A 72089-nucleotide genomic window follows, 5' to 3' on the forward strand; every position below is an offset into this window, starting at 1 on the left:
TAACAGGAGAAAATCAAAGTTTAATAACATGTATACATAGGAGAGACCTAAAAAACTGAGTAACTCCCCAAAATGGCCAAAGCCTTCACCTTAAATACCATCCTCAACTAAAGGTAAAAAAGGAAGTTGAGGGTAGGGAGAGTCAGCTATGGGAGGTTACCAGGAAAAGCACAGTAAACAGGGTAAGGCTTTTTTGCAGATTTAAGTCATTGCCTTCTCCTGGGACAAGAGTTTCTAGAAGTTTGGTGATCTTATTCTTCCAGGCACAGAGACGGAGACACCCTTACAAATGGAGATTTCCCTTACAAATGTAAACAAATGTTTCTTTAAAAAGGGCAATTCCTACTTGGTTTTCAGAGCCCCTCCCATGTCTGCTGGTTCTCAGAAAATGACCAGCTTGAAACAATTAATATGCCAAAGAGACATTTTAGGGTGGTAAAATTCTGCTCCCCTACAGGATCTAGAGCAGGCCTTCACCGCGTTAAGGGATGGCAGGATTCTACACTTCTAAGAGACTGCTTGCAACAGAACAACCAACTGCTTAGGACCTGAACATAAAGTGAGAAGTAAACTTTCATTGTGAAAAACTACTGATCTACTGGGATTATTTGATATAGCAGTTAGCCTACTATAACTAATTTGGCTATACCCAAAAGCCATAAACATAATCTATTTTTTCTACCCCCTAAAAACTGCTTTATGGTGATTCTTTAACGTCTAAATCAGGGGTCAACAAGTTTTTCTTAAAAGGCCAAATAGTAGGGCTTCCCTGGTGGCGCAGTGGTTGAGTCCGCCTGCCGATGCAGGGGACGCAGGTTCGTGCGCCGGTCCGGGAGGATCCCACATGCTGCTGGGCCCGTGAGCCATGGCCACTGAGCCTGCGCGGCTGGAGCCTGTGCTCCGCAACGGGAGGGGCCACAACAATGAGAGGCCCGCGTACCGCGGGGTGGGGGTGGGGTGCAAAGAGTAAATATTTTAGGATTTGTAGTCCAAATGGTCCTTGTTGCATCACAACTCAACTCTGCTGTTGTGTGAAAGACAATTCATAAAGAAATGGGCAAGGCTGTGTTCTTATAAAGCTTTATTTACAAAAACAGGCTGCCAGGCCATGGATCAGAGTTTTCTGACCCCTGGTCTAGATCATTCATCTCTCTCACATTGTTTATTTTAGTGAACAATGTGAGGCACAAATTTATCCTTTTTCCCCAAATGAATAATAAATCACTGACACCATTTATTAAATAGTATGTCTTTACCTACCAGTTTTAAAGGTAAAGGACTTTGAGGTAAAGGACTTTTATGAATCTGTATTCAGTTCCTAAAACCTATTTTTCTACTTCTGGGTCAGTAATAGGCTGTTTTGATTTCTATAGTTTTAAAGTGTGATCTAATATATGGTCTAATAGCTTGTATGGCAAACACACTTTTTGCTTATTTTTCAAAATTTTCTTGTCTAGTCTTGCCCATTTATTATTCCGTCTGAGTTTTAGAGTTAGCTTGTCAAGTTCCATGAAAATTTTTGTCAGGATTTTGATTAGGATAACACAGATAAATATGTATGCTATTTGTCCTAGTTAGAGTTCCAGTTAATTCTGGATACAGCCAACTGGCCTGGCCAAACATCTGCAGCTCAACTGGAATCCTATGAGAGTGAACTGTCCAAAAACTTAAATAGGTAGTATGTAAATCAAGTCAAAGTGGCACCCTGCTGTTGGGATTTGGTCTACAGTTCTAGATAAACTAAATAAAAATGCTTACCACTCAGAGCAAGTGTCCGTGAATACTGTATTTCTACATCTGGAAAGTGAAAAGAGGATTTGAACAAAGCTACTAGCGTTTAAAGTCATGTTGTTTCAAAAAGAATGTTTTAAGTGACTCATTCTATATATTCATTTTGAACTCCTTGTAAATCAGTATGTGTCTACACCCAGAATTGATATATAAGATGGTGGTCCTCAGAAATCATTTTTACCTTCACATTACTTAGAACTAAGATTATATATGTATTATTTATATAATAGCTATATATCTGCCTTTAATAAATCATAAAATGATAAAAGCAGACCTAAGTTGAAACCCAGAGTTGACTTAAGGGAAAATATTAATAATATTATAGTCTATTCTAATGAAAGTTTGGGAAATATGCCACATGCTTCCTGTCAGAGCTAACAGGATTAACAAAAAAAATTATTTTGTTCATCATTTCCTTCAACTACAGGGCTTCCCAACATTTTCCCTCCATAGCATTCATAGAAAATCTTTGTTCAGTCCATTAGGACAAACTAACAAGAATGCTCACAGCTTGAGAGGGCAAGCAGCCCCAGGTCACCTGCTGCCAGAAGGCTGGCACACCTGTAACCAATCTGCAGTACACTAATTGGAAAGCTATGCTTAGACTCCCATGGTCTTCCTTAGGTATCCCATTCTCCCAGTCCCCCAAAATGCTATAGTTGTACTCCAACTCTATTCTCCACCACAGTACTGAATTGAACACTGAAGAACAGAGGAGGATGAAGTGTCCAAGAGATAAAGGTGGGAACCACTTTATTCATAGCCACTAAACTGTCTGTTTCTGAAGTTGGAACTGTATTACTTTCATCTTTTTTATCCCCTTTAGTACCAAATGCAGTGCCTTATACATAGTTGTTGCTCAAAGTTTACTGGATTGAAACTTTCAGTACCCACCACTGTATCATATTAAGTTTTGCAATTCTAAGTATCATACTTATGTCTTTAGATATACTTTTAAATATATGATAAAAATATTTTCCATAAAAAGGAGATTGTCATACTGTTAACACAATACATGTGCCTTTGATAAATCTTAAAATGATAAAAGCAGACCTATGTTAAAATCCAGAGTAACAGGCATCAAAAGCAATGCACTGCTTTCCTGACGTTAATAAGTTATTTTTTGGTTGAAACTTCAAGTCAATATTAAAACACCAGTTGATCTAAGCTTCAGTTTTCTTAATTGTAAAATGAAAAATAGCAATAATAGTATGACATCATAAGGCTGTAAAGATTTCATAAAATAATGCATAAAGAATGCTCATTAAGTGCTTGAAAGAAATAGCTCTTAACATTTTAGCTATTATTTTGATGATTGACTTTACTCCATTAAACACGTTGGCTCCTGAGATAACTTTTCGGTCTGTTATAATAATAATAATAATATAATAATATTTCTTAATATTCAATAAATACAAACATTATAGAGTACCACTAATTAAAAAGTCTGTAAATGCATGGCTTTGTGTGTGAGCTGCACAATTTTCCCCTAATCTAAATAAATAGCACAATATACTTTTTCCATTATTTTTCCTTCCATAAGAACCATAAGCTTTCTGTTTAAAATTCAAACAGTATCAAAATACAGACTATTTAAATGAATCACTGTGGTCTTCCATACAATCTTTTTCATACATTAAGATGTCAGTTTGACATACAGTAGAAGAATGCATAGAGAATGAGCTGACTTTTTAATACAACAGCAATGTTTTGGCCTCCTCTCTTTGAATCAAGTCACAGATGCCACTCTTGAAATTACTAATGGTATAGCAATGATGAAACACACACTATATATCTAAACAACGTTTTCATACTGACTATTACAAATGAAAGACCCTGGAAATATTAAAACTTTTTTTAGATTCTATAAAAATCTATGTTATTTCAAGATTTTCTTTCATTGGCAAATATTTGAGTTCTAAGTAATTTGAATGGTAGGTGAATGAGTGCTGCAGCAGTTAATAGACAAGAATCCCTGTTCTCATTATAGGGATACAGACAATAAACAAATAAATCAGTAAATATGTATAGTATTTCACATAGTGACAGGTGCTATGGGAAAAATCAAAGGCATGGAAAAAAGAACAGGAATTCCATGGTTCAGGGGTGTTGAAAGCACTCTTATCTTTTTTAAACCAGGCAAAGGCTTATAAAATAGTCAGCTAGTATTTTAGGAAGGAAAAGATATTGAAGAAGGTAACGCTTTTAAGTTATGTGTGATAAACAACATGAATATTCAAAACGTAATTTTAGGAAATTCCGTATTGCTTAACTCAAAAAGCACAAAATTTATCCATAAGGACAAAATTAAAATTAATATATAAACAAGTAGGGTGTAACTTAAAAAATTACAATTTATATGCAAACAAATAACTTCTGGGATAAAAGACTTTATCCCAAATATTATATGAAAGTTTACATTTGAGTAAATACTCCCTATAAAAAAAATCTGACTTTAACCTCATTCTTAACTTTACATAGGTTTTTACAGATACCATTTGTTTTTATTCTAAACAGTAGAAATAGTTATTTACAAAATATCAATAAGACAAAAACAGTCAGTTTTATTTGGAAAGTGTACCCTTTAAACTTTAAGAACTAAATATCTGGGGCTCCCCTGATGGCGCAGTGGTTACGAGTCTGCCTGCCAATGTAGGGGACACGGGTTCGAGCCCTCGTAGGGGAGGATCCCACATGCCACAGAACAACTAAGCCCATGTGCCACAACTACTGAGCCTGCGCTCTGGAGCCTGCGAGCCACAATTACTGAGCCCGTGTGCCACAACTACTGAAGCCTGCATGCCTAGAGCCCATGCTATGCAACAAGAGAAGCCACCGCAATAAGAAGCCCACACACCGCAACAAAGAGTAGGCCCCCGCTCGCCGCAACTAGAGAAAGCTTGTGTGCAGCAATGAACACCCAATGCAGCCAAAAATAAATTAAAAAAACAATAAAGTATAGAATCTAAAAAAAAAAGAACTAAATATCTGAAGCAGATTTGGGATTAGAATTCTTCATAGTTCTAGTCTCCTTGAGGGCATTTTTTTCAAAAATGTTATTATCAATATATTCTATTAGAATCTGGAATTCATGAAATGAAAATGTTCATTACAAAATCACTTTAAGATGATACACATTGCCCAAAGTCTTAAACTACTTTAAAAGTTCCCTTTGAAGACTAACAATATGAAATAAATGTAAGAATGGAAAATAACTAATTAGAAAATAGGAATTAATTTGTTTTTCCCTTTATGGTCATTTTCAAAGCTATTTATAAAATATAGACATAAAATATAAATTTAAGCTTATATTTGCCCAGTTATGAAATATGTTTCAGTCATAAACCAAAGCAGTTTTGTTAAACTGCGCTAAGTTATCATTAAAGAAGTGACTACATCACACTCTAGACCAACGGCTTCAGGGGCTATTGGGGAAGATGAGTAGTGAAGGACTGCCGAGTCTTCTCCCAATGAAATCTAAGTGGCTACATTTTGTCACATATTGGGGTTCTATGTAAGACATTGTATAAAAATTAGGTTTTACAACTTAAAAAGAAATTCTGAAAGCCACTGATCAAAGGAACAGAAATCTATCAGGAAAAAACCCTCATGAATTTGCTAATGATTCTTCTTTCTTTCTTGAGAAACTGGCAAGGTAAAGCACATGCATATAATAAATCTTTTTTTCACCCCTATCATTCTACCAAGATATTTTTTATCACATTTCATCTAACTTCAGATCATTCTACTTGATAAAAGGTTTTTAAAACCTTAATGAAAATACTAACTCTAAGCGAGCAAAACGTATTTGAATAACTGATGATTAAAACAAAAGTTTAAAACAAGTTTTAAGTTCAGTTCAAAACAAAAAGCTGAAGTTCAAAAACAAAATCAAAAATCTTCTTTGTGATTAGGCAATTCTTTTCAAAGTACACATGTGGAAATGTCACCAAATGTTTCAGTAAGTTTGGAGGAAGAGGAGAGCAGGGAAGGACACTTCAGCTGGGTGTTGGAAAATAAGTAAGACTGGGAGACTAAAGAAATGGTTACATAATTTTCTAGGAAAAAAGGAACAGAATGAGCAAAGTGTGGATAAAAGAAAGAACTATTTCCAAGGAATGGCAAACATCTCAATTTGCCTGGGACATAAATGAGGGGCAAAGATAGGAAATAAGATTGTGAATTTAGGTTGTGGCCAGATAACAAAAGATTCCTAATACCACAGTAAGGACTTGGGCTTTTTTCAATAAAAAATTAGGGAGTAGTAGCAACAGACATTTCAACTATGAGACAGATTCCAGAGATACTAGAGAGGTAGAATAGATAGAATTAGGCAACAAATTGGAAGCTAAGTAGATGAAAGAAAAAGAAATCAAATATGATGTTAAAGTGCAGTTTGGCTAACAACTGTAAGAACTTAAAAGCTTTAAGCTGAAGAACTTTTAATATTTACACTGATTTGTTTATGTCAAGAGAATTTCAAAAGCATAACCAAGACACTTGACTGATACAAATTTTATTTTTCATGCTAAAATTTTTACAAATTTGATTCTGTCATACACAATTATAAGAGGAACAGTTAAAAGTGAATTAAAAAAATAGTATTTGGGGGCGCTTCTATTCATTTTACTATCATAAGCATGTTTTGTTACAGGTACAGCAACAATAGTTACAATTACAGAACTGCTTAACTTGGAAATTTAGTAAGTATGTTATGATGGAGGGTAATACCTAATATAAATAAAGAGTAAGTGCCCAAACATAGTCTCATGCTCTACATTATTCTTTATTCCACAATTAGAATCATGGGTTAGAGTCTACTCAGCAATGCCATCATTCAAATATCTGACCAAGCAGGTCAACTCGGAAAGCATTTAAAATCATTTCCCAAAATCTTATTTAATTTAGTTCTATGAGGAAATATAAGACAAAACACACAAGACAAGGCTTGCTGATATTTTATGCCTAAAACAAACCATTATACAATGAAATTATGCATCTTTTGCAATCTGGCATTTTTTCCCATCTCACACAATAACAAAAGATGAACAGTACTTATAGCATTTATAATCACCAGAGTACAGCTGATACAGCATCTCCCAGACTTCTAGTTTCTAAAATTCTGGGGGAAGTGGGACAATTGGAACTGTAACAGTCTACAAGGTAGTAACGTTACCTCTTGGCCATTGGCCCAATACTAACCCTATTTTTTTTTTCAGTATACAAAATATGCTGAAAACATTTCTCTTAAACACATTTCAATTAATGTAATTAAACAGAAGGCAATAACTTCCTTCTAGAAGAATTAGCTATAGCTATGAAAAACTTGCCATATATTTGTTAAATTAATTTATGGAATACTTTTTGGGTCAATACAGACCATAGTGTATTTTTTAATTTAAAGCCTCTACTAAACATGAGTAAAAAGAACTAAAAATATAATCACATTGGTAGTTTTTAAAAAAATGAAAATTACCATTTTTATCCCTGTAGTATATAAATATATCACTTGCTTTTATCCAAATTAAAGGTAAATTAAAAAAAAATCCACTGTGAAATTTACATTCTAAGCACAAAAATAAACAAATATTAGTTCTAATCAGGAATTTCAGCTGACAAGTGAACATTTTTACTTTGAAATATGTAGATCTGGGATACAGAAGTGAATGTTTTGATTGAACACATTGCAAATATATCTTATTTTCATGTAAAAATACATTTTTAAAAGAAATAATGTTTCACAGTCTTTTTATCCCACCCTCTCAAACATTTTTTCCTTAAAATAGCTTAACATCTCATTTAAAATCTGATATTACAAAAAAGAGAGAGAAATAAAATTGATTCTTCTTAGATGTATTTGAGCCAAGTAGTTACTGTTTCCAGATGTTATGAGCTAAAAATCATGACATTCTGGTGAGTAACCTTTGGCTTACAACCTAATAACTTGAAATTCAATTCATACTGCTTATCAAGGAAGCCTGATATATATTTGTAAATTTAAATTTTTATATCTTTTATAAAGAAAAAAATCCATCTAACAGATAAGTATTAATAGCTAAAAAAATGATAAACATTTTTATATTAAAGATCTACAAAATAATAAAGCATCTTAATAGTATTCTTGAAAATACTATCAAAAACCTCAGTCTTCTATATTAAGTGCACTATCCAATACATTTTTATGACTAAAACATTTTCAAAGGCTAGAAAGAAAATATGCTTATTGTAAGAACAATGATGCTTGAGTCAAACAGACCTGTTTTGAATCTCTAATCTGCCACTTTCCAACTTATACATACTTCTTAACTTCTCTAAAACTCAATTTCCTCAGAGATAAAATGGGGGGGCAATAACAGTAACTACCTTAAAGAACTCTTCTGAGGGATAATAAGACAATGCACATGAAAGGTTAGTACAGTACAGTATGTGACATAGTAAGTAACCAATAAATATTAGCAATACTGAGCAGTGACTTTGGGGTCAAGTACCTAACCGTTCTCTTAAATAAGATATAGTCATTATACAAAGAATTGTTTATTTGAAAACTTTTAAAAAACAAAATGGCATGAGAGAAAGTTGGGGACATGTCCTCCAATTAAATATCTAGAATTATTGCAATAATGATAAGGCTAAGAACCACAAATGATTCATTAGGCTGACATGTGAAGTCTCGTAAGTTACTTTTATCGTGTTTTGGCAGTCACTTCCTATCTATTTGAACACCACGCTGTGTTATTCCCAAACTACAATTCAGAAGATCTGAAGTGAATTTTCTTGTCATGAATTCTTAGAGAAAATAATTACCTCATTGGCTTAAAGAAACAAAAAAAGCATGGAAAAAATGAACACAAAATCACAGCCATTTACATGTTATGTAATACAGTAAAGATGGTTATTTAGAAATTTCAAGCAGTTTATCTGATATCTCTCATTTTCAAACTGTTACTGTTTCAAATCTCAATCCACTAATCTCTATTATTTATAATTAGTCTACTCTGAAACATATTTATTATCTTTACTGGAATGATCACAGAATACTAAATTTTAACAGAAAATTAATCTACAGATCATGCTCCAAAATATTTTACATTTCCCATTTAAAACATTTAAGGTACCAGTTTCAAGATACCCAAAATCTTAGTCCATCAGTATCATTCTGATTGTCACCATTACCTACATGAACGTTTTCTCTAATTTTTATTTATACTAACCTGAGTCAACAGGGCTTTCCAATGGGTATTTTAAATGACAGAGCACAGATATGGGTGACAGGAAAACTAGGTCTGGCCTCAATTAAACTATTTACTAAATATGAGATCTTCAGCAAGTCCCTCAACTTCTCCATGCCTCTTTTTCCTTTTCTAAAAGAGGAGGATCCTACTACCCTCCTTTTCTGACTCACAGGACGATGGCAAATGATATGAGAAAAACATATGAAAGAATTCTGAAAAGCGCACAGTGCTATATAAACGTAATATGAAAACATGTAGGCTAGTTATGTATTAGATTTGGTTAGAATGACCAGTCTATTTAAGGTGCAATTTATGAGAAATTTATTCTTGGAATTATCAGAAAAAAAAATTGTAGTATCTTTACCACATCTTCTGAATAAGGTCTGAGAGCCATTTTAAAAAAAATCCTATTACCATATAAGAAACTGCATTGGACAATGACCTAAGAAAAGTTAAAGACTCATCCATCCTTTCCAGATTTTTTTTTTTAATGGCTATAAGTCTGCTTCACCTTAATGTGCTTTTGTAGTTTTATTAATTTACAGCCTGCTTTGCCCTAGGGTTCTTCTGGCAGTTACTTAACCCTCTTTGAAAGTAGTCACAGGTGATCTTTATTTTTCTACTACTTTTTTTTAAAACTTATTTTAAATTCCAGTTTTTTTCTCACTTGAACTCCACAGAAAGTAGGTGTAATAAAGAGTTTTTAATTTAAAGAATAAAAAAATTCAAAACTAAGTCAGTAAAAGCAAATGTTCTCTCACTTTTCTGACTCTTCAGCAGATACTCTGCATGCACTCTAAAAGGCTATTAAAGCTACACATCAACAGAAAAGTCCATTTAATTTACACTATATAGTTTTCCAAGGTTAAAAGATACAAAGCAGGAAAATAAATCAGGATTGATTTTTGAAGGAGGCATATCTGAAGAATGAGTTTGAAGAAATGGAACATAAGGGCAGGTGAGAACAAAACATGATAAAAAATTATTTTAACATTGTTTGCTTTTTACACGGTCACTGAAATACTGTTATCTCTAAGTCATTAGCTAAATGAGAAACTAGATAGGTTACTGGTCAGGTGTGTAGAAACAGAGCTGGAAGCCTTAATATAGGTGATTGTTGAAGATACAGGAGTAGAAATTTTGAGGCAGAAGAGGGTCTGGATACTACTCATTAAAAGATATCAAAAGATAGGAGAATGAGAAAAAATGAAATGAGAATGATATGAAAAATACAAATAGAACACACATTAGAAAAGTTCAATTTCAAAGAGAAGGGGAGTAGTCAAAAAACAGCAGAAAAAATATTAAAGATTGGGTCGGACTACAAAATCCATAATAAGTTTAAAGGGGTGATTTTTAGTTTAATAGTAAGGATGGATGAGTTAGCGATGGATTAAGGGAAGACTAAGTAGTTAAAAAAAAAGAAGTTAGTGCATTTCACCCATTTTAATGTTCACTGAAGAAAACTTAGAGAAAGTAACATGAAAGTAAGGGGAAACCTGAGTAGGTTTAAAGGCAGAAAGGAGGGCTTCATTAGCTCTAACTAATTAAATAAAGCTCATGTTCTATAGCTGAGAGAGTCAGACTTATAAATAAGAATGTTTCAGACCCATGTTAGGCACTTTGGGAGTAGGGAGAGGGGTAACCTGATCTCTGTCACTAGGGAACATAGGAAACTACTCTCAAGCCACTTACTGTTTTTGGTATCAGTCAGCCCCTATGCTCAGTGGTAGGTATTTAAAAGGTACTCAGAACGTGGTAAGCAAAAAGGCAAAAAGCCCAAATGCAAAATGGTATTAAAAATATAAAATAGCAAAATGAATAAGTCAATAATTTACACTTGAAAACAATTTTAAATAAAATCCAAACCAAAAGTAGAAACCTTTAAAAATGTAACCTGCTAGGGGCATGATATCCATGATGTGCAAAGTAATTAAATTTTTGAAAGCATAATATAGGTTTTATTTTGCTATAGCCACCGTAATTTAATAACAGGATTTCTTGGATAATTTTACCAAAGAAATAACTTCCTCCTCTAAAACATTCATAAAATTGATCATTTGGGTACCTAACAGTTGTGAAAAGTAAGTGTATTCATAATTCTTTAGTATGAAAAGCAACATTAAAAAAAGTGGAGCATCAAAATATTTTATTTCAAATCTATGTTATGCCTGATCTAATATGTAATTGGAAACATACATTCTAGAGGTTTCTGAATATCATTTTCCTTTTTTTTACAAATTTTTATGAGCAACTTAATATATTTTAAATCTGTACCACTTTATTTGACATTAAAGCTACATAAAAGCCATGCAGAATTTATTTACAATACTGTACATTAAATGATTATGTTTCAAGATTACATAAAAATTTCACACAACTATAACTAACATGGAAAGATGTGAAACACATTATTTAGGGGTTTTAAAAAATTTTAGGTACAGAATTTTGCAAAGATTATTTTGGTTTATTAAGTGTTATGCAAGCAATAGCTTGAAGTAAGATTGACAAAAACATGCAAGTGAGTAGGATTTCAACATGAAAAAATAAAAACATTTAGCTAAAAGCTAAAATAGCACATAACTGAAATACTACCAAGTAGCAATGGGAATTTATAAAACAGGACAAAAAAGGTTACTCTTTAAATGTCTTCATGAATAGGCCCACAGTAATTTTCTATAAAAACATTCAGAAATAAAGTTTCTCAAATTATGTTCATCACATAATTATATTCATCAGAAATCATCAATTATGTTTTCAGTAGTGATTAGAGCTATGAATTTTAAATAATTATTTATCCTGTAGGAGAAGTCTTAGTTTTCCCCTTTGGGGACCAGGAGCAAAGAAAACCAATCAGTAAATTTAGATTCAAGTAAAAGATCCTGGTACAAATATCATGAACACAGAGTGGAGAGTTGTAATAACCTACAAGTCCACATACTCTTAGCCGTACTTTTAAAACAGAAGTATAAACTTTAGGTTGTTCAATTTAAGATCTCCTATCAGGAAGTAAGTACCTCATCCTTCAGAGTTTGGAAAATGTCAATAGGTATTTCCTCTCCAGGTGCATCTTTCAGTTTTCACTGTTGTGGCTGAAGTACATTTAGATATTCAGACTGCCCCAACTGATAAGTTGTGTTCCTTCCACAATCAACGTACTGGTACCTCTCCTGGGATATCTGTTCTGAGTGTCCAAAGTAAGTTGTTGTTACAGTAACTCTAAAAATAAAATAAATGGGGAGAAACACTGAATAGTTATATATAAAAAAGCTTTCTAAAGTGAGAACACTTTATATATCAAAATTCTCTCCAGGGAGAGATTATTTGATTAATGATAACTTAATATTATGGACATGGGCCTCTTAGGGAATATTTCCCCAACAGACAACAGGAATGCTGGCTGAGAAAGCCCTACCCAAAAATAATTATATACAAAAATGTATTTTTTCAAAACACCTATCTTTAATTAAAATAGATATTTAGTTCACTGCACTCTTAAAAATAATCACACAGTTCTCTCATCAGAGGAAAAGGTTAATCAAATGTTAGCTAATGGTCCAAATACCCAACCTATAACCTACAGTGTTCTCATGGCTTAGGATAACACCCAATTTGCAAACCAATAACTTTCCTGGTCTTCACTACTGTTACTGCCTTTACCACAGGCAGCAAGGAATTGGGTGTTGAGCTCATCCTTCTCTCTATCCCAATTTCTACCATTTTCCCAAGTTCTTGCAAGGTCCAGATTCACTATTTAGCAGCTGTGTGATCCTTCACTACTCCTCTGAACTCCTATTTCCTCATGTGTAAAGTAGGATACTATTTACTTCACCTCATTGCAATCCTGTAAGGCTTAAAACCCAAATGAGACAGCATTTATAAAGATGTGTATACTCTAAGCCAATGTTATACATCTAAAGTTTTTAAACAAAGAATCTTTCAAAAAAAAATTCGTACTTACTGCATCATGAGTACTATGTTATGCACTTTGATGGATATCAGTGTACAGAAATCACTGTTAAAGAAAAAACAATGTGAATAAATACAAACTGACATTGTAAATTTAAAATAGTTTAATTACAGTTCCTCTTCCTGTGTTAAAGCTAACAGAAATACTATTAAGAAGATATAATAAATAAGCATTTAATGGTTGAGCATTTTCTGTATCTCAAATGATGATTAATATTTTCATGGCTTCTTATTCTATGCCTTCATACTACAACAATTGTAGAGTTGTCTACTTATTATTTCTACTTTTTGTTTACCTTTTGAAATTTTAGTAACCAGTTTATTAGTTACTCAGAAATTCTATATCAGGCTGACACCAAAAGGTGATAAAAATTATCACTATTTTTTACTTAACAAGAGCTAATAATCATCTAGACCTAATTTAAAAGCTTTACAACTTCAAACCAGCAATAGAGTTCTAAACATCATTAGCATTTTTAGTCCTCCTATACTAAATCAGAAACAAATACTAGAATATGTGAGATTATGATTCTCATAACATAGTAAATAAAAAGTGCCATGGTGTATATGATCCTAATTCTGAAAAAAAAATTATGTGTATACGTATATATACATTAACGTTATACATGTTGAAAGGGGAGAAGAGAAGGACAGAGATGATCAGAGGCCAGAAGGAATATTCCAAAATGTGGTCTTGTCACTTCTAAGATGATGGGAAATTAAACATATATATATATATATATATTCACACCTACACACACTTACTCTTTATAATTTAATGAGAGAAAATAATTAAAAATCAGAACTTACAACATATAACTCATTTCCTCTGCTATGATAGTAGGTATTGTATAATCAATCTGAAAGGCAAAAAATAAATCAATAGAGAACACGATCAAAACATCAAGTATTTCAGATACATTTTATAACTTCAAAGAGTTTGGAAATTTCTCCCTTTATGGGTTTGATTCTAGGACTTTTTCTTACACATGTATGGGATACAATTCAAAGTCTAGTTCTTTAGGAAATCCCCCATCTCCCTCAAGTTAATATGACACACAAAGTTGAGACTCATTTAGCTTCTCCAAAGTATTTCATGAATGAAGCTTACCTGTTTCATATCCAGTGGACCAATATTGGTAATGTTGTTTAAGCGTGCCTTTCCAATAACTGTTTTTGAAAATTGAACTTGTGCAGTGATGTTTTCAACTTCAACAGAATAATAGTTATTGTTCGTTATATTTAGTGTGTTCTGAAAAAGAAAGGAGGCACAAAATGTACAAGTTATCTTAGAATAAGCATAATATGAATCAAAATTAATACAGAAGATGACTCTCCAGCTGTGGCTATGCTTAATTTATTAGGAGGAAGGAAAGTATCACCAAAAATGTCAAAGAACATTCAATGAACCAATTATTTGGTTTTATGCATGAGTACTATGTATATAAAATGCCTACAATGAACACATACTTTTAAAAAGTAGGCACAGAAAATGTATAGTACAAGAATACGGAAAAATGAATGTTAGAAAATGTATTTGCGGCCTTAGCAAAAATTCAATAAAAAACATTCTAAAATTTCATCAAAATTTTTCTAAATGTTAACACATACATCTTCGCAGACTAAGCTACTTCTGATTCGATTAAATACAAAGACAACCTTTTAAAATGTTAAACACAACTTTAAATAAACTTTCTATTTTAAAAAAATTGGTACTTTAACTTCATGAGTAGAGATTTCTAGCAGGTCACTTTTGAGAAGAAACGGGATAGATTCAAAACTGGCTGGAAAGAAATGCAGTTGTATCATTTTTATACTTAACAGCTGGGGCCAACTTTTGCAATTCTAACTTAAAACAATTGTTTCAAATTACTTTAGAAAATAGTCAACGAAATAAAAAAGAAAAATGTTAAATCAAGAAATAAAAGATAGGGCTTCCCTGGTGGCACAGTGGTTAACAATCCACCTGCCAAGGCAGAGGACACGGGTTCAATCCCTGGCCCAGGAAGATCCCAAATGCCACGGAGCAACTAAGCCCGTGCGCCACAACTACTGAGCCTGCGCTCTAAAACCCGCAGGCCACAACTACTGAAGCCTGAGTGCCGAGTCCGTGCTCCGCAAAAAGAGAAGCCAACACAATGCGAAGCCCATACACCGCAACGAAGAGTAGCCCCTGCTCGCCACAACTAGAGAAAGCCCGTGCACAGCAATGAGGACCCAACACAGGCGAAAAAAAAAAGAAAAAAAAAACCCCACAAATAAATTTATAAAAAAATTTTTTTTCTGAATTAAAAAAAAAATTTTCAATCAGGTTGATTGAATCCATGGATACACAACTGGAGGATATGGAGGGCAGACTACATGTTAATAGTCAGGCCTGGAAAGAAGTAAAGATAAACATTATGGTATTTTTCAAATGTCTTTTAATGATAATTAAACATTTTCATAAGTAGAAAGACAATAAATATTACTAAAAAAGAGTAGTAGTAGTAATATATACTAATTTTAAGAAACAAAAGTAATACTAATTACATTTTTGAAAACACTGATAGAAAACGTACAGAAATCTCACTTTTTTTTAACATCTTTATTAGAGTATAATTGCTTTACAATGGTGTGTTAGTTTCTGCTTTATAACAAAGTGAATCAGTTATACATATACATATGTTCCCATATCTCTTCCCTCTTGCGTCTCCCTCCCTTCCACCCTCCCTATCCCACCCCTCTAGGCAGTCACAAAGCACCGAGCTGATCTCCCTGTGCTATGTGGCTGCTTCCCACTAGCTATCTATTTTACGTTTGGTAGTGTATATATGTCCATGCCACTCTCTCACTTTGTCCCAGCTTACCCTTCCCCCTCCCCGTGTCCTCAAGTCCATTCCCTAGTAGGTCTGCGTCTTTATTCACGTCCTGCCCCTAGGTTCTTCATGACCATTTAAAAAAAATTTTAGATTCCATATATATGTGTTAGCATACGGTATTTTTCTCTTTCTGACTTACTTCACTCTGTATGACAGACTCTAGGTCCATCCACCTCACTACAAATAACTCAATTTCGCTTCTTTTTATGGCTAAGTAATATTCCATTGTATATATGTGCCACATCTTCTTTATCCATTCATCCGATGAAGGACATTTAGGTTGCTTCCATCAACTGGCTATTGTAAACAGAGCTGCAATAAACATTTTGGTACATGACTGTTTTTGAATTATGGTTTTCTCAGGATATATGCCTAGTAGTGGGATTGCTGGGTCATATGGTAGTTCTATTTGTAGTTTTTTAAGGAACCTCCATACTGGATGTACCAATTCACATTCCCACCAGCAGTGCAAGAGTGTTCCCTTTTCTCTATACCCTCTCCAGCATTTATTGTTTCTAGATTTTTTGATGATGGCCATTGTGACTGGTGTGAGATAATATCTGATTGTAGTTTTGATTTGCATTTCTCTAATGATTAAAGATGTTGAGCATTCTTTTTTTTTATTATTAGTTTCTGCTTTATAACAAAGTGAATCAGTCATACATATACATCTGTTCCCACATCCCTTCCCTCATGCATCTCCCTCCCTCCCACCCTCCCCATCCCACCCCTCCAGGCGGTCACAAAGCACCGAGCTGATCTCCCTGTGCTCTGCAGCTGCTTCCCACTATCTACCTACCTTACGTTTGGTAGTGTATATATGTCCATACCTCTCTTTCGCTTTGTCACAGCTTACCCTTCCCCCTCCCCATATCCTCAAGTCCATTCTCAAGTAGGTCTGTGTCTTTATTCCCGTTTTACCCCTAGGTTCTTCATGACATTTTTTTTTTAATTCCATATATATGTGTTAGCATACGATATTTGTCTTTCTCTTTCTGACTTACTTCACTTTGTATGACAGACTCTAGGTCTATCCACCTCATTACAAATAGCTCAGTTTCTTTTTAAGGCTGAGTAATATTCCATTTTATATATGTGCCACATCTTCTTTATCCATTCATCCGATGATGGACACTTAGGTTGTTTCCAGCTCCGGGCTATTGTGAATAGAGCTGCAATGAACATTTTGGTACATGTCTCTTTTGGAATTATGGTTTTCTCAGGGTATATGCCTAGTAGTGGGATTGCTGGGTCATATGGTAGTTCTATTTTTAGTTTTTTAAGGAACCTCCATACTGTTCTCCATAGTGGCTGTACCAATTCACATTCCCACCAGCAGTGCAAGAGTGTTCCCTTTTTTCCAAACCCTCTCCAGCATTTATTGTTTCTAGATTTCTTGATGATGGCCATTCTGACTGGTGTGAGATGATATCTCATTGTAGTTTTGATTTGCATTTCTCTGATGATTAATGATGTTGAGCATTCTTTCATGTGTTTGTTGGCAGTCTGTATATCTTCTGTGGAGAAATGCCTATTTAAGTCTTCTGCCCATTTTTGGATTGGGTTGTTTGTTTTTTTGCTATTGAGCTGCATGAGATGTTTATACATTTTGGAGATTAATCCTTTGTCAGTTGCTTCATTTGCAAATATTTTCTCCCATTCTGAGGGTTGTCTTTTGGTCTTCTTTATGGTTTCCTTTGCTGTGCAAAAGCTTTGAAGTTTCATTAGGTCCCATTTGTTTATCTTTGTCTTTATTTCCATCTCTCTAGGAGGTGGGTCCAAAAGGATCTTGCTGTGATTTATGTCATAGAGTGTTCTGCCTATGTTTTCCTCTAAGAGTTTGATAGTTTCTGGCCTTACATTTAGGTCTTTAATCAATTTTGAGCTTATTTTTGTGTATGGTGTTAGGGAATGATCTAATCTCAAACTTTTACATGTCCCTGTCCAGTTTTCCCAGCACCACTTATTGAAGAGACTGTCCTTTCTCCACTGTACATTCCTGCCTTCTTTATCAAAGATAAGTTGGCCATATGTGCGTGGGTTTATCTCTGGGCTTTCTATCCTGATCCATTGATCTATCTTTCTGTTTTTATGCCAGTACCACACTGTCTTAATTACTGTAGCTTTGCAGTATAGTCTGAAGTCAGGGAGCCTGATTCCTCCAGCTCCATTTTTCGTTCTCAAGATTGCTTTGGCTATTCGGGGTCTTTTGTTTTTCCAAACAAATTTTGAAATTTTTTGTTCTAGTTCTGTGAAAAATGCCAGTGGTAGTGTGATAGGGATTGCATTGAATCTGTAGATTGCTTTGGGTAGTAGAGTCATTTTCACAATGTTGATTCTTCCAATCCAGGAGCATGGTATATCTCTCCATCTATTTGTATCCTTTAATTTCTTTCATCAGTGTCTTATAATTTTCTGCAAACAGGTCTTTTGTCTCCTTAGGTAGGTTTATTCCTAGATATTTTATTCTTTTTGTTGCAATGGTAAATGGGAGTGTTTTCCTGATTTCATTTTCAGATTTTTCATCATTAGTGTATAGGAATGCCAGAGATTTCTGTACATTAATTTTGTATCCTGCTACTTTACCAAATTCATTGATTAGCTCTAGTAGTTTTTCGGTAGCATCTTTAGGATTCTCTATGTATAGTATCATGTCATCTGCAAACAGTGACAGCTTTACTTCTTCTTTTCCAATTTGGATTCCTTTTATTTCCTTTTCTTCTCTGATTGCTGTGGCTAAGACTTCCAAAACTATGTTGAATAAGAGTGGTGAGAGTGGGCAGCCTTGTCTTGTTCCTGATCTTAGTGGAAATGGTTTCAGCTTTTCACCATTGAGGACAATGTTGGCTGTGGGTTTGTCATATATGGCCTTTATTATGTTGAGGAAAGTTCCCTCTATGCCTACTTTCTGCAGGGTTTTTATCATAAATGGGTGTTGAATTTTGTCAAAAGCTTTCTCTGCATCTATTGAGATGATCATTATGGTTTTTCTCCTTCAATTTGTTAATATGGTGTATCATGCTGACTGATTTGCGAGTATTAAAGAATCCTTGCATTCCTGGGATAAACCCCACTTGATCATGGTGTATGATCCTTTTAATGTGCTGTTGGATTCTGTTTGCTAGTATTTTGTTGAGGATTTTTGCATCTATGTTCATCAGTGATATTGGCCTGTAGTTTTCTTTCTTTGTGACATTTTTGCCTAGTTTTGGGATCAGGGTGATGGTGGCCTCTTAGAATGAGTTTGGGAGTGTTCCTCCCTCTGCTATATTTTGGAGGAGTTTGAGAAGGATACTTGTTAGCTCTCCTCAAAATGTTTGACAGAACTCGCCTGTGAAGCCATCTGGTCCTGGTCTTTTGTTTGTGGGAAGATTTTTAGTCACAGTTTCAATTTCACTGCTTGTGATTGGTCTGTTCATATTTTCTATTTCTTCCTGATTCAGTCTTGGCAGGTTGTGCATTTCTAAGAATTTGTCCATTTCTTCCAGGTTGTCCATTTTATTGTCAAAGAGTTGCTTGTAGTAATGTCTCATGATCTTTTGTATTTCTGCAGTGTCAGTTGTTACTTCTTTTTCATTTCTGTTGATTTGAGTCTTCTCCCTTTTTTTCTTGATGAGTCTGGCTAATGGTTTATCACTTTTGTTTATCTTCTCAAAGAACCAGCTTTTAGTTTTATTGATCTTTGCTAATGTTTCCTTCATATCTTTTTCATTTATTTCTGATCTTTATGATTTCTTTCCTTCTGCTAAATTTGGGGTCTTCTTGTTCTTCTTTCTCTAATTGCTTTAGGTGCAAGGTTAGGTTGTTTATTCGAGATGTTTCCTGTTTCTTAAGGTAGGATTGTAGTGCTATAAAATTCCCTCTTAGAACTGCTTTTGCTGCATCCCATAGGTTTTGAGTCGTCGTGTCTCCATTGTCATTTGTTTCTAGGTATTTTTTGATTTCCTCTTTTATTTCTTCAGTGATCACTTCTATTGTTTAGCCTCCATGTGTTTTTTTTTTTTTTTTTACAGATCTTTCCCTGTAATTGATATCTAGTCTCATAGCGTTGTGGTCGGAAAAGATACTTGATACCATTTCAATTTGCTTAAATTTACCAAGGCTTGATTTGTGACCCAAGATATGATCTATCCTGGAGAGTGTTCCATGAGCACTTGAGAAAAATGTGTATTCTGTTGTTTTTGGATGGAATGTCCTATAAATATCAATTATGTCCATCTTGTTTAATGTTTCATTTAAAGCTTCTGTTTCCTTATTTATTTTCATTCTGGATGATCTGTCCATTGGTGAAAGTGGGGTGTTAAAGTCCCCTACTATGAATGTGTTACTGTCGATTTCCCCTTTTATGGCTGTTAGTACTTGCCTTATTGAGGTGCTATGTTGGGTGCATAAATATTTACAATTGTTATATCTTCTTCTTGGATCGATCCCGTGATTATTATGTAGTGTCCTTCTTTGTCTCTTCTAATAGTCTTTATTTTAAAGCCTATTTTGTCTGATATGAGATTTGCTACTCCAGCTTTCTTTTGGTTTTCATTTGCATGGAATATCTTTTTCCATTCCCTCACTTTCAGTCTGTATGTATCCCTAGGTCTGAAGTAGGACTCTTGTAGACAGCGTATATACAGGTCTTGTTTTTGTATCCATTCAGCCAGTCTATGTGTTTTGGTTGGAGCATTTAATCCATTACATTTAAGGTAATTATCACTATGTATGTTCGTATTACAATTTTCTTAATTTTCTTTTAAGAGGATAAAATACAATAAAGTTAGATAAACAAAGTTATTAAAATAAAAAATAATTATTAAGAAATTTGTTTTTAATTAAAAAAAAAATGACAGACAGAACCCTAGGACAAATGGTTAAAGGAAAGCTATACGGACAAAATCTCACACAGAAGCATACACATACACACTCACAAAAAGAGGAAAAGGGGAAAAAATAATATATCTTGCTCTCAAAGTCCACTTCCTCTATTTGGGATGATTCATTGTCTATTCAGGTATTCCAGAGACGCAGGGTATATCACGTTGATTGTGGAGTTTTAATCCACTGCTTCTGAGGCTGCTGGGAGAAATTTCCATTTCTCTTCTTTGTTTGCACGGCTCCTGGGGTTCAGCTTTGGATTTGGCCCCTCCTCTGCATGTAGGTCACCTGAGGGCGTCTGTTCTTCGCTCAGACAGGATGGGGTTAAAGGAGCCGCTGATTCGGGGGCTCTGGCTCACACAGGCCTGGGGGAGGGGGAGGGAGCGGTATGGATGCGGGGCGAGCCTGCAGCGGCAGAGGCCAGCATGACGTTGCACCAGCCTGAGGTGCGCCGTACGTTCTTCCGGGGAAGTTGTCCCTGGATCACTGTTCCCTGGCAGTGGCGGGCTGCACAGGCTCCTGGGAGGGGAGGTGTGGAGAGTGACCTGTGCTCACACACAGGCTTCTTGGTGGCGGCAGCAGCAGCCTTAGCGTCTCATGCCCATCTCTGGGTTCCGCACTGATAGCCGCAGGTCACGCCCATCTCTGGAGCTCCTTTAAGCAGCGCTCTTAATCCCCTCTCCTCGCGCACCAGGAAACAAAGAGGGAAGAAAAAGTCTCTTGCCTCTTCGGCAGCTCCAGCCTTTTTGCCCGGACTCCCTCCCGGCTAGCCGTGGTGCACTATCCCCTTCAGGCTGTGTTCACGCAGCCAACCCCTGTCTTCTCCCTGGAATCCGACCTCCAAAGGCCGAGCCTCAGCTCCCAGCCCCTGCCCACCCCGGCGGGTGAGCAGACAAGCCTCTCGGACTGGTGAGTGCCAGTTGGCAGCGATCCTCTGTGAGGGAATCTCTCCACTTTGCCCTCTGCACCCCTGTTGGTGTGCTCTCCTCCGCGGCTCCGAAGCTTCCCCCCTCCGCCACCCGCAGTCTCCGCCCACGAAGGGGCTTCCTAGTGTGTGGAAACCTTTCCTCCTTCACAGCTCCCTCCCACTGGTGCAGGTCCCATCCCTATTCTTTTGTCTCTGTTTATTCTTTTTTCTTTTGCCCTACCCAGGTACGTGGGGAGTTTCTTGCCTTTTGGGAGGTCTGAGGTCTTCTGCTAGCGTTCAGTGGGTGTTCCGTAGGAGTTGTTCCACGTGTAGATGTATTTCTGATGTATCTGTGGGGAGGAAGGTGATCTCCGCTTTTTACTCTTCCGCCATCTTCCCCCCGTGAGAAATCTCAGCTTTTTATCTCACTGTCACTCAGTTAAACCTAATGTTTATCTATATAATAAACCTATTTCTTATTTAATGTTCACACTTTCTCAATTTAGTGAAGGACTAGTACCCCTAAATGTGGGAATTCCTGAAGAATTATTTAAAATAAAGTAAGATATTTACATTTAAATATACTTTCTGGTATCTAAAAGGGACCAGCACATGGATTTTATTATTTTTCATTATAAATTTACAGTTACCTGATACTAAAACAGACTCTGGAGGTTGGCCAAAAATATCTAGCCATTGTTTTAAACCCCACACAAAAAGGGAAAATTTGTTCCTTTTTCCAAATGGCTGTTACAGTGGAAAAATACCCAACAATTCCCCAATGATAGGAAATGATTTACAATTAGTACTGTGTTATGTTTTATGCATATAGTTTTCCCTGTATATAGTTTATTTTTTTGGCCACGCAGTGCAGCTTGTGGGATCTTCTTTTTTAAAATATTTATTTATTTAGGCTGTGCCAGGTCTTCGTTGTGGCACGTGGGATCTTTAGTTGCGGCATGCAGGCTTCTTAGTGGCAGCACGTGGACTTCTTAGCTGTGGCAAGCATGCGGGATCTAGTTCCCTGACCAGGGATCAAACCTGGGCCCCTTCTGCATTAGGAGTGCAGAGTCTTACCCACTGGACCACCAGGGAAGTCCCAACTTGTGGGATCTTAGTTCCCCGATCAGGGATGGAACCTGGGCCCTCAGTAGTGAAAGTGCAGAGTCCTAACCACTGGAGTGCCAGGGAATTCCCAGGGTTTTTAAAATTTTTCTGTTTTTTTTTTAAAGGTTGACAACGTTTGACAGTACGCCATGAGGATAAATGAATTCATGGGAGTTCTTTTTTTCCTATAATTAAGTAGTAATTCCACTTTAACACACATTCCCTTTCACTTCCTGTCCCTCTAAATCCCCCTCCTCCCAACCAGCACCACAGGCATCTCTACCTCAACCTCAAGCATACCAACCACCTCTTTGAGGAAAACCAACTGAAGTCCAATATCTCTCTTCCAAACAAATCACTGCCACACAGATGTACCTTAAAGCCTGAAGCAATATATATATTCCTTTTTAATAATACGGTGGTTTGCAAACCATGCTTCTTTCAAATAAATGTTAACATGTAAAACAGGTACAAGGCCTTCTCTGAGGTGTTTGTTTGTTTGCTTGTTTGTTTTCAAGTGTGGGAAGGTTGTAGAGTCCTAAAAACCACTGTCCTGAGAAACACAGATTTTCACACATACTAATTTGCAAGAGAAATCAGTCACTTGTTCTCTACCTTTTAAAACAAAGGAATGGTCTGTTAAAGATGACAAAAATTGTGTTTCACAAAACACAAGGAAATGAAAATGTTACATGTATAACATGTATTTAACTATGTTAACGTCTGGCTAGAAGCTATTCAGAGTCAAATGTTGAAAAGTAAATAGATTGTAATTACTTTTTTCCCAGTAATTAATTGTTTTATTTTACCCTCCCAAAGGCATCTTCAAATGCTAAATGATTCTGAATACACAGAATTTGCCAATTTGCCATTTTCAGCAGAATCAGAAATGACAGAAAAGGTCAATATAGCAGACACTCAGAAAGAAAACTGAGTAAGTGTTACCTTTAACATTCTCTCAATAAGGACAAAGGTGCTGCTTAACATGACAACAGAATGAAGTCAAATATTTTTAATATAAATATGTACTTACCGTGATATTTAAATATATTGTACGCTTTGGAACATCATAACTGACGTATGCCGATTTTACACCAATGTATTTCACGTCGATAGAGCGAGGGAAAAGGAAAAACACAGCCAGTCCAGAAAGAAGCAGACAGACAAACACAGAAGCCATCACATACAGTTTTCTGAAAAGGAAAATGGAATATTTAAATATACATGCATCAAAAATTACATAATGAAACATTTAGAGAAGACATTTTCATTTTGAATTTTTCCCCTTTTATACTAGCAGGAAAAGATGTATGATTTTTACCAACTTTTTACATTATAAAAGTATTGAACAGGGTTAGTTTTGAATCTATTAAGTGTTGAAATGGTCTCCTTAAAAGACATATTTTCCTTTTTGGAGACTAGGATTCAGGCTTATTATAGATAGAACATTTACTGTGGTGATTCCCAAACCAGGCTGCTCATTAGAATCAAGCTGGGGAGCTTTATAAAACTATAGATTTCAAGACTCCCTGATGAATTCACTGAAGCAGAATTTTCACATATGAGTTTTGGCATTATATGATTCCCTAAAGTGACTGCTCATCAGAACCACCTATGAAGCCCTTAAAAATGTAATGACATAACAATATGCCTCATCAGTCTCACTAAGACAGTCCGTTTTGAGTCTCCTCATCCGAAAGTATTTATGTACTCCTTTTTACTTATTTTTTAAATACATTTATTTATTTATTTATTTTTGGCTGCATTGAGTCTTCATTGCTGCGCATGGGCTTTCTCTAGCGGCAGCGAGCGGGGGCTACTCTTCTTTGTGGTACACGGGCTCCTCATTGCAGTGGCTTCTCTTGTTGCGGAGCACAGGCTTTAGGTGCATGGGCTTCAGTAGGTGCAGCATGTGGGCTCAGTAGTTGTGGCTCATGGGCTCTAGAGCGCAGGCTCAGTAGTTGTGGCACACAGGCTTAGTTGCTCCACAGCATGTGGGATCTTCCCGGACCAGGGCTTGAACCCGTGTGTCCTGCATTGGCAGGAAGATTCTTAACCACTGTGCCACCAGGCAAGTCCCTGTACTCCTTTTTAAAAATATTGTTTACATTAATCATGTCTGCTTTGAAGATGCTGTTAAACTGTTTCTTTAAAATCAAGAAAGGGGATATTATTATGCAGAGATAAAACAAAGAAAAAATAAAACTCACATGACTTTGCTATTCATCTACCTCCCAGATGGAAGTGTTTCTCTTCCATCTCTCACTCTTTATTTCCATAGATGAAAACTGCCTCTTATCTTTAAGTTTACCAACAAAACTAGAGTTTCAAGACACTGCAGTCGGCCCTCCAGTATTTGTGGGTTTCTAATCCCTGAATTCAACCAACCATGGATCAAAATTTCCCTCTATGGTTGGTTGAATCCACAGATTTGAAATCTCAGATGTGGAGGGTCGACTGTACTATGCCATTTTATATGAGGGACTTGAGCATCAGCAGATTTTGGTATCTGTGAGGGCTCCTGGAAGCAATCTCCCCATGGACACTCAGGGACGAAAGAATTTCCCTGGTTTCTCCAATAAACAGCACTCTGTCAAAGCCCATAGCACCCTTCTTTTGGTTTCTTTTTCTGTCTTGCATGTCACTTAGTTTATCTTTTCCTTATATTCTAGCCATCCAAAAAATTCTTGTTTTATCCTTTCCTCCATCCTCTCTTCCCTAAAGAGAGATCTGTACCTAAATGCCCTGATGGATCTCATCTTATCCCTCACAACAGTTATTTCAAGTACCTCTTGCAGATGTTTTATAAATGTTTCTGAGTATTTTAACTTGCCCAAGTTAAGAAAAGAGAGCAAAATCGTTTATCAAAAAACAAAATAGGGCTTCCCTGGTGGCGCAGTTGTTGAGAGTCCGCCTGCCGATGCAGGGGACACGGGTTCGTGCCCCGGTCCGGGAAGATCCCACATGCCGCGGAGCGGTTGGGCCCGTGAGCCGTGGCTGCTGAGCCTGCACGTCCGGAGCCTGTGCTCCGCAACGGGAGAGGCCACAACAATGAGAAGCCCGCGTACCACACACACAAAAAATAAAAAATATAAAACAAACAAAAATTCACTAAATCACTACTACTTGACCTATACTGCTGTCTGGAGCAAACAGAGAAATTCCCACTCACTCATTCTGGACTTCCAACCTGAGTAGGGTGGTGATCACTACTGGATTACCTAATAGGTAGTTTAAAAACACACTTATAGTACCCACTATACACCAAAACACCTTAAAAAGGTATAAAAAGAGCTTAAAAATCATGATAAAAATGTGAACTTTGTTGGATTTTTTTACACTTTAGTGTTTTTATTTCTCATGTGCAGGTGAGCCCACCACACTCTGGTACCTAGGGCCAGCTCTAGGTGTGAATATATGAATCAGTATTCTAAATTACTTTGTGCCCAAAGCTTACAGCCATAACAAATATTACTCAACCTGGTGGGACAATAAAATAACATTCCCCTTAGTATTTCATACCAAATTGAAAAATTGGCTAGTTCACTGATGAAGTACATAGATCTCCATTACAAAACTCATCAGTAATAATTTTTCTTATGGCTCTAGGGACAGTAACAGAGTCCTGCAAAGTATACAGTACTGATGAAGTTATGAAGGTTGTGCAGTTTATTTGGACTCAAGTTACAATTCTGTATCTGCCATTTCATATTTGCAGCATTTTAGGTAATTTACTCTTTTTTTTTTTTTTTTTTTTTTTTTTTTTTTAGTTTATCTATTTTATTTTTTTTATTTTTTTTTATAACAAATTTAATCAGTTATACATATACATATGTTTCCATAACCCCTCCCTTTTGCGTCTCCCTCCCACCCTCCCTATCCCACCCCTCCAGGCGGTCACAAAGTACCGAGCTGACCTCCTTGTGCTATGCGGCTGCTTCCCACTAGCTATCTACCTCACGTTTGGTAGTGTATATATGTCCATGCCGCTCTTTCACTTTGTCACAGCTTACGCTTCCCCCTCCCCATATCCTCAAGTCCATTCTCTAGTAGGTCTGTGTCTTTATTCCTGTCTTACCCCTATGTTCTTCATGACATTTTTTTTTCTTAAATTCCATATATATGTGTTAGCATACAGTATTTGTCTTTCTCTTTCTGACTTACTTCACTCTGTATGACAGACTCTAGGTCTATCCACCTCATTACAAATAGCTCAATTTCATTTCTTTTTATGGCTGAGTAATATTCCATTGTATATATGTGCCACATCTTCTTTATCCATTCATCCGATGATGGACACTTAGGTTGTTTCCATCTCCGGGCTATTGTAAATAGGGCTGCTATGAACATTTTGGTACATGTCTCTTTTTGAATTATGGTTTTCTCAGGGTATATGCCCAGTAGTGGGATTGCTGGGTCATATGGTAGTTCTATTTGTAGTTTTTTAAGGAACCTCCATACCGTTCTCCATAGCGGCTGTACCAATTCACATTCCCACCAGCAGTGCAAGAGTGTTCCCTTTTTTCCACACCCTCTCCAGCATTTATTGTTTCTAGATTTTTTGATGATGGCCATTCTGACTGGTGTGAGGTGATATCTCATTGTAGTTTTGATTTGCATTTCTCTAATGAGTAAAGATGTTGAGCATCCTTTCATGTGTTTGTTGGCAGTCTGTATATCTTCTGTGGAGAAATGTCTATTTAGGTCTTCTGCCCATTTTTGGATTGGGTTGTTTGTTTTTTTGTTATTGAGCTGCATGAGCTGCTTATAAATTTTGGAGATTAATCCTTTGTCAGTTGCTTCATTGGCAAATATTTTCTCCCATTCTGAGGGTTGTCTTTTGGTCTTGTTTATGGTTTCCTTTGCTGTGCAAAAGCTTTTAAGTTTCATTAGGTCCCATGTGTTTATTTTTGTCGTTATTTCCATTTCTCTAGGAGGTGGGTCAAAAAGGATCTTGCTGTGATTTATGTCATAGAGTGTTCTGCCTATGTTTTCCTCTAAGAGTTTGATAGTTTCTGGCCTTACATTTAGGTCTTTAATCCATTTTGAGCTTATTTTTGTGTATGGTGTTAGGGAGTGATCTAATCTCATACTTTTACATGTCCCTATTTGGACTCAAGTTACAATTCTGTATCTGCCATTTCATATTTGCAGCATTTTAGGTAATTTACTCTTTTCCTCCATTTTAAAACCTGTAGGTTTGTTTCGAAGATTAAATCACATACCTAAAGTATGGAGACAAAAGCAATTAATAATTTCTTGACTACCTCATCACAACTCCAACTTATAAAGAACCACAGTTTTCCCAAAATATTATAATTTTACTACATATTGAGAGTTACTGTTTTTTATTACAAATCTGAAACTCCTAAAAATTCTTGAGGAGCTTCCTATAAGTTCTCAGATTTCTTAGCTTACTACAGGTGCCAGGATCTGGTCCTTGTTATTTTCTCTAGCCTCATCTGTACCACTTTCCCACAGCGCTGTTTACTTTAGCCATACATCTGAAGGCTGGACCACTCCTCTGGCCCTTTTAGGTGCTATTCCCTCTGCTTGTTAGGGTTAGGAAATTAACCCTAATTTCTCGCACATTCATAACTGTCTATATATTATATAATAAAGGGTCAAACTGACTGTTTATAAACTCCTGGGTTCATCTTCTTTCCATGAAAACTTAGACATGCTGTTCTACTGCTTATGTGTTTAAAGCACTGTGGTCAAGAAGTAACACGCCAATCTGATTTTCTATCCCTTATAAATTAATCGATGCTTTGCTTGGATGCTCAAAGGGGCTTTTCAGTTTTTTGTTCTTACCTTTAAAGTCCAGTCATTTCACTAAGAAGGGTTGATTATTTCCAAAATTATGGTATGTCTTTTCTTTTTTTAAACTTTAAAAAAAAATATTTACTTATTTATTTGGCTGTGCCGGGTCTTAGTTGTGGCACGCAGGATCTTCTTGCCTCATGCGGGATCTAGCTCCCTGACCAGGGATCAAACCCGGGCTCCCTGCATGGGGGGCACGGAGACTTAGCCACTGGGCCACCGGGGAAGTCCTTGTCTTTTCAGTATGTAGATTCACGTATTGCTTTACTTCAGGGAAGTGATCTTGAATTAAATGTTTGCTATTTGTTCAGTTTGCCTCCTTTGATTTTCTTCAGGACTCCAATTACATTTATGCTCAATTTCCTTGGCTTGTGTTCTACACCATTTCTCTCAAGTACTTTTCAAGAACTTACCACAATCAGGAATCATTTTTTAATTTAATGACATAAAGTATATGATGGTATAACTTAACAACCTGATAGCATTTTTCCTTTGAATAGTTTTTGTTTGTCTGTTTGCTTGGGTGAATAGTTTTAATTAAAATATTTACTTATACATAATCTAAAAAGCAAAAAATACAAAAAAAACACACAAACTGCCATTTTCTTATAATCACTTACGTTCTTCTTGGCCTTAATCTCTGATCACTGTATGGAATTAATGCCACCAGTTGGTTTTCTTGTCCTAAAAGTAAAAGAATTAGATTTAGAAATTTATTAACATGATTAATTAAAAATATAGTGGTTCCTCATCAAAGTCTGGTTTGGAAAGACCAGAATACTATCTGGTTCTCATCTCATTCCTTCAGTAAACTGCTCTCAACATCTTCAAAACTTATCCAGTAGCAGCTGAGTTCCAAAGCAGATATTGTGTTTTTTCATACCTCAATTTCTAGCTAATAAAAATATTATAAAGAATGAGGAAGAGTAACTCTTTCTTCCACTGAGAAAAAAATCTAAAAAGTCCCAGCTTTCAGAAGATCTGAATTTACCAGGCCTTCCTTCACCCAATCAGTTTTCTATTCCCCACAGTTTTCCATTAAGACTTCAATTTGATTATCTGAATGAGAGCAGAAGAAACATATTGTTACTGCTGTCCTGAAACCCCTATAACTGCAGAGATTCCTACACTATCTCCCCTGAAAACCAAAACTGACACATATTAAGTCTCATGCTCCAAGAACCCCTATTTATACACAGTCTTCCAGGACTCTTTCAGGTCACACCCCTCTCCACATTAAGTCACTTCAAAATTCAGTAGTTCTTTCTTGGGTTGAGCATTATCCATATGCTTTAATGGATAAATGGACTTTTAAATGCCAATTTTCCAATCTTTTCACAACTTGGCTCTTTGTATTAACTATCAAAGCACCACAGTCAAGTTCCCTTTTAACGCTTTCCATGATACTTTCATTATTCCTCCCTGCTCCCTCCATGTCTCCCGTCATCTACACTCCCCCTACCATACCCACATATAAATAATATATATAATATGTATCTGTGTGTGTGTGTGTGTGTGTGTGTACATATCCTATCTTGTTTGGTGGTATTCATCTGTCTAAACTGCAACTGGTTAAAACCAACCCTTTGGCGACTATACCTGTATCCACACAGCTAAAAGTAGATAAAGAAAAACAAACAACTATGCTCACTAGTCTCATTTAGATTACTATCTCAAGTGGCCCTTAATAATGCCAGCTATATTTCTCTAGTTCATACTCTCAATCTGGGGAATTCCCTGGTGTTCCAGTGGTTAGGACTCTGTACTTTCACCGCCATAGGGCTGGATGTGATCCCTGGTCAGGGATCCCGCAAGCCGTGTGGCACGGCCCCCCAAAAAAGTGCATACTCTTAATCTGACTCTCCCAAACTACAATTTCATAACTTCCACTTTCTCTTCAAACCTCCAATATCTTCTCCCCTATCCTTACTCTTAGCTCATGATGTGGAAAAGAGAACTTCCACAAGCTACCACCACATCTACCCACCCACCCACCTGCCTCTGCATCCATATACTCTACCTTCCCTTCTACTGCTGGGAGCAAATTGCCCATGCTTCTCTGGAGGAGCAGCCCTCTGCACTTGTGCACCAGATCTAATAATTGTCCTCTGTTGCCTGCATTATCAATGTTTTCTCTATGGAAAAATCTCATTAGCATACAAACATAGTATTCATTCCATCTTTAAAAAATTCTTCTGATGTACAGCCCCCTCTAGCTACCACCTCTCTTCTCTCCTTTTCCTCTAAAACAGCAAAAGTCCCCAAAAAAGCTATTTTCTAACTATAACTTTGCTCCTTCTATGCATTCCTGATCCTACTCTATACATGCTATACATTTTTTTGCAGACTACCAAAACTGCTCTTTTAAAGGTGGCCTCTAAATCACCAAATCCCATGGCCAGTTCTCAGTCCTCATATTACTTGATCAGGTCTAACATAGTTGATCAATCTCTCCTCTACCAAGGAGTACATCTTCTTCATTTATCTTCTAGGACACCACAGACAAAGGGATTTCCTACTTCTACTCTAGCTGCTCTTTTTAGTGTCCTTTGCTAATTCTTTCTCATGTCACTGACCCAAAATGTTGCAATGCCCCAAAGTTCAGTGCTAAAGTCTCTTCTGTTTTCTATTCACACTGACAACCTTGGTGCTGTCATCCAACTCACCTAAAGTATCATCTATACACTGATGACTCCAGCCTAGGCCTTGCATCCGAATTCCAGGCCCTTATTATAGCTAACTTCCTATTGAACATATCCACTTAGATGTCAAATATGCATCTCCAAACTTACATATCTAACACCGAGCTCCTGACCTCTCACCTGACACATACACTCAGACCTTCTTTTCTCCATTTTAATAAATGGCTACTCCATTCTTCCAGGTGCTCAGACAAAAAATACCTCTGAATTCCTCCTCAATCTTACTATCCACAATGTACATCCAGGCTGCTAAAAATGCTTACTAGCTATACCTCAAAAATATAGTATCCAGATTGCAAAAATGAGACTCCAGCCCTCCCCCTGCCCCCAGCCTGGTGCATTAATACCTTTAACTACAATAATCCTTTTATTCTCAAATACCTACTACCTCTGCAAACATAAAGCCTTATATTGTCATTTTCTCCTACCCTCGGGGTCTCTCCAGGGTTAAATATCAACTTCAATCAAGCAGAAAATGAGAATAGTACAAGGTACTTTTACTATTGCTACTTATTACCATTGCTACTAAAGTAGCCTACAAACAGCAGGTGGAGATTACTCCCTACTGACTTCCCCTATGACATGCCACAAACTGATTTTTTTTTTCCTATATGGCTCATCTTCATATACTGTCCCTCTTCATGTAGATCCTTTTAAAAATAACTAATTAGTGCATGACCAGCTTATTATTATTCTTTAAATAACAAATCAAAAATATTAGGTCACCACATTACTTAAATTGCTCCTAACACTCAATATGGCAAGGTGACTGTGATATGACTTCTACTTATGCCAAATAGGACTAAAAGTTTACAGTCAAGAGATGCTGCATATCTGCTATAGCTGCAGGTGGGAAAGAAAAGATACTGGAGGTAGAAGAGTGGTTTTCATTATTGCTTTAGGACCCTAATTAAAATCTTTATGTTTGTTTCTTTGTGTCCTTTTGACTGAAAATAACTGATCCGAAGTTTTAACTGTAATTCTAAGTCTTTTAAAACATAAAGGGTTGTGCTCAGACACACAGATTTCACAGTATTTGTGCAAACACCTGGAAACATTCTTTAAAGAAAAAACAGTGCAATAACACATACCCCTAGGAATTCTTCCTGTTCCTTGACAAGTGGGGCAAGTGACACTATCTCTTCCTGTAAATTCCACATATGGAAACTGAGAGACATCTCCACTTCTTCCATCTTCATTATGGGCTTCACTATTAACCAATCCAGTCCTCATATTTTCAGTTGATGTGACTCCATAAGCATCTTCTTTATTTGAATGTAAAGGCAAATGAGAAAAAGACTTTCCCATGTCTAAGAAAAAAAAAATCTTAAAGTAAACTTCAGTCGAGAAGTATACTCAAGAACATTATAGGATATTTATACTGATCAAATTAATTTAGAACAACCTTCAAGGGAGCGTTCAAATCACTATCTGGATTAGAATTATACTCAATCAAAATAATGTCCGAAACAAGGGAGCCATTTACTAGAGTCCAAAAGTGTTTTTCTAACAAAATATTATGAAATGATATATCAGAGTTATGATAAGAATGGGCTTTCAAACAACATTAAAATTTGACAAAAGTCTCCACTTTCTTAGAGTTCTCTGAAAAGAAACACATGGACTTCACTTTTCTTAGAATAAAACAAAAACACATTCTACCTTTAAATCAATTAGCACTGAAGGCAAAAGTGGCTTTGGGCAGATTACAACTAGGTATCACCAGGAAATATCAAAGTAGTATTTTTCAGCCTTTTAAAATTCATGCCCCTATGTGATAAATAAAATCCCCAATCTTTCTCATCCTCACATTTCTTGCTTTAAACATTTAAATACTTGCAACAAAAAACAGCTCAAAAAACAAACCTACAGATTTTTCTTTCATTCAACAGTTGGTGGAGTTAGAATTATGAAATTAATATTCTAAAATATTGACTATAATTTACCAATACAAAACAGCAAAATTTAGAACATTAATTTCAAAATTTTAGGATGACAGTATCAAAAATACAAGAGGGAAATTAAATATAAATTTAAAGACAAATAAAAATAAATAGTGTTAGTACCTACAGCAAAATAACCTCTGTAGGTAGGTAACTCAGTAACACTGCAGTTTAAGTCACAATTTTAAGGATTAAAAAAACTTAAAAAGCCATATATTCTAATCGGTTGATATTCTGAGGACAAATTAACAAAGCGGGAAAGCTGAATTTAAAAATAATACATTCCGGGCTTCCCTGGTGGCGCAGTGGTTGAGAGTCCGCCTGCCGATGCAGGGGGCAAGGGTTCATGCCCCGGTCTGGGAAGATCCCACATGCCGCGGAGCGGCTGGGCCCGTGAGCCATGGCCGCTGAGCCTGCGCGTCCGGAGCCCGTGCTCCGCAATGGGAGAGGCCACAACAGTGAGAGGCCCGCGTACCGAAAAAAAAAAAAAATACATTCATTCTCTTTCTAAATTTGACCATATATTTTTTATCAGTTCCTAAAAATAGATTAAAGACATTCATATAAAGAGACATATTTCTTTAAAAAATTCTAACTGATGTGAATGAGGAAAACTGACACTCAAAATAATTCAATTTATCTTATGCTATGAAGAAAAGTTTGCTTTTTAAAACTGGCATGCCATCCATGTGTTAGGGTCACCCAAACACACTGTAAACAGCAGGATAAAAAATTATATGACTAGTAGACAAACTTAAAACTTCAGAATGATGAATAAAGATGTTGATTTTTACTATTTTTAAAAAATTTATACACACATTGCCCATTAAGTTCAAAAACGTAAATGATTTATGACTCCTAAAAATGCATTATTTTCTCTTGATTTTGCTCAAAGACATTACATGCAAGCCAAACCAATACTTGCCAGTCACAGGTGGTTCAGGGGTGAATTAACATCACTGTCCCCACACACTTTGACCTTGGGGCCTATGTGGAATATTAGATGAGCTGGGATCAATGGGCCTCAGCGGCACCCTTTTACGATCTCAGTTAACAGAGGTATAGGGTGCCTCCCACTGGAATGCCTTAAGAGGGGAAAAGACACAGAAGGCAAGAACAAGTGGCTCTCAGTCTGGGCCTGCTTTCTATACTTACGTAACAGTTGCCTTGATACAGTCGGCCTTGGACTGGTGTTTGTTTTATCAAGGCTAATGGACAAGTGCCAGATTTCGTCAGGTACTGGGCATCCTTGCCCTCCCTACTGGATTTTCCCCAGAGCACTTCTAAGTTTAACAACTTTTATTCTTGGAGACTCTTTAGTTTATAATAAAGAGGTACTAGGCCCCTGTGCTCAATATTTTTATCAAAATCCCTTAATTTACTTAAAACCAACCCGAACTTTAGACTCCTTACGGAAAAAGGAAAAAAAAAGTACATGACTCCATCCAATTTAAATGGGTCGTGATCTTCTGAACGAAGGTCGGCGCCTTTCATAAGCTACATCAACAAAACCCAGGATACAGCCTGCCTACTTTGGAAAGGTTAAAGATAAAATACAGGCAGTCGGGCAAGAAAACTCAAAAAGAGGAAAACCAGGGGCCACCTGGCCACTCAAGGTGTAGGGACCTGGAATCTCTCCCGTGCGCCGGGCTAGAACAGAAGCCCTGAGCCCCTAGGCAGGAAGCTGGGCCCGGATAAGAGGTGATGAGACACCTCCATAACCCAGCCCAGAGCGCCTCCCCGGTCTCCGCGCGTGTCCAGCGGCCCCGTAGCCTCCCCTCCTCCACCTCCTCATCCGGCTCGGCTCTTCCCAGGGCGCCCGCTCGGCCCCGCTCCATAAGGGGACCTGGAGGCTGCCCGTCCCGGGTCGCTCACCGGCATACGGGGTGCTACGCAGTCCCGAGTTGCTCCGGCGCGGACAGGCCCGAAGACAGGGTCACGGAATCCGCAGTCCCGGGTGCTGAGGTTAGAGCGACGGGCCTGCAGCGCTGGGTCGCCGCGGGGCCCGGGTGGGGGAGGGGCGGCACAATTACCACAACAGCTGAGGCCCCTCTCTGCTGCAACCTGCGCCCGAGCCTGCGCAGAGCGCTCCCGGAGAGGAGGAGGTGTGGCCCGGAAGCGTGCAATACGCATGCGTTCTTCCTCCGTCTTCCTAAAGCGATGAAGGGAACTTCCTGAGGCGCGTCTGTGCTTGTTCGCCCTCCGTTTCGTTACCTTGGTCTCCCAAGACTTAGAGGTAAAATTTGGCTGCCCTATCACTGGAAGCTTTGAAAATACTAGTCCCCCCTCCGTTTTTCCCTGTCCGGCTATTTCCCTTTGCAGAGGGGAAAGACGTGTACTGCCTGCCTCAGCCCTGAGCTGAGCAGCCTCTTCGTCCACGTCCTTCAAGTGGTCCTGACACTCGCGACGCTGGGAAGTGAGATAAACTGGTTGGTAGACACATGTCTGGTAGCCGAAAAGTCACATATATTTTAACTTAGAACCTCTTTATTACTAGAAAGAAACAGCCGCGGTTTTGTTTTGTTTTTGTTTTTGCACGTGGTGTCACCCTCCTCCCCCCAGTGCTTAGGGAGATCCTCGCTCAAATCCCAGTGTTTCAGCTTATCGCTGTAGACTTGGGGCTACTCTCCCTAACATTTCAAAGGGTGGGTAATCTCATGGAGAAAATGAAAATAACAATACAGAGTTGTTTTGAGGGTTAAATGAGATACTGGGAATAATTGTCAAACATGGACTAGACTCATTGCCTGCAGAGAACTTAACGTTTAATGAATGAAAGCTATTGTTAACTATCACGGCCACAAGGTACATAGTAACCAAGGAAGAAAGTGATAGTAATTTATTTCTGTGTTCTGACAGGATAGGTGTGTTTGGCCAATGGAATATGAAAATATGTAAAAATAAGAAATGCAAGTCAAAAACATACAATTTAATATCTAAAATTATTACATACACGTGTAAGACAATGAGCCTTCTCACACTATGTTGGTGAAGATATAAACTCATACATTTCCTGGCAAGCAGTTAGGCAATATGTAGCAAGAGTATTAAAACTTCGAATTTTCACATCCTTTAGTCCCACAATCCCACCTTTTGGAATTTATCCTAAACCTAATGAGAACTCTAGTAAGATTACAGTACAAAGTGCATTCATTTAAATAACTTAAATGTCCAACAATGCAACGTTGGTTAAATCATTCCCTGACCTCTCCTTTTAGCCCATGTCTTCTGTTGGGACGTTAATTAAATCATTTAACCCCTCATAATCAGCCCAGGCCTTCCAAAGTTGAGGAGAGGCGTGGGCATCTTTCACTAACATTGTTTGAAATTTCAAAATAAATAGTATGGCTAAAACATATCAGAATCATGGGGGAAGAAAAGAAAAGCAGCTTCCAAATCTTCTGACGGTCTACGTGTATGACCCTACCTTTCATAGAATTACAGGGTTACTTAAATATGGAATAGCCATGCAATGAGATCTCATAAAGCCTGTACAAGTTACGTTGTAAAGATGTTTTGTTACATGAGAAGTGATGATAATAATATACCACTAAATAAAAGCAGTATGCAATAGATGGTATATGAAGTATTATTAAGGCTGTAAAGTATATTCACATTTAGAACATATAGATATAAATGGAAAGAACTATACAAAATATAAACAGTCATTTGTAGTTTGAGGCTATTTTTATTTTCTCTACTATATACATTTTTAAATTAGCAAATATTTCTATAATTTAACATGTACTATTTTTCAGTTTAAAAAAGGTATTATTGGGCTTCCCTGGTGGCGCAGTGGTTGAGAGTCCGCCTGCCGATACAGGGCACACGGGTTCGTGCCCCGGTCCGGGAAGATCCCACATGCCGCGGAGCAGCTGGGCCCGTGAGCCATGGCCGCTGAGCCTGCGCGTCTGGAGCCTGTGCTCCGCAACGGGAGAGGCCACAACAGTGAGAGGCCTGCGTACCGCAAAAAAAAAAAAAAAAAAAAAAAAAAAAGGTATTATTATTATTTTTTTATTTCTCAAGGAAATACTTAGTCATTATTCTCTCAACTAACTTTATCACTTAACTTTAAAAATTCGGGCTGGGCAGCATGTCCTTATCCAAATAACTGGAATTCACATAGGAGTGAGTCTTTCTGCAAAAAGATCCCTGTAAGAAGCAATTTAGTGGCATGGTTAGGAATATAGCCTTTAGAGCCAGATTACCTGAGGATGAGCCCAGGCTGACTGGGATATATAGAGTGTGTGTAACAGTGGACAAGATACTTAACCTTCTTTATTCCTAACTTTTATTATCTGTAAAACAGAGATGGTAATAATGCCAGTCTCAATGGGTTGCAGCCAGGAGCTGACAGCTTAAGTTACCTAGTAAATATTAATGACAAACTTACTGCCTATGTAACAATGAAGTATTTTTAAAAATAGATATTAAATGCTTGATGCATTTGCCCCTGTACTCTGATTTTCACCATTAAAGCACATTTTGGAAGGAAAGTTTTCTGAAAAGCTTGCAGTTGTTTGGTTAACAATGATTTCCCGAGTTCTATTTCAGTCTCTGTGCTATCAGATATGAAGGCCATATGCTTTATTGAAGAGTCCAGGATAACTTTGTTTTTTTCTTAAATAAATTTATTTATTTATTTATTTATTTTTGGCTGCTTTGGTTCTTCGTTGCTGTGCATGGCTTTCTCTAGTTGCAGCGAGCAGGGTCTACTCTTCAGTGTGGTGTGCAGGCTTCTCGTTGCGGTGGCTTCTCTTGTTGTGGAGCATGGGCTCCAGGCACGCGGGCTCAGTAGTTGTGGCGCACGGGCTTCGTTGCTCCGCGGCATGTGGGATCTTCCCCGACCAGGGCTCAAACCCGTGTCCCCTACATTGGCAGGCGGATTCTTAACCACTGTGCCACCAGGGAAGCCCCCAGGATAACTTTGAATAGGTGATAATTCTTCTATAATGATTTCTGGTTATATTCGCCATTGATGCTGAAGCTAAATGATTTTTCTATGTTTAATTAACTTTTGAAAACTTAGCCTTGCCTCATATTCCAGTTTTCTCTTTAGTCTAATGTAATGGTAAATCACCCAAATCCTAATAGCTCTCAACCATATTGCAAAATTTACTTCAAAAGAAGTTTGCTTAAAAAAGAAGAAGGAGTTTTGCTTTGAGTTTGAGACCTCTCAAACAGTGGAATCTGTTTTTACTCCCCTTGAAACTGAGTGGATTTTTGTGACCTTCCTGATGAGCAGAAAACAGCAGAAGTCACCCTCTTTGACCTCCTGTGAGGTCATAAAAGGCAGTGTTTCCACCTGGCTTTCTCTCTCTTGGGATGCTCATCCTTGGAACCTAGCCACCATCTTGTAAGGCAGCCAAGTAGCCACAGGGAGGTGCCTCATGTAGGTGTTCTGGCTATCTGACCCAACTGAGACCTCACTGATCTCCAGACACATGAGTGGGCAGGCCTTCAGATGATGACAGCACCCAGCTTTCCAGCTGGGTGACTACTACAACTGTCACCAAGTGGAACATAGAGGATGTCCCTGTTGAGTCTTACCTAAGTTGCAGATTTATGACCAAAATAAATGTAACTCACAGTTTTAACCCACTAAGATACAGGATGGCTTTTTATTCAGCAATAAATAACCATAACATGAGCCCACTGAAGCTCCACAACCCTTTGAGAAATGTACAATCTCCCCCCTTTTTACAGATGAGAAAACTGAGGCTTAGTGAGGTGAGGCAACTTGTGTCCCACATCACGCAGATATTGAGCAACACAGCTAGAATTTGAGTCAAAGTGTGTCAAAGTGTGTCAACAAAGAATGGGGAAAAAAAGTGAGGGAGATAAGCCAAAGAATGAGCTTAGAGAGGGACCAGGGGAAGCTAGAAGATATAAGCAGATTTGCCATTGGAATTAAGATCATTCAAGTGATCTTAATACTCTTTTCACCAGGGTCAGCTAGGGAAGCTCCCACCTATGCAAACACCAGAAGGGAATCTGGTGCTTGGCACTCCATAGCAGGTCAGAAGGCCTGGGAGGGCTCTCTTCATCTTCCTACCTCTTCAACAGGGAAGTGTTGGCAAGGATGTGGCAAGGATTTTGTGCTGGTGGTGGGAGAGTAAATTCCTTCAGCCACTCTGGAATACATTATGGAGGTTCCTTAAAACTAGAACTACCATATGATCCAGGAATCCCACTTCTTCAGTATATATATGAAGGAAAGGAAAACAGGGTCTTGAGATATCTGCACTTCCATGTTCATTGTAGCATTGCTCACAATAGCCAAAATATTTAAACACCCTAAGTGTGAATGGATGAATCAATAAACAAGATGTGGTGCATATATATATGGCATATATATACACATATGTATATATACATATATATGTGTATATACATATGTATACACAAACACACAGGAATATTATTTGCCAAAGAGAAAGAAGGACGTCCTGCTGTTTGTGGCAACATGGATGGAATTTGAGGGCGTTATGCTAAGTGAAGCAAGTCAGACAGAGAAAGAAAAATACTGTATTATATCACATTATACATGGAATTTTACAAAGCTGACTCATAGAAACAGACTAGGATTGTGGTTACCAGGGGTTGGGGAGTGGGAGAAAACCGAGATGTTGTACAAACTTCCAGTTACAAGATGAATAAGTTCTGGGGACCTAATGTACAGCATAGTGACTATAATTAACAATACAGTATCATATACTTGAAAGAGTAGATCTTAAATGTTCTCACCACAAAAAAGGAATGGTAATTATGTGACATGATGCAGGTGTTAGCTAATGAATGCTGTGGTTGGTATCCTTTTGCAATAAATGAGTATCAAATCAACGTGTTGTACACCTTAAACTTACACAATGTTATACGTCAATTATATCTCAATAAACCTGGAAAAAAGTAAAAATAATTAAAACTAGTTAGTAACTTTAATTCATCTGAATTTTTTGTAGGATCTTTGTCTTAATCATAATTTCTAATGAGAATAATTTTAGGAGTTTGAGAAAACTATGCTGAATGAATGAATTTATTTTACCAGCTATTCTTTACATCACCTCATTTAACTTTTTTTTTTTTTGGCTGTGCCACTCGGCTTGTGGTATCTTAGTTCCCCGACCAGGGATTGAATCCGTGCCCTCAGCAGTGAAAGTGCCGAGTCCTAACCATTGGACCACCAGGGAATTCCCACCTCATTTAACTTTTTTTTTTTTTTTTGCGGTATGCGGGCCTCTCACTGCCGTGGCCCCTCCCGCTGCGGAGCACAGGCTCTGGACGTGCGGGCCCAGCGGCCATGGCCTACGGGCCCAGCCGCTCCGCAGCATGTGGGATCCTCCCGGACCGGGGCACGAACCCACGTCCCCTGCATCAGCAGGCAGACTCCCAACCACTGCGCCACCAGGGAAGCCCTCATTTAACTTTTATAGAAATACTTTGTATTAAGTTCTACTATTATCCCACATCTTTTTATTTAAATAGAGGAAATAGAGGATTCAAGGTATTATGACTTATTTGTGGCCACAGAGCTAGTAAATAGCAGAACTGGAACTCAGATATTCTGATTTCAAAGCCTAAACTATTAACCACCATAGCAGAAGTGTATGTGTTTAACTAGAAAGATGGATTTTTGTCTGAAAAAAAGGTTAAAATACATGAACACTGAAAGATATATGCTAATATAAAAAATATTTCTTAAACTTCATATCAGAGACTGTGACGGGAATAAACTGCTATGGGCTTTTATGGAAGAGAATGCTAAAAGCAGCAAGAATAATTTTTTTTTCAGGTTTCTTAGAGAGGTAGGATCTTAAATATGCTCATAGGCTTTTCTAATTTTTTTTCTAGATATTTTTCCCTAATAGATCAAGAATTTTACTACTCTTTGTGTTTTCAAATCTTAGTCTAATACTTCACATATGAGATGATAGGTGTTCTGTTTTGTTTTGTTTTGTTTTTTGCCATACCACATTGCTTGCAGGGCTTGCAGGATCTTAGTTCCCTGACCAGGGATCAAACCTGGGCCCCTAGCAATGAAAGTGCTGAGTTCTAACCACTGGACTGCCAGGGAATCCCCATGATAGGTTTTCTTTAAGAGATAACAGGATTCATTAAGAGATAACAGGAGTCATCAAATTAGCGTTCATTTAAAATACATTCCAAAGCAGTGATTGTTAAATTATTTTTAGGTCACAGGTCTCTTTAATAATCTGAAATATGATATGAACCTTCCTCTCCTAAGGGGAAAGAAAAAGAGACACAAAAACATTTTGTATACATTTTCAAAGGGGTCACAGATTTCCTAGAAGGATGTCCATGAGGACCAGATTAAAAACTGTTTAAAGACTTCACATACCATGAACAACTGAGCCTGTGCTGCAACTACTGAGCTCGCGTGCAACAACTACTAAAGCCCGCGCACCTAGAGCCCGTGGTCCACAACAAGTGGAGCCACCACAGTGAGAAGCCCACGCACCGCAACGAACAGTAACCCCCGCTCACCGCAACTAGAGAAAGCCCCTGTGCAGCAACGAAGACCCAATGCAGCCAAAAATAAATAAATAAATAAATAAATAAATAAATAAATAAATGTATTTTAAAAAAAACCCAATTAGACAAAGATGGCTGTATTTAGACCTCGGTCATTACAGCAATGGTGTTATATTTGCTAGCCATAATTCCTTCTCATTTTCAAAAGTGGCTTTGGGAAATAGTAATTATGATTTAGATATAGAGGCAGTATTCAATTGTGGCATATCAATACTAGGTGACTCCACATTTCAGAAAACCCTGAAAAGAGTCATTTTTTTTTTTTACAGTTTTTCTATTTCCTCTCTTTAAAAAGTAATATCATTGTTTAAATTGCAGTTTAACATTTAAAGGGGTGAGTTTTTAATTTTTATTTGTGAAGCGGGACATAGCTTTGGCACCCTGGATTCTGGCTTTTTAAGTGTTCTTCAAATTTGCCTTAGTGATCAACAAGGTGCAGAGTGGTGGGAAGATGTCTAAGTAGATTGATTGTTTTATGGATTGTCATTTAAAAAATATCAATGCCGTAATCATATGAGTGATACTCAAAATATAATACAGTAAATTTAAAGTAAGAGTGAATTAATAAAAATCAAATTAATTAAAAATTTAAAGTCTTATGGGAGCTCCTAAATACTGAGATCTTATCAATTTGACACCTAGTATCCCCCAAGCTTAAAATGATGTTATAAAAATCTAGTTAGAGTTTGTAATTAAATGAATTTGTTCTTTCTCATTAAATATTAAATCTGAAATAGGAACTGAAAGTAGATGAGAAACCTGAAAATATCTGAGTAAAGATTCCATATACATAAATTACCCAATGTGTCTCCATAGTTCTCCCATCTTCCAGAGTCACCCTTTCCATTAGTAGGCAAATAAAATAACATGAACCCTCTTTTCCAGGGGCATGTACTCCCCAATTTTTCTAAAGATTTTTGAGAAGGAAGGCTTACAACTTTTTGCTGGTAGTTGACTGTCATTATTTTCTGTGCTCTGCTCCTGGCTCAAATCTTGATCACTTTGTGCTGTCTTATCACTACTTATGGATTCTTTGTTGCTCTCTCTGCATCCCTTTGCCACACATTTAAACGTGGTTCCTTTCTATCATACCATAAGTCAGCATAAACAGAAAGCTGTATGTATAACAGATAAAATGGTTTAAGTACAAAAAAAACCCAAACAACTTAAAACTGAATATCCAACATTGATTTTTGTTTTTGCATTAAAAATATTTTTTTATTGGAGTATAGTTGATTTACAATGTTGTGTTAGTTTCAGGTGTACAGCAACAACATTGATTTTTATTAGAGTTCAAAGTTCATTTTGTGCCAAGAGTCATATTGTAGTGATCCCCTTCTTCCTGAGCCCAGTCAGCCATCAGTTCCCCGGGAGCCCACTCTGATTCTCCAATGAGATTTTTCCCAAATGGCTTTCCTATAAGTGCAGGGGCCCAGACTCCCCTTTTCTCAAGCTGCTGCAATGAAAATGGAAAATTCCACTTATACAGGCCTACGTGGCTCTACCTTTATCGCAGCATCTCTGTTACAAGACTAACCTTGAGACTTCTTTTTTTTATAACCAAAATGCCCACTTATGTGTGTTCCCAAACACAGCAGTATCCTCCCAACTTTTTTAGAACGCAGTGACATTTGCTATTAAAATCTTCTTTTGTTCCTTTATTCAAATAGAATGACTACAATGTAAAAGGACTAACCTGTAGGTATGAAAATTCTTCCTCTGAAATGTCAGTTATCAGTTCAGGCTTTGGATGAAAGTGTTTATTCTCTATAAACAGTGCTGTTCAGCAAAAATATAATTGAGCAACAAATGCAAGCCATATATGTAATTTAAAATGTTCTAGTAGCCGTATTAGATAAAGTAAAAAGAAATGGGTGAAATTAATTTTAATAATTCAGTATATCTTAGACATTATTATCTCAACATAAATATAAAAATATAAAGATAAAAAATTAATGAGATATTTTAAATTCTGTTTTTCATATGAAGTTAAAAATTTGTACAATTCAATTCTGAGTAGCCACATTTCAGGTGCTCAATAGCCATATGTGGTTAGGATGTATTCTTTTAGATAACAGAGTTCCATACAATAACATAAAACACCAATAGAGTTCTTAGGATTTTTTGATTCCATATAACTAGAAAATTTTAGTCTAAGGGAGAAAAGAATACCATTTACCTCTCATCTTAATGTCTATTGAGACTTTTGTGCTAACCCCAAACTTTCCTTTAATTTTCATTTTACTTGTTTTCTCTCCCTGTCACCTAAAAAATACATTCACAACCTAAAAGTTGAGAATTATGTTTTATTCGGCAGGAATTTTTAGGACTTCAAGCCGGGGAGGCAGCACCTCAGTAACCCTGAGAGACCTGCTGCAAGGAGGTTGGAAGGGCGGGGGAGGGGCAGGCGTGGGCAGCCAGTATACAGAGGAGTTTTGCAACAAAGGGCAGGTAGTCTGAACTTCAAAAGATTATTGTTAGTTAAAGAAAACCAGATATGTCAAGTTAAGGAATTTAGCACTTTTCTTTGTATGGGAAGATGTAAGAGTCTGGGCTCACTGAAATCATTCCTTTGATATGGACCTCAGCTATCTGAGGCCAGTATCCTGTGTTTTCATATCCTGAGTTTCCTCAGGGCTCACCATGGGGAGTGGCTGTAATTTGATGGCTGCTAGATGGCAGGTATTCTTTCCTTCTGAGTTCCCTGAGAGCTCACCATAGGCTGTGGCTGCAATTGCTGATGACTGTGACATCCTCTGTTTACTGATATGGCAGGAAATATTCCTTTTCTCATTCCTAAACACTGCTTTCTAAAGCTCTTCCCCACTATGACTCCTAAATTACAACAGCTGGATACAGCCTGGCCTGTTATCATTATTATCTTTTATGTTTCCCAGAGTGAAACTCCTAACAAAGTTTCTTGAGAATTTCCATGAGTGACAGATATGCATAGGAGGACCAGGTTAGTTTTAGATTGAAGACAGAGGAGTCAAATAGGAGCTGGCATAGCTACAAGATGTGTGTCAAAGGATATGTGTTTAACCTTCTGATTTCAACTTTTCAAAATTCTTCAATATCACTGTGAAGATGTTAAATTCTTTTCAGATTAGTCTTCAAATTTCAGTCATTAGTAATTAATAATGATAGCCTTAACAACAAAGAGTATATAGACATAAGCATGTGGACAAAAAATGTTGCCTGTCATTTTGGTAAACACAGAATGTTGCCCCACCATCAAGCCATCAGCCACTGCAGCTGTCCCTGAGGGTGCAGCCTGAGGGGAATTCAGGATGGAGAAAAACAGGATATTGGCCCTAGATAGTTCAGATGCATATCTAAGAAATAATTTCAATGAGCCCAGACTCTTGCATCTTCCCATACTTAGAAAAGCACTAAAATCATTAACTTGAGATGTCTGTTTTTTGTGATTAGCATTAATCTTTTGATGTGTGACTCCATGGGTGTTTTTGTTTGTTTGTTTGTTTTCAGCAAAAACACCTATATATCCTGGCTCCCACTTTACCTCTTTGGAGCAGTTCCTCAGAGCTATCTGAATAGCTCAGAGCTATTGCTTAGAGCTATTGCTCAGAGCTATGGCTATCTCCCAGGCTACAGTCCTCAGTAAAGTCCCCAAATAAAACATAACTTGCAGCTTTTAGGTTGTGCATTTTTCTTCAGTCAACAGGCATCAGTACGGGACGATGTCCATTCAAGTCACTGCTCTACTTTGAACAGAACTAATGTGTGTTTTCGGAGAGGGTGTGTCTTATCTCTAAGAAATCAGTCTCAAAAATAATACCACTGTTTATATTGCTTAAAATCTAGTGAGGTAGATAGGTAAATCAACAAAAACAACGAAATATGATAAGGTGTATGGATGATAGTACATATAAAACAGTGCTATCTATCTGGGACTAAAAGATTGATGAAGATTCCTTGGGGAACTAAGGAATGTGTAGGAGATTTTAAAAAATTTTTTGTTAAAGTTTTATTGGGTATAACTGACATACCATTTACTGTACATGTTTAAAGTATACAATTTTAGAAGTTTGGACATATGAATATACTTGTAAAACCTAAACCATGATCAAAATAATGAACAGATTCACACCCACAAAAATTTCTTTGTGTCCCTTTGTAACCTCATTCTTGCTACTCTTCTGCTGATATACTTTCTGTCATTATAGATAAGCTTGCATCTTCTAGAATTTTACATTAATGAAATCAAACATTATGTACTCTTCTTCATCTGGCTCTTTTCATTCAGTCTACTTATTTTGATATTCATCCATCTTGTCATTAAGTACTCATAGTCCATCCCTTTTTATTGCTGAGCAGTTTTCCCTTATAATGATGTGTCACAATTTATTTGTCTGTTCACCTGTTGATGGATATTTGGGCTTAAGTTTAAATTTTCTGGCTGTTACAAGCAAAGCTGCTGTGAAAATTTATGTACAGGTTTTTCCAAGACATGTTGCTTGCATTACTTTGGAGTATATACCTAGAAGTAGAATAACTATGGTAGGTGTTATGTTTAAAGTTTTAAGAAGCTGCCAAACTATTTTCCAAAGTGGCTGTATCATTTTCTATTCCCACTAGCTGAGTTGCCTGGAGTCACAATGCTAGTGAAGAAAGGAACTATCCTCAGGTCTTGGGACTCGCAGCCCCAAACCCTTCACTCAGACCAGTGCTTGCTCTCTGGCTGGATGGCAGGATGCCTGGACTTGCTTCTGGAGTATCTGGTCAGCAGGTGTGTGTCATGGCCCTATAGCCCAATCTACTTTGTCTCTATGGTTCTACCTATTCTGAACATTTCATATAAATGGAACCACACTGCAAAAAAAAAAGAGAGAGAGTTTCCATTGAGCCACACCTTTGTCAACACTTGGTATGGTCATTCTTTTTTTTTTTTTTTTTTTTTTTTTTGCGTTACGCGGGCCTCTCACTGTTGTGGCCTCTCCCCTTGCGGAGCGCAGGCTCCGGACGCACAGGCTCAGCGGCCATGGCTCACGGGCCTAGCCGCTCCGCGGCATGTGGGATCCTCCCGGACCGGGGCACGAACCCATGTCCCCTGCATCTGCAGGCAGACTCTCAACGACTGCGCCACCAGGGAAGCCCCTGGTCATTCTTTTTAATTTTAGCCACTCTAATAGATGAGTAGTGGGTTTTTTGTTTGTTTGTTTGTTAATATATTTATTTATTTATTTATTTTTGGCTGCATTGGGTCTTCATTGCTGCACGCAGGCTTTCTCTAGTTGCGGCAAGTGGGAGCTACTCTTTGTTGTGGTGCGAGGGCTTCTCATTGCGGTGGCTTCTCTTGTTGCGGAGCATGGGCTCTAGGCATGCAGGCTTCAGTAGTTGTGGTGCGTGGGCTCAGTAGTTGTGGCTCGCAGGCTCTACATCGCAGGCTCAGTAGTTGTGGCGCGTGGGCTTAGTTGCTCCACGGCATGTGGGATCTTCCCAGACCAGAGCTCGAACCCATGTCCCCGGCATTGGTAGGCGGATTCTTAACCACTGCACCACACCTCTTATTGTGGTTTTAATTTGTATTTCCCCAATAGTAACTGATGTTGAACATCTTTTCAAGTCCTCCTTTGCCACTCTCATAGCATATTTGGTGAAGTGTCTGTTCAAAATCTTGCCCAGTTTTTGCTATTATTTTGTTCCCTTTTTACCGAGTTATGAGGGTTTTAAAAAATACATTCTGGATACAAGCATTTATCCGATATGTGATGTGCAGAGTTTTTCTCCCCAGTCTGTGGCTGTCCTCTCTCTCATTCTCTTAACTGTGTCTTTCAAAGAGCAGAAGTTCTTAATTTTGATAGAATCAAATTCATAAATATTACCGGGAGCTAAGTGGATAAGAGAGTTAAGTACAATTACAATATAATATGATAAGTCCTATGATAAGGATTTGCCCTGGATTTACTCAGACTTAGGGAGTAACAGAGACTTTCTGAAGGAGGAGATACTTGAGGAGGAGCTAACTGAGTAAAGCTGGAAATGGAGTTGCAGGCAAGAAAAGAACATGTGCACAGGCTATGAAAGAGTATGGTATATTTAACTATGAATATCTGTATGACTGGAGCATAGTGTGCATATGAAGACAAAATAGAAAATAAAATTAGGATGAAAACTGAGAAAAAACAGTCATGAAGGATCCTGTGCATTAAGGGGTTATGCCTTACTGCTAATAATTATGGTTATATATGCATTTTTAAAAGATCATTTTGGAATTATTGCTGAAAATGCATGGGGAATGGATGGGAGAGGTATTAGAGGCTGAGGGACCAGATAAGGAGTGTGAGAAGGACCCAGGACAAAAGTATTGATGCCTGGGGGACAGAGAAGTTGAATAGCTATAAATAATTGGAAAATAGAATCAGAAAGATTTGGTTATCACTGACTATTGCCCAAGAGACGGTGGAAGGAGTTTAATGTAGAATTTGGAAAAAGGCATTTTTAAGCTTAAACAATATAAATGGCGTAGTCAAGGAGTAGGGATGCATAATTTGAAATTTCATTATTTATATTATATGTTTTGTTCTGTGTTGATTGATGAGATGGCTGGTAGATCAACATAGTCATTAGATTACTAATAGACACTGGCAGTCAAGGAATAGGTGAAGCTCACTGTACTCAAAATATATCCCCATATGTTTTGCAAATTGCAGATTATTTGGAATTCAAATCTTTCCAGAAGAATAATATTCAAATCTTTCTAGGAGAATAATATATTCTCCTGGTATCAGTATCGCAATTACTATCTCCTGTTTTCGTAACGTAAGTTTAATTATTAAATAATCGGAGGAGCAATCTCAGGTGAGACAACAAATCTCCTAAGTGACTTGGGAGACAATAAGACTATTCAAGTTGGAGTTCTAGTGATTGGAGGGAAGGGGAACTGACAGATTTCTTTTTCTTCAGAGGTCATAACTATAGAGATCAGTGAAGTCAGAGAATGAAAGGCAAGTTTTATGTGTTTAGCTGGGCAGTTGGTCAAATCCAAAAGGTCAGCCCAGCTTGGAAGTAGTACTTTCCAGTTTCAGGCTAAGATGAGATGCTTAATATTAAAGAAACAAAAGGTTTCTGAAAGAGGCTATCCTTAAAACAGTGTGAGAAACCCTGAACAAAGAGCCAACATAATGCAAGTTAAGGATCCAGGCAAAATGTCAGAGCAATGATGCATCTGTGGTGGGTACCACTCCAAGAATGGAGCTTAATAATAGACCAAGGTCAGAACTGTTCTCAAAGTACTGGGAGGCCCAACTAGCACAGGTAGAGAAGAAGGAAAACATGACCAGAGTCAGAGACTCGGGGAATGAGAAGCAAGGCCAGATAATAACAATCACAAGGGCATGAAGTACTTTTTACTACATGAATGCAAGGGAGAACAAGCATAGTTAACTGGTTAGGTGAGAAAGAAGGAAGTATTTCACTCCTTTAGTAGTGATCATCACTGCTGCTGAAAAGAGAACTCTTGAGGAGGTGTTTTGAAACGGTTGTAAAATAAAAATACAGAATCTAATCAAGATTTACAAAGCAGTAAGAGACTTACTCCACTTCACAAAAATTCGGTTATGTAAAATAAACTTACACTTTTTCCTCCCCTAGGGGAAAAAATGTTGAAAAATACTTAGCTGAAGACACAAGTAAACTTTAACAAACTTAAATCCAAAAGGATTTAAGATTTTCCTGGGAGAGAAGAGAATGACAGCTGCTTTCATTTCTTACAGAACAGTTTATGGTATTTATGGTACATCAAGTAGCTTTTTTATTACATGAATGCACCACAAACATGGGTAAAGGGAGACCAGCCAAATGTTTAATGGCTGTGTGTAGGCTGGAATGATAGATTATAATCTCATGGCACTCCAATCATAGAGGGAGTCTGCACCCCACCCTCTAACTCTTTCTCAAGGCCTGAACTAAGAACCCAAAAGTAGTATGTGAAAGGCAAGGAGTAAGACAGGATTACTGGAAAAAAATCCCTTTAAGGATGCCAGGCCTTCTTCAGTTGCATCCCAACAATGCTCTGAAGGCTGGGGGCAGGGCAGCAGGATGGAGAGAGTTCTAGTGAAGCACAGAAAGACAGGCAAGACTGGGGGAGTAAAGAGCACAACCCACGGACTTGCTGGAAGCTAAGCTTCTGAGCTAAGTGAGTAACAGTTTGGTGGGTGGGCTGTCAGGTACAAAGTCGTCTCCAGAGTTTTGCCAGTGCTAAAAACCCAAGCACATTTGAAGGACATGTTGAACTGATTCTAATTAACTTCAACAAAGCCCAGACTCAGCAAATCTAAAGATTCAGTTGACTCAGCCTTCCAAACAAGAAGCCTCATAGAGGGCTTCCCTGGTGGTGCAGTGGTTGAGAGTCCACCTGCCGATGCAGGGGACGGGTTCGTGCCCCGGTCCGGGAGGATCCCACATGCTGCAGAGTGGCTGGGCCCGTGAGCCATGGCCGCTGAGCCTGTGCATCCGGAGCCTGTGCTCCGCAACGGGAGAGGCCACAACAGTGAGAAGCCCGCGAACCGCAAAAAAAAAAAAAGAAGCCTCATAGAAAAAGTGGAAAGATATTTTTTAGGGTAAATATTATTTACTGTTCTCTTTTGTACAATATCTAGCATACAATAAGAATTATCAGATATGTGAAGGCACAAGAAAATGTGAGCCATGGTCACAAGAGAAAATAGTTAATAGAGGCAAACACAGAAATGGCCCACATATTGGAATTATCTGAAAGGGATTTTAAAATTACTATAATAAATGTTATAGAATCTGTAGGAAAAGTGGACAACATGCATGAATAGACAGGGTATTTTGGCAAAGAGATGGGAACTGTTTAAAAAAAAACAAATGAAAATGATGGAAATAAAATATCAGACATAAAAAGTCCACTTGGTAGGATTATTAGCAAACTGGACATAGGAGAAGAAGGAGTTCATAAACTTGAGACAGGTCAATAGAAATTATACAAACCAAATATAAAAAGCAAAAAAAATGGGGGAGAGGGAGGGACAGATGGAAAAGAGTGTCCGATATCTGCAGGACAGTATCAAATGGTCTAGCATATATGTACTTGGAATCCAAGGAGAAGAAAAAAGAAGGGGACAGAAGAAGTATTTGAAGAGAGATAAACTGAGAAATCTCCAAAACAACTGATGATGTCAATCCAGGTATTCAGCAAGCTCAGTGATTCCTAAAGAGCATAAAATTGAAAGAAAAACAAACCTAGAGAATCATAGCAAAAAAAATCTTAAAACCAGTCACAGAGAAAAGATACACATTACATGTAGGGGAATAATGATTAAAAAAAATTAATCACTAGTGATTTTTTAATATCAAAAACAACAGAGGACATAGAAAATGGAATGGAATTTTTGAAGTGTTCTAAAAATATAAACAACGTATATCAACTTAAATTCTGTATCTAGCAAAAAAACCCAAATATTTCAGCCAAAATAAAGCTATTTTCAGACAGACAAAAGCTGAGCAAATTCAGCTCCAGACATCTCTAGCAGAAATTCTAGAAGTTCTTCAGGCTAATGTGAAATGATATAAGATGAAAGTCCTGATATATGAATAAACATATAGAAATATTTTCTATTTTACTTATTTTATATGTATCCCATATATCATTTATCTATAGCTATATATAGCTTTAAAACATTATTGACTAAAATGAATATGGTAGCAATATATTTTGGGTTATAATGTATGTAGAAGTAAAATATATGTCAACAAGGGCACAAAGTACAGGAGGGAATATAAATAGGATTATAGTGTTGCAGTGTTCTTATATTTTTCTTTAAGTACTTATTTATCTTTTGAAGGTAAACTTTACAAATTGAAGATACATAAAGTAAATTGGAAAATATACCATGAAAACAATAAGCATAAGAGTGATAGTATCACCATAATAATATCAGAAAAATAAGACTTCAAGGCAAAGAGTATTTCCAGAGATGCAGAAGCATATTCATAGTGGTAAAAGTCTTCATTGTTTAAGAAGATATAATGGTTCTAAATATGCATGCAGCTACTAATAGAGCCTTAAAGCCACAAAGCAATATTTGACAGAATAGATGGAGAAATAGATAAATGTACAATAAGTAATGAATCGAATATACACAGAAAATCAGGAAAAATATAGAAGACTTGAATAACATTATGTACTAGCTTGACTAATGGAGTTAATAGAATGTGATACCCATCAACTAAAAGTACAAATTCCTTTCAATTTCACAAAGAACATTCAGCAGCACCAATCATTGACCAATCCTATGCTAGTGTCTTAAAAAGTCTCAATAAATTCACAAGATCAGAAACATAGAGTATATGTTCTATGATCACAAATTAGAAATCAGTAACTGAAAAATATCTTGAAAATGCCAAAATATTTAGAAATTAAGTGACTCACTTCTGAATAACCCATGAATCACAGGAGAAATCACAAGGAAAAATGAGAAATATTTTGAACTTTATAGTGAGAACACAATATATCAAAATTTGTGGGATGCATCCAAAACACGAATAAAATGGAAATTTATAACATTAATTGCCTATATTAGAAAAGAAGAAAGATATACAGTGAATTAGCTAAGCTTCCACATTAAGAAATAAAAGAAAATTAAACCCAATTTAGGAAGAAGAAAGGAAATAATACATAGAAAAGCAGAAATTAATGAAACAGAAGATAAACAAGGGAATTCCCTTGTGGTCCAGTAGTTAGGACTTTACACTCTCACTGCTGAGGTCCCAGGTTTGATCCCTGGTCAGGGAACTAAAATCCCATAAGCCGTGCAGTGAGGCCAAAAAAAAAGATAAACAAGAGAAAATAAATTCAAAAGTCAGTTCTTGGAAATGGTTAATAAATTTGATAAACCCATAACAAAGACAATATGGAGAAAATATAAATTACCAGTATCATTAAAAAACAAGTGACATCATTACAGATCTTACAAACATTAAAGACATAATAAAGGGATATCATGAATAACTTTGTGCCAGTGGTTCTCAACTGGGGACATTTTTTTTCCCCAGAGTAGAAATTTGGCAATATCTGGAAATAGTTTGGTTATCACAGCCTGGGGTGAGAAGTATTATTGGCATCTTACGGATATAGGCTAAGGATACTACTAAATATCCTACAAGACACAGAACATCCTCCTATTACCTGTCCACCCCAAAATACCCATAATGTTAAAATTGAGAGGCTCTGCTTAATGTTAATAAATTCAATAGCTGAAACAAAGGAATTAACTTCTTGAAAACTTCAGCTAACCAAATTGACGCATAAAGGAATAGAGAAATCTGTGTGTTACTAAACTCAGGTTGTGCTGCTCACCACTTGAAAGCCAATACTCGAGAGACAAGTGTTGGTTGGAAAAGGAAAGGCTGCTTTATTCAGGAGGCTGGCAAGCTGGGGAGAAGGTAGACTCATGTCCAAAAACCAACTCTGAAGATTCTGCCCAACCTTGAAAGTTTTTAACGGAGAATCATTTGGGGAGGGGGTCAGAGTGTTTGTTATCTTTCACTGTATGCAGATTTTCTTCTAGTTGGTTGGCGGTGAGGTTATAGGGCAGTACTCCATGCATCTTGTGCTCAGCCTGAAGGTACCATTCTCCACCTGTGTGGGGGCCTTAGTTCCTACAGAAGAACTCAAAGGTATTGCTATGTATATTCCTTCACTATTGTTTCTTGACTGCTCCTCCTTTGTTTCTGCATTCCCTCTCTTCCCTGATAAGCAACTGTTTGAATCTGCCCTTTGGAACTCCTATTTCCTACAAACAAGAAATGGGGGGCAAGGAAAGGATTTGTTACCAGGAGGACCCCACAGCGTCCTGCTCCATTTCATATATAGTCTCATATGTATTAAGGAAATTGAAATTGTTATCAAAACCTTCTCACAGAGAAAACTCAAACCTCAAATGGCTTTGCCAGGGAATTATATCAAACATTAAATGAGGAAACCAACCTTAAATAAGTGCTTTCAAAAATAGAGGGGGGAACACATCCCAACTTATTTTATGAAGCTGCATAACCCTGATATCAACACCTGGTAAATACAGTACCAGAAAAGAGAACTACAGACCAGGATTCCTCATGATAATAGATGTAAAATTTATAAAATATTAGCAAATTCAATATAGGAATACATAAAAGAATAATGCCAGTGGTTAACATTGAAAATTAATGTAATTCATAACAGTAGAGAAGAAAAAAATCGTGATCATCTAAATAAATGTAGAAAAACTAGTTGACAATTTTAAATATCCATTTATTGTAAAAATTTTCAGCAAACTGCTATAGAATCATACATAATAAGTTAATAACTGACTTTCCACTAAGATCAGGAACAAGGCAAGGATGTCTGCTCACATCAACTTCCATCATCATTTTACTATAAATCTTAGCCAGTGCAATAAGGCATGGAAAAGATTGCCTTTTAAACAAAACTGTAAAGAAACAAGTTTTTGTATGTTGAGTATCTTATGGATCTAAAAAAAGATACCAGGGCCTCCCTGGTGGCGCAGTGGTTGAGAGTCCGCCTGCCGATGCAGGGGATACGGGTTCGTGCCCCGGTCTGGGAGGATCCCATATGCCGCGGAGCGGCTGGGCCCGTGAGTCATGGCCGCTGGGCCTGCGCGTCCGGAGCCTGTGCTCCGCAACGGGAGAGGCCACAACAGTGAGAGGCCCGCATACCGCAAAAAAAAATAAAAAATAAAAAAAAAAATAAAAAAATAAAAAAAGATACCAGATAGCAAGTTCACAGGACACAAAAATCAGTTGTAATGATATAGGCTAGTAATGACAATTGGAAAGTAAAAAGTTTAAAATACTGTTTACAATTGCATCTAAAAGCATTAACTATTTAGGAATAAATCTAGTAAAATTCATGGAAGATATCTATACTAGAAACTACAAAATATTTAAGAGTGAAATTAAAGAAGACAAACAGAGAGATACCATTTTCACTAATTAGAAGGCTCAATATTGTTAAGATATTGTTTTCTCTTCAAATTGATCTATAGATTCAATTCAATCCAAATTAAAGGCTCAGAGGTCTTTTATGATAAAGTCAACAATCAGATTCTATAATTTTTATAAAAATGGAAGGACTTAGAAGAACCAAAATAATCTTGCCAAAGAACAACAGAATTGGATGACTTATAATTTTGAATTTCAAGTTGTAAAGCTGATGTGATTAAGATGGTGTATCATTGCCGTAAGAATATACAAGTAAGATCAATAAGACCTAAAAGAAAGTTTGTAAGTAGACCCATGCATATATGGTCAATTAACTTACCATGAAGTCAACTCAATAGTGAAAGAAACAGTCTTTTAAATAAATACCATTTTAAATATATGGTTCTGGAACAGCTGGATGCTTATATAGGAAAAATAATAATAAGCCAGTCTGAAAAGGCTACGTACTGTATGATTCCAATTTCATGACATTCTGGAAAAAGGCAAAATTAAATGGATAGTAGTGAGGTAGGTTTTATATGAGGTATAAAGATCAGTGGTTGTCAGGGTTTCAGGGGGAGAAAAAGAGGGTTGAAGAGGTAAAGCACAGGGGATATTTTTAGGATGTTAAAACTATTCTGTATAATTCTATAACACATGACACTGTGCATTGTGAAAACCCACAGAACTTTACAATATAAAGTCTGAGCCTAAATGTATGTAAATTAAAAAATAATTTAGCAGTTTGTGGGATCCCAGCATTGATACAGCCAAAATAAGATGAAATAATCTAACTTTATTATAAACATATGAAACAACCTTGCTGAAGGTACTGGGGGGAAAAGATACTCACCTAAGTAATTTTGGAAATGAATGAAGTCTTTAAGTCTAAAGGCAAAAGAAAATGTACATAAGCACCATAATATAGTTCATAAAGTTGTTTCATGTGGAGCTACAGATAACCAATTCTGATACCACCATATACATATATGTGGGAACTGAACAATTAAGTGAATGTATGGCAGAAAGGTAGATCCAAGTTTTTCATTGTTGGAGTGGGAGGTTACAGATATGCAAGGTAAGAGGCTATAGTAATCAATGCAGTAAGGAATTACAGTTGGAACTGAGTCCAACTGAACTCATGTTTAGCTTAATAGAGATACAGATAGTAACTTACAAAAACATCTATAGATTTTTGTATATGCACAGGTTAGTGTACACACATAGATTTCCTCTCTCTGTCAGTTGTGAGGGCATGGAAGCAATGACATGCTAGTGGGGAGTAGCAATGAGCATACCTAGTACCCAGACTTTGATTTCTAATACCATTTCTTAATAAAAGAAACCAGGGATCCTTAGAGAAAGGGATTATTCTAGACCAAGAAATTTATAAGATGAGCCTGGAGAATCTTGTAGTACTGGAAAGTAAGGAATTGCTTACAAACCAACAAAAACACACAAAGTCATAGCAACCCACAATGATGGAGATATATCAAGGGGACACAAGAGCCAGTGAAAAAGTTCCCAATGACCAAAGCTTGTACACTTTGAGCAACAATATAAATAAAGTGGTATATGAGGATAACCTAAATTATAAAGGACACATCTCTGAATTCCTACAGATATAAAGTAATGACTGAATAAATAAATAAATGTGGGAAATAGACAACCTTTGTAGAAGAATTTGAAATAACTTACATAGAAATTCTTCCCTCAAGGAGGTGGAACATAATTTCCTACTCCTTAACTGTGGGCTGCATATGGTGACTTCCTCCCAAAGAGAACAGTATGGAAAGGCGGAAAAATACTAAGTCTGCAGTTGAGAAATCTGACCCATACTATCTCAGCCAGGTGCTCAGGTTAACATCAATGGTGATAAGTCATGAGGATAGCATGTACCCTTGATATAGTGGGATAAGAATGGCACTTAAATTTTGGAGTCTTCCTCCCGAAAACCTATAACTCCAGTGTATTGGCCAGGGTTCTCCAGAGAAGCAAAACCAACAAGGTGTATTGCTCTTTATCTATATCTATTTCAACAGTGATATCTATATCCACATCAGTATCGATATAGAAAAACAGAGTTGGAAACCCAGGAAGAGCCAGCGTTGCAGTTCAAGTCTGAAGTCCATCTGCTGGCCAAATTCCCTCTTGCTCTGGGGAGATCAGTCTCTTTTTTTTTTAACTTTTATTTTATATTGGAGTATAGTTGATTAACAGTGTGTTAGTTTCAGGCATACAGCAAAGTGATTCTGTTATACATGTATCTATTCTTTTTCAAATTCTTTTTCCATTTAGGTAGTTACATAATATCGAGAAGAGTTCCCTGTGCTGTACAGTAGGTCCTTGTTGGTCAGTCTTTTATTCTATTCAGTTCTTCAGTTGATTGCAAGTGGCCCACCTATATTATGGAGCACAATCTGCTTTACTCAAAGTCCATGGATTTAAATATAACTTTTACCTACAAATGCCCTCACAGAAACATCTAGCATAATGTTTGACCAAATATTGGCACTGTGGCCCATAAAATAAACCATCACACCTAGTCTAGTCATGAGAAAAACAGTAGACAAATCCCAGGTGAGGGGCATCTTACAAAATACCTTATTGTTACTCCTCAAAACTGAAAATCATTGAAAACAATGGAAGTCAGGAACTCACAGACAAGAGGACAATTAAATGTAATGTTGCATCCTGGATGAGATGATGAAATAGAAAACGTATGTTAGGTAAAGACTGAGGGAATCAGAATAAAGTATGGGCAATGTATCAATATTGGTTCATTAATTGTAACAAATATACCATGTTTATGTTAGCTGTTAATAATTGGGGAAACTGGGCGTAGGGTACATGGAAATTCTCTGTACTGTCTTCTAACTAACAGGGTAGGAAAAGATTTATTAGAAGGACACAAAAATTACTAATGACAACAGGCAAATATTGATGTATTCGTTGATCTTTATCAAAATTAAGAATTTCTGCTTATCAAATACACCATCAAATAGGCAGGTTACAGACTGGGAAAATATAACACAATTATCTGACAAAAGACTCATGTTCAGAATATACAGAAACTTTAACAAATCAATAGTAAAAAGACAAATAATCCAACTTAAAACAGGCCAAAGATGTGGCAGACACCTTGCAAAAGAATACATAGGAATAGACAGGTAAAAAATGAAAAGGCAATGAAAATCATTAGTCTTTTGGAATGGCAAATCAAACCTACAGTGATACACCGTTTCCCATCCACTTGAAGGGCTAAAATGTAAAACAAAAACAAAAAAACCTGTGAATACCAAATGTATCAATATTAGTTCATTAATTGTAACAAATTTACCTTACTAATGAAACATTGTGGAAACTGTTGTACATAGGACTCTCATATGGAGCAGCTAAAATGTTCATAAATTGCTAATGCGAATGCAAAAATAAATTCTTTGGAGAGCTATCTGGCAGCTTTTCATAAAGTTAAACAAACTCTACCTATGACCCAGCTACTTACAGGAACATCAAACATGTCCATAAAAAGACACATACAGGAATAGTCATGGCAGCCTTATTCTTACTAGGCCAAAACTTGAAGAAAGAAACCCAACAAATATCCACCAATAGAGTAAACCAAAAGATGTACATTTGTACATTCATAGAATACTACTCAGCGATTTTTAAAAAGAACAAATTACTGATACAAACAGAATTGTAAGAATCTCAAGAACATTTTGTTGTGCAAAAGAACCTAGATTTTAGAAAATGCATACAATGTGATTCCATTTACATGAATTTCAAGAAAAGGCAAAACTAATATATGGTTATAGGAATCAGAAAGTGGTTGTCTCAGGTAGAGGTAGAAATGGACAGGAAAAGGGGTGTAAAGGAACCTTCTGGGATTATATAGATGTTCTTGTTTTTGGCAAAAAAGTGTTGTGTGTAATTGCCCAAACTCTTTGAACTAAACACTTTAGATCTTCATTTTATTATATGTAAATTATACTTCAATAAAAAATTTAAAATTCATACTTCAAAAAAGTTAAAATATTAGATGAACTTTTCTTTCTCTTTACCTTACTTCATCTTCCAGCCTGGAGGTTTCTATTTATCTTGGTTTTTCATGGTGGAGGCTTAATACGCCATACTTTTTTCCATGAAACAACAAGGTCATATTCAATTCATTAGTTTGGGGCCCTATTTGATGTGGATATCTTATGATTCCCATTAATATTTAGAGTTAGGCTCTTAATTCCTATTGTATAGAAGGTTTGCCTTTGTCTGACCTGTGTAGCCCAGTCTCTTTGCTGCTTTATTTCCTTATCTCTGTTGCCCAAACTGTTCTCATAGACTTTGAGCTTATTGCTGTTTCTGACCTTCAGTACCTGCATGAACTTTAAAGTCCCTTCTTGTGTCTATGTATCTTTATCATTCATTGCACTGTCTCTACAATACTGCTTCATGAAATAGAGGAATGATATGCTGGTTTTGAAATAAATGTTAACATTGCGTACTATACATTTGAAAGAAATTACTTTCAAGAAAAGTAAATTAAAATAATGAAGGTGAGTAATAAATGAGTTGATGCTTTGACTGTTTTTTAATAGATGCGTTATCTCCTATATATCTATCCTGATCTGATCATAAATAATTTGGATGAAATTTTAAAATTCAATATATACATGTCATGAAAATCATTGTATATTATATATCTTTAATTCTTTTTTAACATTTACTATTAAATAATTGTTTTCTGATATATTTTTAAGATTTTGCTGCACAGAGACTAGGAAGAGAGAGAAAATAGGCATATGTAATGTCCAGAATTTTGAAACAGACAATAGATACAGATTGAATCCTATAAACCAAAGAGGCAAAGTTGACAGTAGCTTTGAAGAGCTGTTATCAGCTTATAATAGCGATATGCCATTTGCACTATAATCTAGAGAAGGAGTTAGAGAATGTTGTCAGATACTGGAAAAAAGAAATGAGAATTGTGTCCTGAAGAACTGGCTTATTGATTCCACTCAAGTGTGCCCTTTTGTTCGTCTGGTCACATTTGTTGCAGCTTTTAGCCCCTCAATGTCTGACCCTGGGTATGTGGGCTTGAGTGTTTGCTAGGATGGCTATTTAACAGGATACTGATGCCTTTTGCAAGGGAATCCAAGTGCAAACACTCTGCCAGGACTGCAGTCCTTGCTCTTGTCCCTTGCTGTGTTGTTCTTCCTGCCACTCTGGTTTCATTTCTGCTCTGCTTTCTGCTTGGAATATACTCATCACCTTCCAATAGCAGTTTTATATGTTCTTACTGCTTAATCATTATTTCCCAGTGAGTGTTAAACACTTAGTATATCATCAGTCCCTTACTTTTATTATCCTCATTATTAAGAATTAAATGATCTACATGGAAGTACTTCCCCCTGCCCCAACTCCCTTGTAGATTTATTTGAACTTTTTCCTTAAAATAATCATTCCTATGACATTTGCCAACCTATTTTCATTGAATTATTTTGGAGAGCTCATAGAATACTTGGCAGCAACGCTTTGAGTCACAAATACAAAAGTAAACAACACACAGGGAACATTTGAACAGGCTTTGGCACCAGCTAAATAAACCAGTTGGAAGACACAATCTGCTGCTTGAATCTAGTACCTGAAGACTAATGGAGAATTACAGAGCCTTACTTCTAACTTGACATTCCTATAGGGCATTAGTTTCACAAGAGATGGCATGCATATGTAATAAGTAGAACACCCAAACAAAAATAAGCCCTATTAAAGACAATCATCTGTGAGACATTCTACTCATTTTGTTTTTCCTACTCCTGGCACTAGAACCTGGCTAGAGTAATTACATAGAGGTCATTGTTACAAATATGCCTGGGAGAATTCTTTAATTAGGACTGTAAATTATTATGTTTTTGTCTAGAATCACTGAACTCACTATAGAATTAGAACTATATAAACTTTACTATGCAATCAACTGGGAACATAATTATGTGCAACAGACAGTGGGTTTCCATATTCCTTTTTCACTAAGAAATTGCCATAAAATTTACCCTGATGTATGAAAGGACATCACCTTCTTTTTAATCAAGTTTGGGTCCATTTCTTTGGATCTCCAATTATGGTAGATATTCTGTTGTGTCCTTATGCTTATGTTTCCTGTTTGTTTTGTAAATTTTTCTAATTCTTACTCCAAGTCTTCATAGTGAAAGTATTGTCTTTATTAGTTATATTTTTTAAGGTTGACTTCTTATATTTTTTATAAAATACATAATGCCAGTTTTATATTTCAAGATACAGTGTATTTTTCTTTTTAGAGAGAATGTGTTGTACCTCTCTGTTTTTCTTTTGTAGATATCTGTGTTTTCTGGGTAGCTGCCTCAGTAGTTTCCTCAAAAGAGGGGGTACAGAATTCTCCTGATTTTGAAGGAAAGAATCCAAGTTGAAAAGAGCAGAACTATACATACGTTTTGTGTAATGACAAAGAATAGCTTCTTAAGTATTAATTGTAAACTATTTTATACTGATATCATGTAGATTTTCTACAAATAATTTTAAGCATAGTTAGATAGATTGTTGAACCTCAACATTTTGTCCACAGTATCTGAAAACAGGTGGCTTAAAAATGGTCTTAAAAAACAAACCAAAAAATACTGAAGGATTTCTTCTTGAATATTAAGACCCAGGTGCCAACACATGATATGGTTTATAATAATTGTTGGCATACTTGATTATATAATTTTTTACAGTGAAAATGACTTCTTTTCCTCTTGACACAAATCATTGTAAAGTTCCACTGACCTGTTTTCCACACTGGAATCTCACATAGAACCTAGATAAGAAATTACAATACATTCACAACAATTCCCCCAATTGATATTTTTTCACATAATAGTAAAAATTAATTTCATTTTCACAAATTATCTCAGGAAAGAATTTTTGATCACCATGGTGGTTGTAGACCTATGAAATTGCTAGCAACATATATACTAGCCTAGACATTCTCTCAGGTGCAGCAAATGGGCATAGACTGTGTGTTCTTCCAAAGTGAAAACTGTAGCCTTGTAAGAATAATTCTCTGCCTGTTTTCCAAATTAATGTTTGAATTAAAATTTTATTCACATATTTTAAGGAATATGGATGTTTTTCTTTTATTACAGTGTTTCATTCACCCTTTAAAAGTTTTTCACAGGTTGAAGTCAGAAGGTACTTATCTTGTATAAGTGCAAAAGGCAAGGGACCTAAAATTTATTTTTATCAGGAAGTTTAAAAAGTAATTTTATCTCAGACCACATTGTCAGAAATAGCACAGGTAAACAATACATAGCTGTTGAATGAATGAATGAGTATCAAGGAAGGAAAAATATTTACTCTCCTTTGAACTATATATATTTTATCCAGTTAAATCGTTCTAAAGCCTAAGATACAGAAAACTAACTAGCTCCACTCATCAATATTATTTAGTCTTTCATTATTACTAATTATCCCCATTTGTGTTGGCTCATTTATTGTCTACTCCCTCCCCACTGATATCAAGTCTTGCCCCCCACAAAACATTTTACTACCCTGAGGTCTTGTAAGCATTTGAACTTCTTCATAAGATGCAAAATATACTCTAAAAAATTGAAGGAACTAAGGAACCAATTATAAACTATAGAATAATAATAAGACATTATATAATAACATGCTAATTAATAGCCATTCAGGAGGACTCATTAAAGTGAACCACATGGTCTGTCTATAGTGCTTTGTTGATAGATAGCACCTGTACTGTAGAGGGGCTATCTTCCCCTCCTTATCTGGAACACCCAGCATCTGGCAAACATTTTTCCTCCTCCGTTTCCTCCACCTCCCAGTGGAAAAGGGGCTATTTATTTCATGGACACTGATTTTAAGATTAAAAATTCATGTGACTGTGATTTAAATTTCTCAATATTCTACTGCTCTCCTCTTCCGTGTACTGCCACCCCACAAGCCTCTTCTCTCTAAAGCTTCATCTTCTTGTTGTATAGCTCACTGACTATAAATCAACATATTTATATAGATTGAGCTGGAATGCTCTCTCAAAACATTTAAATTTACATTCACAAGTTCATTTACATGAAAAAAATTTTAAATTTACACTAAAAAAACTCACAACATTTTGGTGCAGTAGAAATGCCTTGAAAGTGCTCTCCTTGCACTTACCTTGGAAATTTGCAAACACCAAAATCAGTAGTAATGATAGTATAGCAAAATAATATTTCCTTACTCCTATTAACATCAATATGAAATAAAATGTATATCAGTGGTAAACAAAAAGTATAGTCAGTGATAAATAATTTTTTTAGGAAAATGCAAAGTAGTATAAACATGAAATACCAATGGTAACATCATGCCACGTGTGTTTGAACTTTGAGAAGAGAAATGGCAAAGTGTCAAAGTCTTATAACACGACATTGCATGCTTGAAACAGATGTACCTTCCATCTGCCACACAAAATAGGTATTCTAGTGTGAAGAAGTGTAGGAGCCATTGATGACAGTTCTAGAGAGGAATCTCCTTTAACAGGATCATAATTCTGCTGAGGAGCCCAATCCATATTGTTTTACTGTTCTATCTGAGCTTCCCCTGTAGATTTAATTCACCTGTCAGACTTGGTTTTCTAATGGTCTCCAGAAGGGAAGAGAGTATTTTGTTTTACTACAGCTGCTCTATTGCTTAGGTGTATGATGCTTTTGTAATATAAAGTAATAAGGTGTATCACAGTTTAATGAATGTTGTTTTCTGAGTTAGGAGAGCACAGGCCCATTACATGTAATTGAACCACACTGAATTGAATGGGTTGGTTTAATTCATGGAATCAGTACTGGCAGATCTGCTGGGAAGACCCACCAAAATTATTTTATCAATTATAGAATTGCATATGATATAATGGAGGCCATAATAGACTCCAGATTTAGAAGATGTAACTTAATGAACAAGCAATCTGGTTAAAAGTCGTTTTCAAATAAATAATACTACTGATCCAATGTCAGTAGCATATGTACTCATAGCTGTTCTTCCTGATACAGGGATCATTTACATTAATTCTCTTTCTCTCTCTCTGTCTCTCTCTGTCTCTCTCTCTCTCTCTCACACACACACACACACACACACTGTCTTAAGATTTAAGAGGTATGAAAAAGACTGAAATTAGCTGATGTATAAAGGAACCAAAGTCTCATTAGCATACTGCTCTTACCAACTAGTTAATTCATCATTTATACTCTAAAATCTTTCCTACAATTATTTAAAAGCCTAAATAATCAAATTTCAGTCAGAATGTTTCATGTTCTAAGTATTATCCACATTTTGGTATGGATATTAAGTGGTTTATTTATTTAAAAATAAATGGTCAATACATTTTCATCATAACATTCAGATTAAAAGTACCATGTTGCATTTAAAATGTCATGCAGAAAAATAGTTTCTTTATCAATTTTTAGAGAACACATCAGCCTATAAGTGTTGTCACTTTAAGTTTACTTCAGAATATTGTGGGTTTTCTTACCATGGCATGTTTATACATAGGTACAGACTATAACTTGGTCATTACTTCCATTAATAAGGGGATTTTAAAATAATTAATTATTGCTTCTTAGATGCAGTATATGGTAGTTTGAAAGCAAGAAAAACAAAAGAGTGGCTATTTTCATGCTTATGTAATCCCATATCAGGAGAAAACACAGTGACTGGAAAACACAGGGCTGAAGATTCAGACAAATAAGAGTCTGGATCCAGATTTGTGGATATATGTATGTATGTGTACATGAATGTATTAATGTATGTATGCAGTAGTCCCCTTACACTTTATGAGGTTGATGCTGCACTTTAATAAGTGCATGCCTCTTGGGGGATGTTGTGGTAAATATTTAGTCTCGAACATAAACATTGTAATATTTTACTTTTTTATGTGGGTAAAGTACGACTTTAGACTTAAAATAAAATACCAACATGACCTCCTGTACTGTCAGTGAAAGATATCATTGTCCAACCAATGGTTGGTGAATGCCCTTTAAGTCCCTCCTCATCAGTCTGCAATGACTCTATGAGGCTGATTTGCTTTAATGTCTTTGAGAATGACCTCATTTTAGCATATTTTACTTAGTATGCATATTTTAGCCTATTTTACTTGATATGAATATGCAAGCTGAATTAATATTTGTTATCCAATCCTTTAATGCTTTTTTCTTTTATTCATTTGTAATTCCCATTTTAAATTTAATTTTTTATCATTTTAATGAAAATTTGTTTTATTAAATAATAACTTTGCATGGTTTACTAATGACTGTAAAGATTGGATCAGCACACTGAACAAAGAGTCACAGAAATCATTTCAAGAATGTCATAGCATTCCTAGAGGTATGGGCAGTTTATGAATAGTTTCTTTCTGAAAAGAGAAATTAGAATATAGAGGCATAATTTATAAATTTGTTCTTGGTACAATGGCCGGTGGAAGAATTTTTTACCAGTAGTCTTTTCCCAGGCTTTGCTATACCCACAGACCACAATTAATTTTTCAGATGCCCAGTCTCTAGACAGTGCTTTTCCATAGAACTTTCTGCAGTGATGGAAATGTCCTTTATCTGTACCATCTAATATGACAGCCACTAGCCACATATGGGTACAGACACTTAAATGGTGGATATAGTGGAGATGAATTTTAAATTTTCTTTAATTTTAATTTATTTAAATATGAATAGTCACATGTGCCTAGTGGCTATTCTGTTGGACAGCACAGCAGCACTTAATCTTTTTTGTGGTGTTGAGTAGAGGGGATGTTTTTAATAATTGCATTTTGACCCTTACTCTGATAAATTGTATTATTGTGGTTCATTGGGTTGCAAGCAACAGAAGTCAACTTTGAGTAACTTAAATTAAGAGGAGGATATATTAGAAGGGTATTAAGTTAATTCGTGGATTAAAATATGAATTGATCAACTAAGCTTCAGAAAGGCAGACAAAAAGTCCTCTCCAAGGACCTCGGTATCAGTAACCTGAGACTTTTAGAGGGGCTGCTGTTAAAGGGACTAAGCTTTAACAATTGTCCAGAAAGAATCTTACTGTCTTTGTGGATCAAGTTAGCTTAATGATAGTTTTCACATGATAATTTTTTTTTTTTTTTTTTTTTTTTTGTGGTACGTGGGCCTCCCACTGCTGTGGCCTCTCCCATTGCGGAGCAAGGCTCCGGACACGCAGGCTCGGCGGCCATGGCTCATGGGCCCAGCCACTCCGCGGCATGTGGGATCCTCCCAGACCGGGGCACGAACCCGCGTCCCCCGCATCGGCAGGCGGACCCCCAACCACTGCGCCACCAGGGAAGCCCCCACATGATAATTTTTAATCATAAAATAGTACATATTTATTTACTATTACATACAAATATATTACATAACATCTTTTTTCCTTATTATTTGACTGTGGAATAGAATTTGGTTTCCTAACTTAAAAATATTAATTATGTTAAATAATAATGTACCCATCTGTTTCAAATTTAGTTAATTCATTTTCCCCCTAGATTAGTAGTTACTCAAAATTTAAAATATAAGGCTGAAATTGAAGAATAATTAGATGTGCAACTGATATGCCATATTTTTGATCTGAAGATAAACTATACTCCAAAGAATTCTTTTTTTTTTTTTTTTCTTTTTGCGGTATGCGGGCCTCTCACTGTTGTGGCCTCTCCCGTTGCGGAGCACAGGCTCCGGATGCGCAGGCCCAGCGGCCATGGCTCACGGGCCCAGCCGCTCCGCGGCATATGGGATCCTCCCAGACCGGGGCACGAACCCGTATCCCCTGCATCGGCAGGCGGACTCTCAACCACTGCGCCACCAGGGAGGCCCAGAATTCTTTTTAAGTGGAAAAAAAAGGACACTGATATAGATAAAATTTTATAAAATATTACTTTAAATTTTTGAAAATGCAATGCATGCATTTATATTATTAAATATCTTCTCTCATATCAGGAGGCAAATTATCGTCATTTGGAAAAATGCCAGTTCTTAAACTCATATATTACAAGTGAAATACATGTTAAAGGATATACTTTTCTATACTTCTGAATGTTTCCTCTGCTTTTAAAGTGCTTATTTATCTGCAATTATCTGTTCAGATCATTGTAGAAAAACTATACAAGAGCTCAATTACTGGGTGTTTGTGGTGTGTTTAAGGGACAGATCACTTATCTGGTATAGAAATGAGAATCTGAGATATGTTTGTGTCTGACATGTGAAAACATACATGTAACTGATATTTTTGGGAACTGGCTTAATAAATTCTCAGCTAAATTGTGTACTTGAAGGTCTGTCTTAAATCTGCTGAAAAACCAACATTTTTTAAAAATTAACATTCTAAAAATTGTTAGAGCGCTAGCTTGCTAATAAGTTAATGATGAATAAATTTGGTAGAAAATTATATATTTAGGGTCATTAACAAATTAAAATATTTATGAATTACTGACCCTTTATTCTTAATTTTTATATGCATCAGAAAATTTAGAGCATTCATGCAAAGGGAAACCAATTTATGTAATATGACTTGTCTTAAGTTCTGCCTTACTTGGACAACAGCATCATATATGAAGAGAAAAAAGACCAGTTTATTCTAGAATTAACTTAAAGAGACTTTTAAAAGTACTAAATTTGACTAAGTTTAAGTAAAATTGCATATTAGGAGTATTTAGCTTATATTTTCTGATGCTAACAAGTGGATGGGAGTTTAGGAATAAGTCCAGATTACTTTTTTTTCATGCATTCATTCAACAAATAGTTACTGAGTTCCTTCAATGTGCTAGATACTTTTCTAGATAATAAGGGTACAAAAGTAAACAGAACAGGTTCTCATTTTCATGGAGCTTACATGTAGAGAAAAAAACCAATAAAAATCAATATACTGGGCTTCCCTGGTGGCGCAGTGGTTGAGAGTCCGCCTGCCGATGCAGGGGACACGGGTTCGTGCCCCGATCCGGGAGGATCCCACATGCCGCAGAGCGGCTGGGCCCGTGAGCCATGGCCGCTGAGCCTGCGCGTCCGGAGCCTGTGCTCCGCAACGGGAGAGGCCACAACAGTGAGAGGCCCGCATACCGGGAAAAAAAAAAAAAAAAAAAAAAAAAATCAATATACTAAAATGTTGAATACTGGTAAGTGCATTGGAGGAATATAAACCAAGATAAGAATAAAAGAATGATGAAGAACGATGATATTTTTATACAGACGTTTCTGAGAGGTTGGTGTGCCAATGGGGACCTGATTAAAGGGAGGGAGCCAGCTATGTGATTATCTGGAGGAAGAACATCATACAGAGGAATAGCAATGGCTCTGAAGTAGGAGCATGTGAAGCATATCTCAGCTTAGCGGTTATCCAGTGTGCCTGAGGAAGAGAGAGCAAGGGGGCAAGAATCAGTACCCAGGTCAGAGAACTAGCATGGGTTCAGCTCACCAATCACTGTTATTATTGGCTCAGTATAATGGGAAGCCATAAGAGGATTAAGAGTAGAGAAATTATATCATTTGGTTTACATTTTAAAAGAATCACTATGGCTGCTATGTGACAAATAGATTGTGGGGTGCAGCCAGAACATAAGTAAGTTGTCCAGTTAGGAAGCTTATAAAGTAGCGCAGGCAAGAGGCGATAGCTTTCATTAGAGTAGTAGTGATGGAAGTGATTAATGGACAGATTTCAGACATATTATGAAGGTGAATCAATAGGATTTGCTGAGAGCTCACACATGGAAGGTGGGAAAAAAGAGAAAGATGACTCTATTGTGTCTTTTTCTTATTCTCTCTCAACTCTCTTCTTTCTTTAGTTATCCATCCTCCCTCTTATTTTTACCCCAATTCCTCCGTTCTTCTCTCTCTCTCTCACTTTTTCTCTCACATATACCTTATCCTTAATTTTCTCTTCTCTCCTGCACTTTCCTCCCCTCCTCCTGCTTTTATGTCTTCCTCCTTATCTTTTTCATCTTTTTTTCTCTCTTTCTCTCTCTCATTATTACTTTAAATCTAATTCTGTTGACTGTGTCATAAATGCATTGTAGAGAGACAGAGCTGGAAGACCTGTAAGAAAGCTTTTCATGACTAGGATGGTGAGCAATACATATGGGTAAGTGGTTAGACTTGGGACTTGAATGTTGAGCTAACTACATTTACTGATGGATTGAGTATAATAGGTGGGGTAGGTAGGTAAATCATAAATGACTCCAAGGATTTTGCCCTGAGACAAGCGTAAATTGTGGTATCATCAACTGAAATGGAGAAGCAGGTTTAGCTGGGGGTTATGAATGGAGATAAGATTCTTTCTTTTTTTTTTTTCTTTTTTCTTTAACATGTTCATTTTGGCATACCTATTCAACATCAAGCGGAGATGTAGGGTAGTCTGGAGCCTAGGGGAGGGAGAGATCAAAGCTGGCCACATTGATTGAGTTATTGTAGCAGACACACCCTAGGGTGGCCCCGATGAGTAATGCCATTGTTAGATCCCCTTTCCTGGAGAGTAGGTGGAGCCTATGACTTGCATCTGACAAATAGACTCTGACAAAGGTGATGGAATATCATGCCCATGATTATGTTTTGTTATATAAGACTGTTTACCAGACTGAAGAAAGAGATTCCCTTGCTGGCCTTGAATAAGCAAAAATCATGTTGTGAACTGTCTATGGATAAGGGCCACATGGCGGGCCACTGCAGGTGACCTCTAGGACATGAGAGCTGCCTCCATCCGACAGCTGAGCCCTAAGTCATGCAGCTGCAAGGAAATTAATTCTGCCAAAAACCTGGAGGAGTTTTAGAAGAAAATTCTTTCTTAGCTGAGTTACAGCTCAAGAGCTCAGCTGTGAACACAGCAGCCTGGCAGACATGTTGAGTGCAGCCTTGTGAGAGTCTAAGGAGGAGACCCAGCTAAGCTATACCTGAACTGCTCTCACACAGAAACTGCTAAGCTACTAATTTTGTGGTAACTTGTTATGCAGCAATAGATAATGAATACAGTTGTCATGAACCATAGATGGTATTTGGTATGTAGAACTGGATGAAATCACTTAGAATATAATGTCCAACTACTATCAGTCCAATACTGCTTATAGGTCACTTTTTAGTCAATTTTTTAAAGCATTTTACTGCTGTCTCTAAACCTAAAGCCAAAGTCTCAGGAAAGAAAATCTTATTTGGCAAGCTTAGATGAAATGTCTAATCCATGAACTAAATAAATGTAGCCAGGAAGAAATCAGGGTGCCTAGAATAAACATATTGGCAAGGCCACCATCTCTGTGAGTAGGGGGAAGGGAAGTGCAGTTATCAGAGAAGAAAGCCATGAGCTTGGCAAACACCTCCACATTTGTCTGCAAATCTGTGCACTTTTCATTTTTTATTTCTTGGCTAATTCACTTAGGGTCTGTACCAATCAGAATTCTGGATAACAGTTTTTCTGTTATATGACATATTTTTTGGGAAGTTAAATTCATTTTTAAAAGCCACATTTGTCATAGTACTGCGTATCTAGGGAGACCTTTGCATTGATGTTTTTAAAAGCTGTATAAGAGACCTGACATTCTCTGACATGTAGTACTTTTACTTTGCTTAATTATAAGAATAAAGTGCACATACCAGATGGAGAGCTGGCCATGTTTCTTCCTCCTTGACCTATAAAAAAAAAAAAAAATCAGGCTGCCTTAGTAAAATGTACTTGATCTTCCAAAATGTGGACATTCATAAAACACAACAACACTCTCAATTTCCACAGAGGTCAAAGAAAGGATAATCTATTTAGCAGGAGGACTGGCTGATAACACAGCCCCATCTCTCTGAGTATTACTATCACTCTATATAAGGTTTATTAACAATGTAATTGGCTCTCTGCTCAAATCTTCTATGAGAATTTTCTCTTTGGCCACAATCCAGGAAGGGGCAGGTATACATGACCAAGAAGTCCTTGCCTCCTGGCCTCAGTGATATGGTCCTGAAGTATATTTGTGGCTCAAGCTGGATAATTCCAGTTTTCTCTTGGGCCAGTGAGTGGTGGAAGGTTTTGGACTTGGAATATGCAGTAACAGTTGATTTAGTTAACTGTGGGTGCCAAAGAGGGACACTATAAGGATTTGGTGCTGAGGTTATTCTCTCAGGATGGCCTCACAGAACTCTATGATGAAGGAGAGGATACTGGTTTGTGGAGAAGGCTGAGGTACTGGTGACATGGAGGTGGCAGTGGCAAAGCATAGATCAAAATAACTTTTGTTTCAGAGAAAGGGAACAGCTCTTGACCAAAGAGAGTAGGCCCCAGAGGATGTATGGGTTGGTCATCTAATCATTCTTCATCTTATGAAACAGAAACATCTAAAAAAATTAAACTGTCATATACCTTAACTAATAGGTCAAAAATTCTTTTAGTTTCTTTAGAATAAAGGAGGATTGTCTCAAATTTTGTCCACCTGGAAATTATTTCAGTGAAAGCAGAACGTTAATTCATTTTCATGAATAGTTTTCTTTTTTGTGTGAAATTCTCATCAATTAATTTAAATGTCCATTTAACAATGCTAAAGGAGTATGTGGTAATTAATCCTAAAGTTGAATTTTTAGCTTTTCTTTCTAAATAGTGAGATTTTCAGTGTCTTTAGAATTCTTCATTTTACTTTGTTGTAGTTTAGAAATTTTTGAAATAAATAATGAAGTCATAACCAGAAATATAATCTTTTGTTTGAAATACTCCTGAACAAGGGAGGGACATCAGCAAAATGGCTGTATAGGAATTTCCAGGGCCTGTTTTTACCTAGCAACATCAATTTGAGTAACCATCCATACATGAAAGTAACTTCATAAGCGCTAAGGATACCAGGTGAGTGATTTCAGGCCCCTGGCTCACCCCAGCACCTGCTTTCTCCAGGATATCAGAGAGATATGTGCACTCCCACATTCACTGCTGCTTTTTTTCACAATAGCCAAGACATAGAAACAACCTAAGTGTGTGTTCATAGATGACTTCGAATCTATGATGAATAGGTAAATAAAATGTGGTATATATACCACATGTGGAATATTATTCAACCATTTAAAAAAAAGGAAATCTTAAGTTTTGTGATAATGTGGATGGACCTTGAGGGCATTATGCTAAGTGAAATAAGTCAGAGAGAGAAAGACAAATACCATATTTGTCACTTAACACGTAGAATCTAAAAAAGCTGAACTTAAAGAAATGGAGAGTAGAAAGGTATTTGTCAAAGGCAGAAGGGGGTGGGAGGGGATGTGAGATGTTGGTCAGAGTATATACATTCAGCTATAAGATGAATAAATTCTGGGGCTCTAAAGTACAGGCTATAATTACCAGGGTATATTATGTATTATGTGACAACTGAAATGTGATAGTAC

General features: G+C 36.8%; 1 protein-coding gene across 1 annotated transcript; it reads right to left on the reverse strand.

Annotated features, from left to right (window-relative positions):
• Positions 1–6299: 6299 nt before the first annotated feature.
• On the reverse strand, positions 6300–35254 carry TMEM106B (transmembrane protein 106B). Its single transcript, XM_082632649.1, has 8 exons — positions 35077–35254; positions 32350–32568; positions 29177–29240; positions 23767–23926; positions 14104–14244; positions 13803–13852; positions 12985–13038; positions 6300–12242 (listed from the first exon to the last, which is right to left on the reverse strand). Exons 2-8 carry the CDS (start codon positions 32564–32566, stop codon positions 12104–12106), a joined length of 825 nt encoding a protein of 274 aa, XP_082488775.1. The 5' UTR covers positions 32567–32568; positions 35077–35254; the 3' UTR covers positions 6300–12103.
• Between the last annotated feature and the right edge of the window lie 36835 nt (positions 35255–72089).

Source organism: Mesoplodon mirus (genome assembly GCF_964341445.2).
Source record: "Mesoplodon mirus genome assembly, chromosome: 9".
NCBI classification, from domain to species: Eukaryota; Metazoa; Chordata; class Mammalia; order Artiodactyla; family Ziphiidae; genus Mesoplodon; species Mesoplodon mirus.

Coding starts and splice junctions, on each gene's coding strand:
- TMEM106B (XM_082632649.1), bottom strand. CDS start 32,566: ATGGGAAAGTCTTTTTCTCATTTGCCTTTACATTCAAATAAAGAAGAT. Junction 23,927..29,176: donor AGATTAAGGCCAAGAAGAAC/GTAAGTGATTAT, acceptor TTTCCTTTTCAG/AAAACTGTATGTGATGGCTT. Junction 12,243..12,984: donor AACATAGTACTCATGATGCA/GTAAGTACGAAT, acceptor TTTTATTTTTAG/AGTTACTGTAACAACAACTT.